This window comes from Artibeus jamaicensis, unplaced genomic scaffold, assembly GCF_021234435.1.
Source record: "Artibeus jamaicensis isolate MK-2021 breed Jamaican fruit bat unplaced genomic scaffold, CSHL_Jam_final contig_548, whole genome shotgun sequence".
NCBI classification, from domain to species: domain Eukaryota; kingdom Metazoa; phylum Chordata; class Mammalia; order Chiroptera; family Phyllostomidae; genus Artibeus; species Artibeus jamaicensis.
Genome location: NW_026521883.1, coordinates 13,460,383 through 13,532,087, shown reverse-complemented (window position 1 = coordinate 13,532,087; position 71,705 = coordinate 13,460,383). Strand labels below are relative to the sequence as shown.

Here is a 71,705-nt window from a genome sequence, read left to right as displayed (position 1 = left end):
CAGTGACTGGCAATTTCCTGGCTTACCCACTACTTCTTCCCAGTATCAGAAGTTTCTTCCAAAAGAAAGAAAAAGGGTTGAGTTAGATCTCAAAACAGCATTTGATTAATAACACCTATGGAGCATTTATTTTTGTCCAGGTACTGGCTGTACTGCTCTAAGGGTTTTACATATATTCATTTGTTATTGTAATTCTGTAAAGTCGGAACTCATTCTTGAGAAAACCAAGGTGCAGAGAAGTTAAATAACTTGAAGAAATCGTGAAGCTGGAATTTGAACCCAGGCATTCTGGGTTCAGCGTTGCATTGCACCGAGCAGGCAGGGTGTGCACTGCAGTGGTCCCCTGGTGGCCACAGCTCTGAAACCCCACAGCTGCAGCATCAGAAGTGGTGGCTACTTCCTCGCTGGTCACTTCTACTACCAGCCGGTCAGATAATGTGGAAGGGCGTCTTAGTGATCCAGTGCCTTTATCTTAGTTTTCTAAGGCAAAGTTTCCTGAAACTAATATATGACGAGATATACTAACTTCAAGTGATGCTTCACTTGAAAGCATCAACATCACTTCTGTGTGGAAATACTTACTTCTTCCTCATGATGTTTACTTCTTTTTTGGCACAGTAAACATTATTTCAGAAATCCCCATAGCCATATGACTAAATAATAGTCTTCCTGTTATGTATATTAGGAAGCTGAAGCTCAGGCAAGTTCTTTCCCAGAAACTGATGACATTAGATGTCATTTTGGGCTGGGGACATTGCACAGGAAGGGCTTGAACAGGACCTGAAGGAGAGCTATGCTGTGGACAGAGAGAAGTGCTACCCTCATTGACATAGAATGGAATAGTCTGCCTTGGTGGGGAAGAATTCCCGCAGCGTAGTGGGAGGTGGCGTCTGGGTAGGTGTTTTCATGATTTATTATTTGATCAGGAGGTGCCTATCTATTTAGTTCTTTCTTTCTGAGAAAATAGATGGACATAAAATCTATTAATGTATTTGCTCAAGGCTGTTTAGTGTAACACCTTAGTTTGCCTTCAACTCTCAGCCAGGCCAAGCCCATGGGGGCTTAAACAAACGGTTGTCTCAGAAACCTAGAAAACAGAACAAATAGGAAATTGTAATCCTTGAATAATCAGACTTAGACTTTTCCTGATGGTTGATTTTTACTGCTTTAACACAATGAAATTTAGGACAAGTAGTCAGCCTTGGCATAACTTTGCAATGTAGTTCGTGGTTGGGATGTGCGATGCCTCCTCAGTGTTCTTTGCAAGGCTGCTTCAACTCTTCAGGGTCTTTCTGGGCTCCAAAGAAACTTTAGGATTGTTTGTTCTATTTCTATTAAAAAAAAAAAAACACTGGAATTTCAATAGGGAGTACATTGAATCTGTAGATTGCTTTGGGTTGTTTGGACACCTTAACAATATTGACTCTTCCAGTCCATGAGCATGAAATAGCTTTTCCTTTATTTCTCTCTTAATTTTTTCATCAAGATCTTATATTCTTCAGTGTGCAGGTCTTTCAGTGCCTTCGTTAAATTTATTTCTAGGTATTTTATTCTTTTTGACGTAATTGTAAATGGTATGATTTTTTTTTACATATTTAAATTTTTTACATATTTAAATTTTTTTACAAAAAATTTAATTACAGCAGACATACAATATTATATTAGTTTCAGGTACGCAACATAATAATTAGACATTTATGTTATTTATAAAGTGATCATCCCAATAAGTATAATACCCATCTGATAGTTTGTTAATAGTGTATAGAAATGTGTCAGACTTTTATATATTGATTTTGTATCCTGCAACTTTATCAAACTTATTTATTAGTCTAACAGTCTTGTTTGCTTATTGTTTTTTTTGATAGCATGTTTTCTATATATCATATGATGTATCTGAAAATAGTGATAATTTGACTTCTTTTCTAATTTGAATACATTTTTTTTATTTTCTTGCTTAATTGCTTTTGCCAGGACTTCCAAATACTATGTTGAATGTAAGTTGTGAGAGTGAACATACTGATCTTGTTCCTGATTTTAGAGAACAAGCTTTCAGCTTTTTATCATTGAGGATGTTATTAGCTGTAACTTACCATATGTGGGCTTTGTTATATTGAAGTATGTTTTCCTCTCTATGTACTTTGTCGAAAGTTTTTATCATATGTGGATGTTGGATTTTGAAAAATGCTTTTTAGGCATCAATTGAGATAATCATATAATTTTTAGTCTTCATTTTGGTTCATTTCTTAAAAGCAAAGGGTTGTTTTATGTAATTGTTGCACATGATCAAAATCTGAAAATTAGCAACTGATAGAGTACTTAATTACATTCCTTATCCAATTGTCCCTATAATGTGCTTTGTAGAAAAAAGAAATCCAAGATCAGGCATAGCATTTAGTTATCATTCTGTAATCATCTTTACTCTGGAAGTTTCTGAGTTTTCTTTAATATTGCATTTAATTTTTTTAAAAAATATTATTTTAGTTTTGATTTTTTAGAACAAGGGAAAGGGAGAGAGAAAGAGAGGGAGCAGAACATCAATGTGAAAGAGAAACCTCGCTTCCCAGCGAGGTTGAACTCCCAGGTAGGTTGAACTTGCAACCCAGCTGTGTTCTCTGACTGGTGTTTGAACTGGCAACCTCTAAGTTTGTGGGATGACACCTAACCCACTGAACCGCAAGGGTCAGGCTTAGAACAAGAATGGAGTCTTTTCTCGTGCCTCAACCTTCATGTCACTAACTTTGCACTTTGGTTAAAATGACTCCATTTTATGTATTTCCTATCTTCACTCTTTTTTCAGATAGCTCCAACTCCTGGGGAGTTAGTTCACTGGATACACAAGAAAAAACAAATTAATAAGAAAACAAAATATACAATCATAGCCAACATTAAAGTGAAAGAAAGTGCTGCATGGGACCTTGCTTCTGAGCAAAGCTCAGATTTGTTTCAGTTGAGCTTCAGCTTTTAGCCTCAAAGCCACCTAGAAAAATGAAAATTATTCAGGGGCAACATAAAGTTCATCAAAGACTTCTGGTCACCCCAAAGTAGTCAATGTGGGGGAAGGGCCAAGCCAAGGAACCATGGAAACCAGAGGGTAGAGTGTGAAAGAGTTTTTTCATTTTGTACATCAGTATCATCAGCTTCCTGAAGAACTTCTACCAAATGGATTGACTGTGGGGGGTGACTAATTTAGGGATGTGTCTCTGCTCTTGGTTTTGATGCTGCAGAGTAGAAGAGCAAGTTTGGTTGATGCAGGGCCCACAGCTCCCTATGGGACAATCACACATGGCTGTACCCGATCCAGACACACAGGAGGTTATTCCTGAGGGAACAGCAAGCCTCGTGCACCACATAAAAGCCACTGTAAGGTCTGTTTACCCTGAGAAGGGGAACTGTTTGTCCCCTCCCATAAATGCCAAGTGGAACACCCCAGATAAAGCAGCTGACATGCTTTGTATGCAGGCATTGTGGAACAGGGCTGTAGTATGATGTTCACTTGTGGAACATGCCAGGTTATGGTGAACAGTGATTAAGGCCACCCCTGTTGCATGGAACTTTATTGCTACAAAATAGAACAGTTAGAGAAGAGAACATAGTTGCTATCTCAGCTTCCACTCCTTGGTCTTAAAGATGCTAATAAAAGCATTATGTTAATTCACAAGAGAATGGGAAGAGGCAGAGGAGAAAGTTGAGACGCTCTTCCCAACAAGGTGGAAAACTTTAAAAAGTTTAAGAAGTAAGAATAAAGCAAATATTGATAGGGACAAAAAAGAGGAAACAGCAGGAGAGTCATAGGACTCATCCCAGCAGGGCGGATTAAGAAATGGGATTTTGCCCTGGCTGGTGAGGGTCAGTGAATTGAGCACTGGTCTGCAAACCAAAGGGTCACCAGTTTGGTTCCCAATCACAGCACATGCCTGGGTTGTGGGCCAGGTTCCCAGTAGGGGCAGGAGAGAGGCAACCACACACTGATGTTTCTCTCCTTCTCTTTCTCCTTTCCTTCCTCTCTCTCTAAAAATAAATAAATATCTTTAAAAAATAAATGGTATTTTACTCATGTGGAATGTAATGAACAATCTGAACTAATAAGCAAAACAGAGACAGATTCATAGAGAGCAAGCTAACAGCTGGGGGGGGTGTGGATGGAGGAATTGAACAAAAAACAAAAAGAACTCATGGACAGGGACAACAATGTGGTGACCACAGGGGGAGAAGGGCAGTGGGTGGGGATGGAAGAGGAGGGTATATGTGTTACCTTCAATGTAGGCTTTTGGTTCAGCAACCTTAGTTCTTGAATTTGGCAAAGAAAGAGTTTAGAGCCAAGAACTCTAGCTGAAGAGGAAGCTTATTTAGCATGCAAAATGAAAGTGCACTCAAAGAGAAGACTTGAGTGGCTGCTCAGAGAGCTGTCTTGGACTTTTAGAAAAAAGCCACACAGGCAGAAAAAGTGAGCCAGCTGGGCTGCATGGACTCAGGAGACAAGTTACCAAGGCAAAAGAAGCACTTGTGGGTAAAGAAAGCAAAGACACACACACCTTAGGAAAGAAGGTGGGGAAGGCTCAGGCATGCTCTAGAGCAGGGATGTCAAACTCATTTTCCCCGGGGGCCACACCAGCCTTGAAGTTGCCTTCAAAGGGCTGAATGTGATTTCAACTTTTAAACAGTTAAGGAGTAGTTACATTTATACAGTCCTAAAATTATATTCAGTCCTTTGAAGGCAAATGCGAAGCTGATGTGGCCCCAGTGAAAATGAGTTTGACACCCCTGCTCTAGAGAGAGAGAGAGAGAGAGAGAGAGAGAGAGAGAGAGAGAGGAGAGTGGAGAGTGTGTGTGCACTGGGTCCTTTGCCTTAATGGTTTTTATCTGTTTTCTAAAGGCAGGCATTTTAGGGCAGGTCTCAGGGGAGGATCTCAATAACCTACTCACCAGCTTTCTAGATGTGTCCTTTCACAGCCCTGGTCTCTGCTGATTGGTTGGCCCTAGGGTAAAATCCTTGAACATTGCATCTGGTCCTGATGCCAACTCTGGTGTTGCTTCATTTGGTTTTGCTGTTTTTTCTGGGCCTGGAGCTGAAACACAATTGAGATCTAGTTGTTATCTCTAGTTTGACCAAAACTCTGTGGTCAATAAACCCAAGGCTTTGCTCCTTGGATTATTTGATGCTAATCAGAACTCCATTGTCCTGAGGGCTTAATACTTCAGGAAGTGGTCATGCAAGGGAGGAGGCTAGTTTGAATCAGCTATCTGTTCAGTTTCCCCATTCTACCTGTCAAGGAATTTTCCTAGGTTCTTACTGTTCTGCCTCATAGAAACTTGTGTCTGGGAATAAAAATATCAAGTGGCCAGGCAGCCATGTTAAGACTACGTGGTCAGAAGGAGTGCCAGATAAGCTGACCTCAGGAAGGTTGGCACGCCTCCACGCCCTACTCAGAAACAGACGTAAACTGATTTCATCTCCCTTCTGAGTGGTTAAACGGCTAACTCTCATATGCAGTTGATCAAGTATATGCCCCTCTAGGGTGGTGGTAGTCTGTCATCTTGCCTCGGCAGGTGCAACATTGTTACTAGGCAATACAGCTGGAAAAAGAAGTCACTGGACCCTGCAATGGAAAATGCCCCAGGCCTACCTTCTCAAAAAGCCAACTTTGTCCTCAGCCTACAAAAGCAGAGCCAGCCCTCCAGGCAGTTCAGAGGACCTCCCATTCCTCTGTGCCGCCTCCCTTGTGCTCAAGCACGAGCTTAATAAATCTGTCTGGTGATTTCTCTGGAGTTTCCTCTCGATTTCTATCTTGGGGAACCCAAGAACCCTAGCACCCATAACAAAACCAAAACCTGTTGATTAAGCCATAATTTAGGCTATAGCTACTAGCATTAACTCTTATGTTAATGGTCTTAAGGTAAAAGTTTGTAGACAAATTGGTATTATGTGAAATGGTTGCATCTGCTTTACCTGATTGTGTAGGGTGATTGAAGCTTTATCCAACCGGGGAACATTTCCCCCACCTAGTATTGTAAAACAGAAGGCAGGTAAATTTGTCCTGCAAGCCATATTACTTAGAGTTGGTGAGTGAGGACCAGTAAGAGTGCCTGAGCCCACACCGTATTGTATGGAAGTTGGAGGGCAGGCAGGTGAGAGCCTCCTTGCGTCAGCCCTTTGCAGTGCACAGACTGGGGCTGACGGTGAGAGCCTGTGAGGACCTCCCAGAGACTCTACTGGGACTTTGGACTAGAGACTTAAAACATCTAATGGGGATGGCAGTGCCCAGAAGCATTCCATAATAAAACGCAAATGGCTTATATGGGACCATGCTGCCTGGGGAGTGCAAGGAGGAGACGCAGCGTGGCAGGGAGCCTCTTCTCCTGGCCTGACTCTGGAGCTGCGTGAGGGGTGCTGGGTCCTCCTGTCACTTGTACAGTGCCCTGTGAACAGCTCATGGCTGACCCGACAAAATGTTGTTTGGTTTGTGGATGGCAGTTCCAAGGTGACTGGATGACCTCTTGTTTGGGAAGCTGCTGTATTAAGGCCATAGAGATGGAAAGATTCTGTTTGAGTAAGGAAGGTAAAAACAGGTCTGCTCATTAGGGCTGAAATATACCACCTTTTCCCTAATGCACTAAAGAGTGGTCAAAAGCCCCCATGTTTCAGTTTTGACTGATTCATGGGCAGTGGCTAGTGGCCTGGGATGGGAGTGCAATGGGAACCAGGCCTGTTAAAGGGATGTCCTTGTGGGGTATGGCCCTATGGAAAGTTAAGAGGTTCATTGAAGTAGGATATGGTAATGTCCACCAGAACTCCCTTACAGGTTTGGAAGGTGACTGGAATCGACAAGCAGATAACTTGAGAGGCCACCGGAGTCCCTGCAGTGAGTGGACATGTGTGCACTGCAGCCAGGCAGGGATGGGCTTAGTTTAGACGCAGCCCTCTTGCCCCTTCAGGCACAAAATGCCAATAAGAACTGCTGTGTCTGCCTGCAAAAGAGACAGACTACAGATGGCTCTGTGGCAGATTCCCTGGGGGGTGGCCCTAGTGGCAGCTGGCAAGTGAGGCTGCTGCTGGGAGCCCTGGGGGACTCCCAGTGGGTCTTGGCAGCAGTGGCCCCGGTTCTGGCCTGAGCTCTGCTCACCTCATGGTAGATGCAAACACTCCGAGAATCGTGAAAGGTCCCGAACAGAAGATACTACGTCAGTGTGAATGACTGAGCATGATTTCTTCAGACCAAGGAATGCACTTGACAACCCATGATGTCCAACAACGAGCAGAGAGACTTCCTCCTTGGAGTAACAGTTTGAACAGAGAACTGGAATGTGCAAATTAAACGCTGGCTGTCCAGTATGGGGGAGATAAAAGCCAGAAGGGCTGGCTTACACACCTTCACGGCTGTGTGGGCTCTCAGCACAAACACAGGAGGCCGGAAGGGACTGCTCCCACGCGGCAGTTCTGTTTTTGTAGTTCATCTGGGGAAGGATGCTGGTTTCATTCTCTCCCACATCACCTAAAAAATTTTTTTTCTTACTTTGACACAGTGGTCAAAGGACCAGGGCTGAAAGTACAAGGGCTATAACCAGGGGTGATTCCTAGGCAAGAAACTAACTGCATTCTTTTTTAAACCCTTGTATCATAATTCCTAAGGGTCTGGTGAGACAGGGTGTGCCTTCAACCCGTCCGACAAAATTGGCATTATTGTGAATTCAGCTACATTGTCTGATGGGGAACAGAGCCCATCGGTTTGCACCTGCGGAATCTTACCCACCCAGTCCGAACAGGAACGGCCCGAGCGGTGGCACTTGCTGGCCGAGAGTTGCTGCCTGCAGTCTAGACCCGGCCAGTGAGGAATCCAAAATCCTTTCCAAAGTGGGAAAGTTTGGAAAGAAATAGAAAAAGAAAGATAGTAACTATGGGTAAAAGGATGAATCATGTGTTATGTAATGAGAAAAACACAATATTAATTTGACATCTTGGAAAAGGCTCGGAGCAAGAGAGTGATGGAGCCTGAAAGGGCGCAGCCGAGTGTTATCCCTGAGGCCAGGCCTGCTCTCGCATCCTGGCAGGTTGAATGGAAGCCTGCAAACCTGTGACCTTGCCCTGGGAGATGATTTTGTAGATGATGAGGAAATGGATAGATAGTGACTAAGATTCCAGGTGCATGCCAGTACCTTTTGACTTTTATGATTGTTTTGTTGTAAGGAATCTGTGCTCAGAGACCAGGGGGTGGGCTGCCATATTGTGATTTATAAGAAATAAATATTTGGTCTTTGTCCACAATTCCTGGCTTGCAGCTCTGGGAATTCTTGGAATTTCCTAAGTGTTGAGAGTGAAAAAGGTGTCTTTTGTGATGTTAATGAGCTGACTTTGGGAAAGGACTTCGAGATTGGGCCTGGTTGCCAGTGGAAACAGCCCAGGGATTAGAGGGTTGGAACTTTCAGTCCCACCCACCTGATGCTCCAGGGAGGGGAGAGGAGGTTGGATCACCCCAGGTAGGTTAATCGGTCTTGAGTATATAAAGCAGTCTCCATAAAAACCCTAGTGAATGGGCTTCCGAGAACTTCCTGGTGTTCGTGAACTCGTGGGGATGTGTGGGGAGTGGTTGCTCCTGGGTCAGGCATGGAAGCTTGGGACTGCTCTCCCCATACTTTTCCCTATGCGTCTCTTCCATCTGGCCCTTCCTGAGTCACATCCTTTTACAATAAACCAGAGATCTAGCAAGTAACACATTTCTCTAGCCATTCCAGCAAATTAGTTGAACCCAAGAAGGTCGTGGGAACCTGGGGTTTAGATCCAGTCAGTTAGGAGTGCAGGTAAAACCCCTGGACTTTCAGTAGGCGTTCTGAGTTGGAGGGGGTCCTTGGGACCTCCAGTCTGTGGCCAGTTGGTAAGAAGCACAGGGAGCCTGGCGTCACATCTCAAATGTGTGTGTTTGGGGAGAGGGGAGAAGGAACAGTCTTGTAGGACTGGATCCTTTAACCCATGCAGTCTGATGTTATTTCGAGGTAGATAGTATCAGAGTTGAATTGAATTCTCCGACATTGCTGCTGTTTGGTGGTGTGGCAATTCCCGCCCTCCACGATGGAATTTGGTCTGGGAACTCAGTTTACTTTTAAATGTTAAAAAGTGACAACATTTATTTTTTAAATAAAAGAACCATGGCCTGGCTGGTGTGGCTCAGTGGCTTGCGCCCCAGCCTGCGAGCTGGAAGGTCACCGGTTTGATTCCCAGTCAGGGTACATGCCCGGGTCACAGACTGGGTCCCCAGTGGGAGCATCTGCGAGGCAACTGATCAATGTATCTCTCACACACTGATGTTTCTCTCTCTCTCCTCCCTTCCCTTCTCTCTAAAAGTAAATACATAAAATCTTTAAAGAAGAAAAAGATAATGAAAAACTTACTAAAATATGTCACAGAAGACATGCTGTGGATTATCAGAAATTGTCTTCTCATGCTAGAAATACTTATTTTGGAGCCGGTGAATATTTATCCAGCATGACAGGTCTGTCAGTGGCTGCTTTCTGATAACTGCGGATGACGGAGATGTTAAAAACAAAAGTGCCAGGGGAAAGGAGACGTGGGCGTGGGGAAGCCTGACTGCCGTCTGGCCCAGAGCAGCGAAGGGTGTGGGTGCTTTCTGTACCAAGTCAGCCTGGAAGTTAAGTGTGAAGAAGCCTCACAGCTGAGTGAAGGTGTCTTGGTTTTATCCTCTGAGCCTATGCAAAGGGAAGCTCCTGGGGATTCGTTTTTAGCGGCGGAGTTTCACAGGCAGAGCTGTGCTTTTGGGGTGATAATCCGAAAACAGGAGGGGCTAGACTGGGTAGGGAATGAGTGAAGCAGCTGCAGCCGCAGAACCTGAACCATAGCAAAGAAGGAGAGTGGTTGAGGATGGAGAGTTAATCAGAGAGGAATCCCAGTGCCTTGGCAACTGGCTAAAAGCCAGTTTTACTTACTGCTCTGTATCTGTTCAGTGCCTGGCAATAATTGCTGCCTAAACATTTGACCACATGAGAGAATTCACATGGAAGGGAAGAAAGGAAGAGGGGCCTAGGATGTCGTTTAAGGGTCTGGTCTGCATGCCTGAGTGTCACGGTGGCATTGGCAGAGATTTGGGACTTGAGCTGGAGAAGGAGTGAGAGAAGATGGCGTGTTCGGTCTGGTCTCCTGAGGTGCTCATGGGCAGCAGTCTTTTCCCAGGTCTGTCTGTCTTCCACTGTTACCTCTGCCCTTCTGCCAGCCTCCCAAAATTACATCAGAACAACATTTTGGTTTGGGGCATTTTTTTCATTAAATATATTTATAAAGTTTTTTAAATGTATTTTCAGCCAGAGGGGAAGGGAAGGAGAAAGAGAAGGAGAGAAACATCAATGTGTGGTTGCCTTTTGTGTGCCCCTACTAGGGACCTGGCCCTCAACCCAGGCGTGTGCCCTGATTGGGAATTGACAGGCAGACCTCTGGTTCGCAGGCCAGTGCTCTAACCACTGAGCCTCACCAGCCAGGGCTCATTCGATATATTTTGAAAAAATAAATTTATTGATACTTTCATGTTCTCTGGAAAAATCTCACAGTTTTGAACAGCAACTAAGGTAAGATCTTAATAAGACAAAAGTCCTGCCCTGGCTGGTGTGACTCAGTGGAGTGAATGCCAGCCTGTGAACCAAGGGGTTGCCAGTTTGATTTCCAGTCAGGGTACATGCCTGGGGTACAGGTCTGGTCCCCAGTTGGGGTGCATACTAGGGTCAACCAATGTTTCTTTCCCCCTCTTTCCCCCCCTTCCCCTCTCTCTAAAAACAAGTAAATAAAATCTTTAAAAAAAAAAACAACCTTGGAAATGAGGGAAAAAATGTAAGCCATCTATTCTGGCAATGAGTCATTGTCCTACAAAGCTGTTCTTTAACAAGCCTGACCAAGGGTTAGTTAGTTATCCTGACAGGGCTTCTCAACCTTCACACTACTGACATTTTGAGCAGGGTGATTCTTTGCTGTGGGGCTGTCCTGTACATTGTAGGACATTTAGCAGCATCACTGGCCTCTGCTCACATGCCAAACCCCCCTCCCTACTTTGGGTTGCTGAGCTGTGGCCAAACACGGCACCAGATAATGCCAACGTCCCCTGGGAGGCTTAATCGCCTCTGGTTGGGAACCACCATTTACAAGAATGAACATTTGTTTGACTTTGCTATTTGCTGTTAATTAAGGGCTCAAACTCCATAAAGTTACTTGTCAATTTGCAGATCTTGTTTTGTAGAGATGCAAATAATTTCTGCCCAGGAGAAGAGCTACCCCTAAATGTTATGGCTTTGTATCATCTTGCAGGGCATGGACCCATTTTGTATTTAGCCTAGGAAATTGATGTAACCCTCCTTTGTAAATGTCTACACGTCATAGTCTGTTTCTCAAGATGCTGTTTGAGCCAGCTTTACTGTCTTAACTGCCTCTTTCATTAACTAGTGAGTCAAGTAAGTTTTTGACACAGGTTCAGTGTATTTTGTGGAGAGACCCTTCTTAATGGCCTCCAGGAATGGAAGGGAGGTGCGAAAGGCTGGAAGTGAGGAGGCCAGTGGAGAGAGATTGCAGAGGCCAAAGTGCAAATGAGGGCCCTGCCCAGCCAGTAATAGTAGGGAGAAGAGGAGACGCCTGTGAGGCAGGAAGGATTTACAAGCACCACTGAGACAGATTTGGGAAAACTTGGAATGCAAGTCTGGAGGCTAGCAGCCTTCTGACCCAGTGTTCACAGTGGTGACCCTGGTCCAAGCCAGCCTGGAAGGGAAAAGTCAATCATGCTAAAGTATAATTTTCACAGAAGTTGAAAACATGACTCTCCACAAAACTGTTTAAGGATTCTTTATTTAAAAAAGATTTTATTCATTTATTTTTAGAGAGAGTGGAAGGAAAGGAGAAAGATGGAGAGAAACGTTAATGTGTGGTTGCCTCTTGCATGCCCCCCACCCCACTGGGGACCTGGTCCGCCACCCAGGCGTATGCACTGACTGGGAATCAAACCAGCGACCCTTTGGTTTACAGGCCAGCGCTCAATCCACTGAGCCATACCAGCCAGGGCTGTTTAAGGATTCTTTTTTTTTTTTTTTTTTTTAAGATTTTATTTATTTATCTTTAGAGGGGAAGGGAAGGAGAGAGGGAGAGAAATATCAATGTATGGTTGCCTCTCATGTGTCCCCTGCTAGGAATTGGCCTGCAACCCAGGCATGTGCCCTGACTGGGAATCGAACCACGATACTCTGGTTCGCAGGCCTGTGCTCAATCCACTGAGCTACACCAGCCAGGGCCTAAGGATTCTCAAATATGGTTCTGGCATGGTGCCCCTAGGACAAAGATGCCAGGCAGCAGGGCCACAGAATCTCTGAACTGAAAAGCTGGTCGCTCTGAGTCAGGGTTAGGGGTTAAGGTTCTTCCACAGTGAGGCCTGGAAGAGCCAGGTGAAAATTCACAAAGTGAGGAAGGGGAGTGTGTGTGTGTAAATTTTTATTTTTAAATTTATTGATTGGAGAGAGAGATAAAGACATCAATTTATTATCTCACTTATTGATGTATTCATTGGTTGCTTCTTGTATGAGCTCTGACCAGGGATTGAACCTGCAACCTTTGCATATCCAGATGACACTCTAACCAACTGAGCTACCCAGCCAGGAAAGGGGAATATTTTTAAAAGATATCAGTAATCAGGTTGAATGTGCACTGGATAGTCCCTGGAAATTGACTTTGTGTCTAAATCCAAACATTATCCCATTTCCTTTTCATTTCCATTGCAAAGTACAGGCCAGAAAGTATGTCTATTAATAGGCATGGAAAAGGGAGCGCCAAATAATCCAAGCTAAGCTTTTCTGGCCTCAGTCAACACCTTCCCATCCATGGCAGTCCTGGTCTGCTTTTGTTTGGTGTTAGTGTCTTGCCTGCTTAATCCCGAGAGAGGTCTGGCTTCCTTATTCTGCCATTCATTTGATATATGGCTGTTTTTCCTCAGACGCCCATGATTAACCTTGTTTGTTTCTCTGTATATGTGTCTGCTTTCTTCCAGCCCCCTGGCCTTCCAGGGGCATCTCCAACTGTTTTCACAACTCACCTTTCTCTTCTCTTCTCTTCTCTTCTCTTCTCTTCTCTTCTCTTCTCTTCTCTTCTCTTCTCTTCTCTTCTCTTCTCTTCTCTTCTCTTCTCTTCTCTCCTCTTCTCTCTCTCTTCTCTTCTCTCTCTCTTCTCTTCTCTTCTCTTCTCTTCTCTCCTCTCCTCTCCTCTCCTCTCCTCTCCTCTCCTCTCCTCTCCCTCTCCTCTCCTCTCCTCTCCTCTCCTCTCCCTCCCCTCCCCTCTCCTCTCCTCTCCCTCTCCTCTCCCTCCCCTCCCCTCCCCTCTCCTCTCCTCCCCTCCCCTCCCCTCCCCTCCCCTCCCCTCCCCTCCCTCCCCTCCCCTCCCCTCCCCTCCCCTCCCCTCCCCTCCCCTCCCCTCTTTCTTTTTTCTTTTGGTTCTCCAACAGAGCACCAAGAAAGTTAGTTCCTTAGTTGGAAAAAAATTTCTTATATGTATAATTGGGTCAGTGTGGTGTTAGATGCTATTCATCTTTGCACAGTTGCACAGACCATAATATGTATTATATCTGTGGTTTGTGAAATGGAACCTAATTAGATTTCACAAAGGAATCTTATTTAAATAACACCCCAGGTAGTAGATTTGGCCACTTAGAATGTGGTCAAGATTAGATGCTTCCTAATAGACATAATATAAAGTTGTGTGGCCCTGGCTGGTGTGGCTCAGTGGATTGAGTGCTGGCCTACAAACAGAAAGGTCGCTAGTTTGATTCCCAGTCAGGGCATATGCCTGGGTTACAGGGCAGGTCCCCAGTTTGGGGTGTGTGAGAGCCAACTAATAGATGTTTCTCTTGCACATTAATGTTTCTCTTCCTCCCTTCCTGTCCCTCTAAAAAGAAATAAATAAAACCTTAAATAAAGTAAAATAAAATTCTGTGTTTAATGCCAATTAAGATTTGGCTTGTTTACTTTCTCTTTTATGAATTAGGTTCTGGTTGTCCCTACAAAATCATTGACTTGTATTTACATATCCAAAGTCAACTGTATTTTTGGAACTTGGTGATACGTCATTTCCTAGGCAGCCGCTCCCTTAGGTCCTGAACGCACTCCCCTCCTCCCCTGTCTCACTGAACCATCACTTCCGCAAAGTGCCAAAGGTCAAAAGCTTTGTTTCAAAGCACAGCCATCTGGTTCTAGAAAAATAATTCACTTCCTGCTTCGCTCCTTACATCAGAACATGTTCCAGGTGGATCCAAAATTTAAAAAACTCACAAAATTTTATAAATCTCAGGAGACAAAAGGAAAAATATAGATAAATTTGACCACATAAAATAATTGCAACCTTCTACGTATCAGTGTTACACCTAGGAAAAAACCTCCCTAAAGCCAATTCAAAGTCAAACAACACAATGGGATGAAATAGCTACCAAACCAGAATGAAGAGCAAATAACTGATACATTCAGAAAGCTCTTACAAATAAAATAAACGCAATGGCCCATAAAAACGAGTAGAGAAAATCCACGGAAAAGAAATTTACGAAGGTGCAAATGGACAACAACATGACAAATGAGGCTCAGGTCTACCAGCAACCACAAAACCACAGTGTGGTGTCATCTTATATGACAGTTCAGTTCAGTTTTTATACTGTGGAAAAGACAAAAAACATAATTTCAGGTTCTGATGGGGGAGAAATAGTACTTTTGTAGTAAGTGGGTAAAACCTTGTGGGTAGTGTCAATGAAGAAGTTTTAAAGCTTCATCTTTGACCCAGAAATTAAACTTCTAATAATTTATTCTTTTTAAAAAGTTCTAAACAGATTTTATTCATTTATTTTTACAGAGAAGAAGGGAGGAAAAAAGAGAGGGAAAGAAACATCAATGTGTGGTTGCCACTCACTTGCCCCCTCCTGGAGACCTGGCCTGCAACCCAGGCCTGTGCCCTGCCTGGGAATTTGGTTTGCAGGCCAACACTCAATCCACGCAACTATAAAAATAGTTGCACAAATGCATAAAGCTATATGTAGTTTTTTAATGTAGCAGTTTTTATAATTAAAATGCATTGGAGAGGCTTCCAGTCAAGATGGAGGTGTAGGCAGACGACATGCCTCACCTCATCGTACAACCCTGAGAAGGAACACAACTAACTTAAAAATGAAAACATCCAGAACTGCCAGAAAATCACCCAGGAAAACACTCAGAACCATGTAGAAGTCCAACGACCAAGAATTTAAAGAAGCTCTATTGATCCAGGCAGGTAGGAGAAGTGGAGATGGGGAGGTGGGGTGGGGAGGACTCTCTGCGGTGGCAGTGAGTTGGGGGCAGAGAGGCAGCGAGGTGGCGGCTGGTGGATCAGGCAGCTCCACCTTCACTGTGGTGGATAAAAGTCAGGGAGACTCCTTGTGAGTGAGCCCAGCCCCAGGCTGGACTGCACAGCCCGGGACTCCAGAACCAGCAAAAGGAAAGCCTCACAACTAATGGCTGTAAACCTAGTGGGGTTTGGGGCAGTAGAAGACACTGTCGATGCATACGCAAACCCATTCACCCGGGGAACCACAGGCAGGACAGCAGCTGGAGGGGCGCCAATCGCATTTTGGAAGTGCACGGTGAGGTGGCTGGAAATGCGGTGAGGGCCAGGCAAGCCCTCAGAAGTCAGCCAGCAGCAGCATTGCCGCTTCTACCATTCCCCCGCACAAGGACCCATGGTCCCCCACCCACCCGCCCCCAGTGTAGACCCAAGGCTTTGCTCCACACAACGTAACAGGTGCAGTAAAACAGAATCAAAGTGACTCTACCTAGTACACAGACATAGGGAGGCTGCCAAAATTAGGAGACAAAGAAATGTGGCCCAAATGAAGGAACTGAACAGAACCCCAGAAAAAGAACTAAGCAATGCAGAGATAGCCAGCCTGTCAGATGCAGAGTTCAAAACTCTGTGCTCAGAAAGCTCAAAGATGTCATTGAATAGGTCAAAAGCAAAAGAAATAAAGGCTCTGCGAAGGGAAATAAAGATGATTCCACAGGAAACCAACAGTGAAGGGAAGGAAGCCAGGATTCACATCAATGATTTGGAACATAAGAAAGAAAGAAACATTTAACCAGAACAAAATGAAGAAGCAAGAATTGAAAAAAATGAGGAGAGTTTAAGAAGACTCTAGGACATCTCCAAAAGGGCCAACATCCGAATCATAGGGATGCCAGAAGTAGAAGAGGAAGAACAAGAAATTAAAAACTTATTTGAAAAATAGTGAAAGAAAACTTCCCTAATTTGGTGAAAGAAATAGACGTACAAGACCAGGAAGCACAGGGAGTCCCAAACAAGTCAGACCCGTAGAAGTCCACCCCAAGACAGGTCATAAGGCACACATCATATGCCAAAGGTTAAAGGTAAAGAGGGAATCTTAAAAGCAGCAAGAGAAAGGCAGAGAATTACCCACAAAGGAGTTCCCATAGCCTGTCAGCTGATTTCTCAAAAGAAACTTCGCAGGCAAGAAGGGACTGGCAAGAATTATTCAAAATGATGAAAAGCAGGGACCTACAACCAATATTACTCTACCCAGCAAAGCTATCATTTGGAATTGAAGGGCAGATAAAGAGCTTCAAGACCGGGTAAAGCTAAAGGAGTTCATCATCACCAAGCCTTCATTATATGAAATGTTAAAGGGACTTATTTAGGGAAAAGAGGATAAAAATTATGAACATTAAAATGACAACAAACACAACGATCAATAATTGGATCTAAAAACAAAAGAAAGCAAACAAGCAGGACAAGAACAGAATCGTAGATATGGAGACCATGTGGAGGGTTATCAGCTGGGACAGGGAAGGGGGAAAATGGAAGAAAAGGTGTAGGGAATTAGAAGCATAATTGGGTAGGTACAGCATAAACGGGGATGTTAAGAACAGTACAGGAAATAGAGAAGCTGAAGAACTTATATGCATGACCCATGGACATGAACTAAGGGGGGGTATTACTGGAGGGAAGGGGGGAACTGGGTGGAAGGGGGCAAGAGGAGAAAAACTGGGACAACTGTAGTAGCATAATCAATAAAACGTATTTTAAAAAATAAAATGCATTGTAGATAACTTCTTTTACATTGATAAAAATGTACTAACATTGAATGACTTTCGATGTATATTGTAAAGAGGAAAAGTGAGTTTCAAAAGGACAGGTAAAACATTATCTAATTTTTTCACAAAATTATATTCGTTGACTGCCATTGATATAGATTCTGGAAAGTTCCTACAAGGCTACCATGAGTCAGTCACTAGGTTGCATAGTGCCCTTCCCGAGGCCTGAAAACGCAGTGGCCAAATAAGATAGGAATGTATTTCTGCCTCAGAAAGATGAAGCCCAGGAGCAGAGCGTCCAGGACTGGGGAAGTGGTTCCACGGTGGTACTCATCTTTCAGCTCCTTCATTCTCAGCGCTGCTTCCAGGTCCTAGACAGTGCTGGAGCTCTGGCTATTACATCTGCATTCATGAGAATGAACGGAAGAAAGAAGGAAACCCCCGGCTGGTGTGACTCAGTGCATTGAGTGCTGGGCTGGGAACCGAAAGGTTGCGGGTTTGATTCCCAGTTAGGGCACATACCCAGGTTGTGGGCCAAGTCCCCCATCGTGCCAGAGGCAGCTGATTTATGTTTTGCTCATATATCTTGATGTTTTTCTCTCTCCCTACCCCTCTCTAAATAAATAAATTAAATAAATAAATAAATAAATAAATAAAAGGTTTTTAATAGTGAAAAAGGGCATAGACTCTTAAGGAGCTTCACCCTTTCACACTTCCAATTACATTTTTGTTCTGGTGTGATATTAAAAAGATCTTCCCAATTTAGGGATCATAAGAATATTTATATATTTCCAGGAAATTTTAAATCTTAAAATTTTAAACTTGGAGTCTTTTCTTTTTAGATTTAAGTCTGAAATGTATTTATATTTATACTGTGGAGTAGGGGTCTAACTTTCTTTCTCCAAATGGCTGCAGTCAGGGAACATCTTTAACTCACATACCTGCTCCTCTAGTAAGCACTCGCCAAAGCCCTTCTCATTTGTTTGCCCCTGTATTTCTAACTGTTCCCTTTTTAGTTTCAGCCTCAGGGCTTCCACTCTATCCAGTGCAGGTCTTTTTTTGTGCTTAGACATGACTATTATGATGTAGTTTCAAATATTCCTTCCACCCAAGACTGAGCACCTTGAGAGTAGGGACAGTCTGAATCAACTTTGTATCTTTAGCATTTGAAAGTTCGCCGCTTCCTCAATCAACAGTTGTTACAAGGAATGAATGCACAGTGTGCTGCCTTGTTACCTTCCACTTAGAAGTCTGCTTCCTAATGATGCAATAATCACTTTATTAACAGGCCTCCAAATCCTTTGGGAGTTTCCCAAACAAAATTATCCCCTTAAGTGTTGCTTCTATTTCAATTGGCTTCAACTCTGCAACATTGTATTTTAGTGTATAGCTTATACCTTAGGGAGCCTCTCTGCATTTATTGCAGTAAATATTAAAAAGCTATATAGGTCCAAGACTCCAGGACTGAGACCCTCCCTGGAATGCTGAAGAAGCCGTTCTTTCAGGAAACATTCACGGTGACTACCACCTTCGAGCTCTCATCCAGCTGTGGGAGGGACATAAACCCCCATGGACCCGCGAGGGGGCACAAAACACATGGTTGTTCTTACCCTCTCCCTCTGCAGAGCAGATAGCATTATGTCATCTGAGATCACTGTCTTGCCTACTTTCAGAATTTTCCTTTTTAATAATTCTTTATTACAGTGACTTAGTGATTATTGAGTTCTGTGGGGTTTCTTTCTTGAATATCTGCTCTTTTCCTCCAGTGTGTCCAAGGGGAGGGAGAGCACAGGGTGCACAGAGCCAGCGGAGCTTGAAGGAGGGCGCGAAGAGTGCCCCTGCCGGCCAGGAAACGACAGCCGAGCGCGAGCTTCCTTGTACACCCCTGACTGGAAACACACTCGGTCACACGGGATCGTTTAACCACTTCTCATAGCCCCATCTTTGCTCAGAGCTCACTGCCAGAACATTAAAAAAGGTTAGGGCTCTAAGGGCCCCCACTCCCACCTTGCTCTTCAGTCCTGCAAACCCCAGCTCAGCCCATCTAGTAACACAACCTTTATTTGTGCTTCTTAATCTATTTTCATTTCTTGCCTCTTTGAGTCATGGTCTGTTCTCTGGTTCCTATACGATATTGGGGGCTGTGTAAACAGTTGTAGGAAGAAGGCAACACTGTCTCCGTCATTACGCCACTGTCTTCAGAGGAAGGTCTCTTGGACTCGGTTGACGCTTCGCTGGAAGCCGCCTACTCGGCTCTGCCAGCAGGGGGCGCTGGAGGGAGAGGGTGAAGCCGGAGGCGGGGCTTCCGTTTGATTCCTCTCTACCTCCTACCTCTGCGAGCGTCACCATGCCTACGCTTTGGAGTGTGGTTCGTTTTATGTAGCTGAATTGAGCCCGGTTTAGGGCAAAAGTCAACGGAGACACCAGCCACCTCATAAGAGGTCTGGATCCTAGCCTACGGGGCCTTCCGCTGAGCTCAGAGCACCCAGTGATAACTAAGTAGTGTCCCCATCACAGATCTTAGTTTCAACTTGCTGGCACCTGCCTTCCCAAACTCTAAGTTTAATAATTCACATTTTTCTTTATTCCTGTAGGGTAGGGGTGGTAGCTGCTTTCAGCAATCACTACCTCCCTAATTATTTAGTATTGTCTACCTCTTCCCACCTCACACACCTTTTCAATTACTTACTTATCAACTGTATACCTAGTTAAGGTCTTTATATTAAATTTGCTCTTTCAAATATTTGACCAGGATGCTGCACGTTTGGAGGGGTGGGGTGGGGGTGAGGGAGTGAGGCAAACAGTGACCGGCAATGCTGGTGGCTTTGGAGAAGGCATTTTCCACCCTCTATTGCCAAGACCACCCCAAGAGCCTCTCCCCGAAGTCTAGCTGCTGGTAATGTTGCCCATTCTTCAGACTGCCGGGACCCCCAGACTCACAGATATTACTAAGGGAGGTCCACAGTCTGGAGCCCTGTGGACACCTGTACAACGTACAGATTATCAACAGTCACGGGGAGACAAGCAGATGGATTTTTTGTAGTAGTTGCCATTTTAAGAACAAACTCTGTGTTTTTTTTTAAAAAAAATAAATAAGCAAAAGAAACAATTCTTGTATTTTTATTGCTTCACCCTTGTAATGTTCAGGGAACGTGAGAGGAGTGACACTTGGACTCCGGGCCAGCAGAAGGCAGGTGCATACCTGTGTGTCTCTGTGATTCTTTGTGAAAGGGGCCAGGAGGGAAAGCTTTCAGGTTCTTACGTGAGCATGGACAGATTTTTATGAATTGTTTTATGGCAGGAGAGCATCAACATAAACTGGGCTGTCCTGCTTGAAAGAGCTGCTTGCCTTCTCAGATACTGGCAGCATGTTTTACTACCCCAATCACCTCCCTGAATGACTTGTTCTCGAGAATATGTTCCTGAACAATATATCTGGGCTTGTTCTCTTACCTGAGAGCAGGAAGCTGAAAGGTGAGTGATAAAGCCACTTGCTGCTCTCTGCTTCACAGAAATTAAGGAGGAGCCTGAGACAGTTTCTTGGACACCCCACAACTATCAGAAACTACATTCTGGAGGAGCTAAAAGAAAACCAAGAGATATGGGGTTTACATTTGCTTCCATGGAACCCAAACAATCTTCCCTTGGAAAGAGAAACAGACTGTGGCAAGACATCTACCCAAATTAGGAAGGGAGCTATTGACGGTGAGAATTTTCTGAATTTTTCATTTTTTTCTTCCTCTTGGATTCCTATAAAAATATGACTGAAGTGGATACAAATCTTATACTTAGGAAATGCAAAAAGGAAAATAATCATTGCTGGATGTGTCACATATTTCTCTTTCTCTCCTTTTAGGGATTTCTACCTATAGTATCTGGTTTGCTTTGATGGTATTTGTCACCCTGTATTGTATTGTTAGCTGTGGTTTGGTTGAATGAGAGGCTTATACAGAAAAAAATAAGGGGAGGGGGGAGAGTGAAGGGTCCCAGATTTGCTTCTTATAACATGTGATATTTGGCAAGTTATTTAGCTCCTGTTTTCCTGTGCATAAATGTCCTAATAGAACCATATTTTAGGTACATCATGAAGATTAAGTGGGAAAATGTAAAGAAATATTTCTGGTTCATAGGAAGCACTCATTTAATATTGTATATGCATAGTTCTGTGTGTGTCTTATGTAAATGTACTTTAAATTTGGATAGACTAAGAGTTATGTATATGAATGATTAAATGCATTTTGGGATTATATCTACTTTTAAGAATATTTTTTTAAAAGGGTGGTTAGATTTATGTTTATCCAATGAACATGTGAAAAACATTCTAACATATAAATTGCCATATAAGCACAAGAAATGTACTCATTCTTTTAAAAGGACTTTTGAATTTCTGGAACTGAAACTGAGAGTCTGGATTGCATTGATAATGTTTCTGGATCAATCAGAATTTCTACGCCTCCATAAGAGCTATGTTAGAAAGAGGGTGGTAAGGGGCGGGGAAAGAATGTGGCGTGAAGGGTGGGAACTTGCTCTTACTAATTCCACCTTTACAGTAGCAGGTGCTTAGTTCTGCTTCCTTTTGTCTCTCCTGGGGTGGAGGTGGAGCAAGGCCCTAAATGTAGCACGATCATCTAATTGTAGGGTCCGATTATAGACCTCCATCAGCAAGCCAAGTAGGCAGTTCCTGGGCAGGCAGGTCTCGATTGAGGATATCTGTCTAGAGAAGAAAAATTTTTGGCCATTACTTTGGAGTTGAATTTGATGTTCCTGGGAACACATTCAGGTTAGTGTGTAACTGAAGGCATTTTGTTCTGTCCAAGGATTCCATCCTCTTCCTCCTTCCCTGTGCCCAAACTCTCCTGACCTCCCATGCTGTGAAGATGATTCGGTGGAAGAGGAAGTGCTGCGGGCAGCACTACCTGTGGGCTCTGGGCTGCTATTTGCTGCTGGCCCTTGTTGCCCTGAGACTTTATCTCAGATTGAAATGTGACTTTGATTCCCTGGATCTGGAGTCCAGGGACTTTCAAAGCAGGCACTGCAGGGACGTCTTGTACAGGTCCCTGAGGTTGCCAGCAAAGAGGTCCATCAACTGTTCTAGAATCATCCGAGGGGACAAGGAAGCAGTGATTGAGGCCCGCCTGGATAAGCTGGAGGTCAAGAACAAACGGGAGCCTTTCACAGACACCGACTACCTCAACATGACCAGAGACTGTGAGCACTTTAAGGCCAACAGGAAGTTCATACAGCACCCACTCAGCAGAGAAGAGTTAGATTTCCCTATTGCATACTCTATGGTGGTCCACGAGAAGATCGAAAACTTTGAAAGGCTGCTGAGAGCTGTGTATGCCCCTCAGAACATATATTGTGTTCACGTGGATGAGAAATCCCCAGAAACTTTCAGAGAGGCAGTCAAGTCAATTATTTCATGCTTCCCAAATGTCTTCCTGGCCAGTAAGTTAGTCCGGGTGGTTTATGCCTCCTGGTCCAGGGTGCAGGCTGACCTGAACTGTATGGAAGACTTGCTTCAGAGCTCAGTGCCGTGGAAATACTTCCTAAATACCTGTGGAACAGACTTTCCTATCAAGACCAATGCCGAGATGGTCCTGGCCCTCAAGATGTTGAATGGGAAGAACAGTATGGAGTCAGAGGTACCTACTGAGGCCAAAACATCTCGCTGGAAATATCACTATGAGGTGGGAGACACAATACACATGACCAGCAAGTTGAAGGACCCTCCCCCTTACAATTTACCTATGTTTACGGGGAATGCCTACATTGTGGCTTCTCGAGGCTTCGTCCAGCAGGTCTTAGAGAACCCCAAATCCCAGCAACTGATTGAATGGGTAAAAGATACCTACAGCCCGGATGAACACCTCTGGGCCACCCTGCAGCGTGCTCCATGGATGCCTGGCTCTGTTCCCTACCACCCCAAGTTTCACATGTCGGACATGGCTTCCATTGCCAGGCTGGTGAAGTGGCAGGGCCACGAAGGGGACGTCGATATGGGGGCACCTTATCCGCCTTGCTCTGGCACCTACCAGCGGTCCGTCTGCATTTATGGGACTGGGGACCTTCACTGGATTCTTCAGAACCATCACCTGTTGGCCAACAAGTTTGACCCAAAGGTCGACGATAATGTTCTTCAGTGCTTGGAAGAATACTTACGTTTTAAGGCCATCTACAGGACTGAACTCTGAGATGCGCTGAGACTGTTGCTGCCTGTGGGGCAAGAGCATGTGCAGACATGCACAGAGTGTGCTGGGACAGTGCGGGGTGGGAGCCAGGCTCTCTGGGACCCCTGGCATCCCCTGGGGGAAAGGGGCTGCGATTGGAGTGTGGGTAAGTAGATCTGCTGCATTGCAAAGGCCTGCCCCGGGTGAACACTGACCCACCTCACCCCACTCCCAAAGCCCCGCCACAGACCTTCTGCCAGAGTGAGCATGCGAGCCAGTTATTCGGGAGGGTCAGGGAGGCAAGTATATGGCACGGGCCCCTGGGTTTTAGCCGAATGCTTAGTGTCCCGCTTTTTCATTCTGTGGAGATGCCATTCCTAATAAGTTGAGGTTTGGTAGTGGGGTGGTGGAGTTTGATGGAAAGAGGGCCTTCCCTTTTGTACCATTAATTTTAAAATAAATAGCTCCTGATCTGAAGCCATACCTCTTCTTTTTGTTTGGTAAACCAGAAATAAGACAAAAGTGTGAGACTTTTGTCATTACTGTTGGTGATGTTTAAACCCCCCGATAGCTGGCAAGAGACTCCCCATTGTTCCATAACGGTCGTGGCCGGCTGTGTAAGTAGCAAGTTCAGAGGGGTGAGGAGCAGCAGAGCTGAGGCGTCATCACGAGAGCCCTTCTCACGCCGTTTACATTGCCGGGTCCATGACTCTAACCAATCTGACCACTGAATCCACATGCAAAAATTCACAGCCCTGATTTTGCCAGCTTCACAGCCAAACCCTAATGTTCCATAACAAAGCTAGTAACTATTCTAGGGAAGGTCAGCATATAATTTTTTTGTCCAAACTGGAACACATTTTAAGGGGAGCGGGGCGCATGGCTGCACTATTAAACTTACATTGGAAAAGGAGAATAAACTAGGACTGTTCAGCTACCCCAGGAGGTCCGGTTACTTCACACTTAGGCCTCAGTTTGTGTGATGTGAATGATGTTCCCATCGACAGTCATGATGTGCTTGTTTCCTCATTATGGCTCAGTCAAATTTTGCTCTCATAACCAACTTAGTATGTAATTTATGCAACAACTTACACACAAACCTCTGTACTCTGAGTACTTGTAACTGTGTCTGACACGGTGCATTTTCTATTTATAAGCTAGTGACTGCTTTTTGTGAGGCTGCATTCCTTTGGTAAGGGGCATCGCCACCACCAACCTACTTGTCTCCTAACGTTGAGTCCTCTTCCCCGCACACCCGGCCCCACCACGGAGATGACTGATGAGAAGTCAGGCTCAGCAGAGGGGCCCCTGCGGGGCCTGGTCCCAGCAGCGGCGATCACGGCTCTCCACTGCTGCTGTGGCAAGTGGGCAGGAAAGCTTTTCCTGAGGACACCTGTTCTAAGAACTCGGGTCCTTGGCCTGACAGTCAACTTCCTCTGCACGCTTTCATGTGAAATAAATTATAATTTTTTTATATAAATAAACTGTGAACTTGTTACTTTAGGGGAATAAGTTGCTGGGATTTTCCAAGCATTGACATTTTTTTTCTAGAAATACGTTTATGTGAATGGGAAGTGCTCTTTATTGAATAAGGCCTTCATATCAGAAGGATCAAATTTTGCCCCCGGCTGGTGTGGCTCAGTGGACTGAGTGCCAGCCTGCAAACCAAAGTGTTACTGGTTTGATTCCCAGTCAGGGCACATGCCTGGGTTGTGGGTCAGGTCCCCAGTAGGGGGCGAGCAAGGGGCAACCATACGTTGATGTTTCTCCCCCCCTCTTCCTCCCTCTCTTCCCCTGTCTCTCTTAAACACACACACACACACACACACACACAAAGAAGGGTGTAGTTTCTGCCTCATTGTGTAGTTTACTTTAGAAATCATATGATTAAACCAACATATTAAATCAGCCCTGAGGCACGTTTGTTTCTTTAACTTTTGTCTGGAAAGGAAAAATTGTGTAAATGCATTGAGCAACTATTCTCATATTACCTGTCAGGGTTTGAATTCCTTCTTTAGCTTTGCTTTGTGGGCTATTGGTAAGCATTGTTTTAATAACCATATTTTGATGTACTCTCTGCCTATTATAATCTTTGTTCTCTTGACTGAGTAAAGTTTTTTTTAAGCAAGAAAGAAAAGAGAGCTGATAATCCTGTTTGGGAGCAGAGCACATAACTTATTTGGGGAGATCACACAGTTGTAGTAAAAATGGAAAGGGCCATTAAATAACACTGTGAGAGGGTTTTTCAGACAGGCAGTGGGATTTCCAAATGCATGAAAGCGCAGGGGTGCGCAGGGGACGGAAGGCGGCTCCTCGTGCGGCTGGCGGGTGAGGAGGAGCCTGGAAGATGACCAGAGGGCAGAAAACCTGGTGTTTTGATGCAGTCAAGGAGTTCGAGTTTTATCTGTAAGCAATGAGGGTCTGTATAAGATATCTATGTTTAGGCAAATTTTACTTATTGATTTTAGAGAGGAAGGGAGAGGGAGAGAGAGAGAAACACACATTAATTTTGTTCTACTTTTTACGCAGTCACCGATTGCGTCTTGTATGTGCCTGAGTGAGGATCGAACCCACAACCTTGGGGTATCAGGAGAATGCTCTAACCAACTGAGCCACCCAGCCAGGACTTTAGAAGATATCTCTAAAAGAAACCTTCGATATACAAATCTTCAGTCAGCCAAAGGCAGAGAGAATGAAACTGTGTACCCAGCACCCAGCTTCAGGTGCCAGGTGCTGCCCAGTCTTGTTTTAGCTCTACTCTCAATGACTTTCCAGACCAACCAGGCTATTTTGAAGTAAATCCCAAACGTCATATTATTGCATTAATTCTGTGGTCTCTTTCAATTAAGAGAGGTAATGACTTTTTTTTAAACACAACTGACTCATACCTAAAATAATACCAGTAATTCCTTAGTCATATGACAAAGCAGTTTTTCATTCCCCTCCCTGTGTCCTGTCACAACTGTTTAATGATTTGGTATCTGAATCAGGACCTCCTGGGTTGATGGCCCGCCCAAGTTCTTTTGATTCTAGAGCCTCCGCCATTTTTGTTCTGGCAATTTATTTGTTAAGTGAGGTCTCTTTCCTCGCCATCTGAGTTAGTCCTCTGTCCCTGGTATTTCTTGTAAACTGTTACTTAGATTTAGAAGCTTGACCAGACTCCGGTTTGAGTTTTTGTCAATAGTTAGTATTTTGTATCTTATATTGTATCACATCAGGAGGGGCACCGGGCTGCTTTCGCCTGTAGTGAATAACTGCTAGGAATATGGCTGAACACAGGTTTCTTTGTCTCTTTGGGGTATATTCCAGAAATGCAATTGCTGGATTCTATGCTAGGCTTTTTTAATTTTGAGGAACATTTTCCCATAGTGGCGGTGCTCATTTATCTTCCCACCAACAGTGTACAAGGCTTCACTTCTCCCAACACCCTCGCCAACACTGACTTCTTTTGGTAACAGCCATTGTAACCTGGCTATTTATGTCATCTTTGGAGAAGTGTCAGTTCAGACCCTCTGTCCATATTTTTGTTTTTACTGTTGAGCGGGACATACACATATGCTATGTAAGGGTCCTTTACATTCCGTATTATTGACCTCTTTTCAGGTGACTCGCGAATACCCCCTCCCATTCCCTGGGCTGCCTTTTCATTTTGTTGGCTTTCTCTGCTGTGCGGCTTTTCAGTTTGACGTAGTCTCACTTGTTTGGTTTTGCTTTTGTGGTCAAATTAAAAAACAAACCATTGCTAAATCCGATGCGGGGCAGCCTACCCCGCTTTCTTCAGGAGTTTCACGGTTCGGGCCCGTGTTCGAGCCTTTAATCCAAGCCGAGTTAATTTTGTGTGGTGTAAAGCAGTGGTCCGGTGTCACTCAGCAACAGGGTGTCCAGTCTTCCCAACACCGTTTTTTAAAGACTATCCTTCCCCCATTACATACCCTTGGCTTCTGTATTGTAAATTTGTCATAAATGGACCATGTGTGTGGGGGCTCTGTTCTGGTCCATTAATCTATGTGTCTATTTTTATGTCAGTACAGTAATGTTTCAGTTACTATAGCTTTTTACATAGTTCGAAATTAGGAAACATGATGCCTCTGCTTTGTTCCTTGTTTTCTGAGTGCCTTGGCTACCTGCAGTCTTTTGTGGTTCACCTTGGGGCTGAGCACAGAGCATGTTTCAGTCCTGAGTTCAGTTAAAGGGTCAGGGCTGTCCGCACACCTCCAGAAATGGAAAAAACCCTCAGTTCTCTGCCCAGGGCCAAAAGAACCAGTTCTGAAGCCAGTTTCACTTGTAACAGAACTTCAGGAAGTACATAATTGGAATAAGAGGACATTCAAAAGAGAATACTGTTGATAGTCTTTCTGCAAAACACTCTTTCTACCCTGCTGCATGTTGCCAAGTTCCTGTACCAAGTCATATCAGGTGAAATGCCTTGCTCCGCAATGCATGCAAAGCCTGCCTACCTTGGCACTAGGAAGAGAAAAGATTACTACGGCATGTAAAAATCAGCTGGGTGAATGCCCACCAAATTAGAGCGGCTTTAGAATGGATCCAAGAAGCAAAGGCTGCAAATCTTCTCTGTTTGCACTTTCACTTACCACGCATCTTATTAAGTCCAAATTTCATAACTGTGCTACAAATTGCTTCCCCAGTGGAAATGTGTAGATTTAAATATAGTTTTTAAACCTCAAAATTTTACTATTGGTAGCAGTTGACTTACTTGTAAGTGATGGCAACACACTTTATGACACTGTGACTTATGTCTGCCAAGAAACAAAGCCGAAGGTAGCTCACAGTAAACACGCCTCACAACATCCAGCCTGATATTAAACCCAAAAAGGCTATTTCTGCCCATTACTTGGGTATTAAAATAGCATTTAGTAATGTGTGTGGGAAGGACTGACTCTTCATTACAAAAGCCCAGCTTTTACTTTAGTCCTGACAGTACACAAAGCATGGTTTTCTCCTTTACACTCACGGTCAGGTAAGCTTCTCATCCCTGGGGCAGAGCCTGCGGTAGGCGGGAGAGCACAACCTGGTGTGAGCTCCTGCCGTCTCTCCTCTGTAACTCTAGTGCGTTCTCAGTGCCACGTGAGTGCCACCGTGGGAGGCTTACAATAGCCACGCCATGACACAGGTGTCAGCCGTGGGGTGTCTTTACGAGTCATCAGAGCTGACAGGAGTAAATGTCTGGCCACGACTTCTGTGTTGCCCCCCAGCCAAAAGCAGGTGGGGACGGCTGCCAGCCCAGGTCTGAGCATGGGTGTGCCCTGGTGGAATGCAGGGTAAACCCCAGCAGTTTGTTGCGTACCAGGTTTCTGCAAGTGTACCTGAGTGAGTACTGGACGCAAGCCAAGTTCTTCTGCCCTTCGTTGAGCTTTTGCGTGTAGATAGTTCCTTTGTATGAGGTCAGCAGGAAGAAGATTCAAAACTTCAAAACTGGGCTTAAGTTCGGAACCAGGGGTGGGATTCTGATTCCGAAAGGGGAAGGCATGAAAAATGTAGGGGGCTGCAGAGCCAAAGACAAAGGAGAAACTCAGATCTGACTTGGGTCAAGCCAGGCAACAAGAAATTCCTCACCCAGGGTCAGCGTGTTTCCTCCCCAGTTAAAAGATCGTGTACAGAATCTTAAATTCCCAAACGCGTATACCACACCAGCCCTGCGTATGATCTCAGGGACTGCTAACAGGGAAAGTTTAAATTCAACTTATTCCTCAGGAAAAACTTCTACAACCACTGTAAATTCAGTATCAACCTACCTGTCCCCTAACCGTGATGATAAACTTCCAAAGTAAAGACCTTGATTTTTGACTAATTGCAATGAAGAGAATCCTAATTAGGTAACCATTGTAGTTCAGGCAAACTTTCAATCACTGAATCCTACGAAGTCCCTCCGGGGTGGTGGCGAGGGTTATCCGGGAGAAGGCGTGGAAGACGTACAGCCTTCGTCTCCCCCAAATACAGCCATGTTGGCTGTTACCTTAGTCTCACTTCGGTGCTGCGGAACGGATCGTATCTGAGCAGGTTGTTTAAAAATAACACCTACTACGTACCATGCTTCTACAACTGAAAAAGGGGAACTATACCTAACATAAAAAACTAACGTTTTAATAGGTTTACGAAAGGCTATTTTGCTGGAGATTGCGGCCAACTCAGTTACCGCTCAGCAGGAGGAAAGAAAGCGCCTTCTCCCGTGTCTGCGGCAGCCTCAGCGCAGGGCCGGCCAGGCGAACCGGGTCTCACAACAGGAAGGGGCAGTCAGGAACCTCCTCTAAGTGGTGAACAGGGCCAGGTCCTTGTTAGACATAGTTGGTCTCAACTCACCTGCCAAACCCCAGTGGCTCAGCTACCTTGTGCCTGGTATTCTCCCTCCGGTATTTCAGAAATGCCACATTCTTCATTATATACTGAGATTGACTAACAAAGGCAGCTTCTCCCAAGTACACAAGATATGGCTTTACAGTAAGACTTTTTATTAAAAGTCTGGTAACCGGCAAAATGTAGATCACTTAAAAACGTATAAAACTTCGTCAATAATGGCCAGTTCTGGATATAATTTAAATGATCAGTGGGGAGTATTTTATGTTTAGAAGTAGTTTTTATCATTTTGTTTTTGCTATGGAAGCTATCTAAAGATTGTCTTTTCCTAATTCAGTTGTACTATGTTTTTTACACTGATGGTTACCTGGTTTTGTACTTTTATTTTTTTTAAAGATATATATATTTTTTAGAGCAAGAAGGAGGGAGAAAGAGAAACATCGATTGGCTGCCTCTCGCAGGCCCCCAACTAGGGACCTGGCCCCCAGCCCAGGTAAGTGCCCTGGCTGGAAATCAAACCAGCGACCCTTTGGTTCATGGGCAGGTGCTCAATCCACTGAGCCACACCAGTCAGGGCGGTGTTGTAGTTTTAAAAAAGGGATTCTTTAAGTAAATCTACAATCCAGAATTTGGTTTTGCTCTTGTTGATGCTTTTATAATCTGTTACAATTAATAAAACTAACCTGACTTTATTGAAATGGATGCATTTTCTAATTTCCTTCACAAGAAACATGATGCTCTTTCAAAATAATTATTTATTTTCATATTGCTAGCTTAATAGCTCTACCAGTTATTACCCACAATGAGTTTTTTTTTTAAAGATTTATTTATCTTCAGAGAGAACGGGAAGGAGAGAGGGAGAGAAGTATCAGTGTATGGTTGCCTATTGTGCGTCCCCTGCTGGGAGCTGGCCTGCAACCCAGGCATGTGCCCTGACTGGGGATCGAACCATGATCTTTTGGTTCACAGGCCCACACTCAATCCATGAGCTACACCAGCCAGGGCCACATTGAGTTTTAAAACAAGTTTATTAAAGAATGCTATTAGGAAGGCAACGATGTTTGATTTGTCATTAAAAAAAAGTTCTGTTTCTTCATGTTGTATAATCAAGGTGATGTAAGAGGCTACAGAGTTATAACCTTTCTACTGGATTCTCTGATAGTACAGCACAGTGTAGTCATTTCTGTAATGCTAGAATAAATAAAAAGTCTCTTCTAGGCTTCTCTTTAAAAAGTGATGAACAGTAACAGAAGACGACATACAAAAAGCCATTGTGCTATTCATTCTGTAGTATTGGAGCCGGTATCTAGGAAACAGGGAGAAAAAGAGTAAATTCAAGGAGAAATTTAATTTTAAATTAATTTTAGTAATATCTTAAAATAGGATCTAATGGTGGCGGTGGTTTGAGGGGTGGGGAAGAAGAGGGAGGCTGACCAGGGAAACACCTTGCGGACTTTCCTTTTAAGGCAGAGGTAGAAACACAAGGCCTAGTTCTCCATATTGTGCTGGAGAAAAATCAAGTTATGCTACACTTGGCTTACATGATTGCTAACAACCTTATTTTTTTTTTCAGATTCTCTACTGTCCCCAAATTTTAAACTACAAAGGCCATAACATATAATCAGAAGAGAATTGCACTTAATTCCTGGTGAAAAACAGATCAAAATTCTAGCCACTATCACTTTTCCTCTGCTACTCTATCAGGACTTTATTTTAGAAAGCTGACTTTTAGGGAAAATGCGCTTATTTCACAGTAGCACCACATGTATCTGATTACTGAGGAATGGTTTTGGTATTTTCTTAATTACTTAACCACTTATGTTTTAAATTTGGAAGAAATTTGTAAGACTGTATTCTTTTCTGCTGACATAGAATGCACAGTACACAATCTAAGCTTCTCTGGAATACTCAACAATTGTTTCTTTGAAGATCACTACACTGTGTTGTAAGTAGGGCAGGCTCCCAGAAGCCCAGCAACAGGTAAGGCTGTTCTGCTACTTTTTATCCATGAGAGTGTGAAAAAACAGATAACCTGTATCTCTAAGACCACAGAAAGGAGCTCCTATAAGTAAACCACATGTCTGGACCCCAGACATTAAGTTTACTCAGCAGCCTTCTTTGCTGACTTTCTGGTTCTTAGCTATGTTTCCAATGGTTCAAAATAACCCTCTAGTTTATCTGTGCTGTACAATATTGTAGCCACAGGGCAGCTATTCAAATTAATTCAAGATAACTCATAAAATTCAATAAAAATTAAAACATTAAATTTCTTGGTTGCCCTAACACACTTCAAACGCTTAATAGCCTTACGTGGCTACTAGAAATTGCAGATGACAAACATTTCCGTCAGTACAAAAGTTTTACTGAACAGTACTGGGCTATATCATTAATTCACTTTGACAGGTCTAGGAGTTAATGCCCAGAAATTAATACCTAGAAATTAATGCCCAATCTAATAAAAACTTAAAAACCTAAAGGTTATAAAGATGCTATTGGCCTACATTATAAAAAAATGTGAACAAAAGTACCCATTATCTGAAATACAGACATGTTACCTTGTGACCCAGTAAGTATAAAGTAATTTTGTTCTTTGTCATAATGACCCCCTATCCTCGCCCCTCCCCCCCAAAATCAAACGTATTTGGTGACTATGTTAAAAAGTCATATGCTTTTAAAGTTCTTAGAAGTATCAGTTAACCTTTTGAAAGGTCTAAGTCATTGTAACATTGTTGGTTTCAGAGGCTTTCTGACATCTGAAAGAGACTATTTCTTAAAAAGGGCTGAAGGTATAATTTTATGCCATTAAAAAACAGGTTTAAGAGAAGAGTTAATGACATGTTTGATAATGATGTACTTGCAATTTTTTTACATGTATCACTGTAAAAAATACGACTAGGTTATACAATAAACATTAAGAGTGATATGTTATCTCCAGATGTTGTTACAAATGTTTTCTTCTGTGTGCTTTTGTTGTCTCTACATTTTTTTCAGTGATTACTTCTTTCCAAACCCGAAGTATACAGAAAACCCCGAACCCGTAACCTGGGAAATGGAGGGCATTACTTTCTATGTTTCTCTTTCCCTTGCTTTTCAAAACTCCCCTCTTGTTCCCCTCCCAGGACAGCGATAGTCTTCCCTATTTAATTTCAGGAACAGCTGCTTTAAGCACAAATGGGTCAGAGTACAAATGAAAAGTTAAGTATACGTTCAAAACAGAATTAGCAAAAAGGAAATAATCATGGAACAGAAAGCAAAGATGTATGGTTCTGAAACATTTAAGGACCTGAACAAGTTCCTTGGTCTGCTGTGGAAAATATACCTGCAGAGAGGCTACCATGGATTAGAGGAATGGATATCCACTATTATGACTTTTTAATATAAAATGTGTAGGTACTCAGCAACACAGAAACCAGAGGATAAATTGTCAAAACCAGACATTTCCTTAAAGAAAAAGGAGGCTGTGAAAAAGCCTGGAAACACTTCAAATCTGCAGCTAAAACCCACCCCCCGCCCCCACACAACTTCAACCCCAAAGCAGTCTGCGTGCCACACAGGCCTGTTGAGATCTGGAACTCAGAACCCGGCTGAGTCCGCGGCCGCACCGCCCTGGCTGCGCCCGATCTGGTCAGGCTCCAGCTGAGGCAGGAGCCAGGTGTCCCTCTGGGAGCGGATCACTGACCGTTCGTTCTCCACCTTCATTTCAGATGAAGGTTTTCTACAGACTCATAAAACAAGACTGCAGTAACTCTGCTTTCACAGTAATCAGGGGAACACTTACTTTTACCATCACAGGCTACAATTTTCACTTTATCCACTTTAATAAGTTCTGTCACCTCTCTGAATTCAACGTCATTCAATACGAAAGTCCACACGTTATCGCAGAATCTGTATGTATTTAGAGAGCCCTTTAAAACAAAATATTTAGACATAATATGAAAAGTCATTTTCCCTCACATTTTTCTCCAAAGCAGTTTGAGACTCAGCCACCAAGTACAGAATGCTTAAAATAGGATTATTTATTTACCTTAAGATTTTCCTTAGTTTTCATCCTAACAATTAAAGAATCCCTAGATAAATATGCTAGGGGAAGAGCTAAAAGTTTTTAGTTAGCAGACTATTTTTAGCACTGCAAGAGTCAAAAATTGCTTACCTGAAATCTGAGGAAAGCCTAACTGAAACTTGAATTTGCATTTTTTACTGCCCCCATGTGGTGAAATTATGAAAGTTTATTTGAATTTTTATGTAAACACTGTTTAAAAGAAAATGTACTGTTGTGTACATTAATTCTCTGCAATGGTACAAAGCAGGCATCTCCTGAGACATTAATTTTAATCCTGTAACTTAGCTCAGGTGGATTACTGTATTAGCTGCTAAGGCTACACTATTATTGTCCTGTGTAACCAGCATTGTCTCACTAAAGACAATGAGCAGCAGTTTGAAAACCATAACCTGATGGATTACTGTCACCTTAAAACCTGCAGGTAATATTTCAGGTGTTTGAAATCTCAGGGAAGATAGCCAAACATACATAGACTGATTTGTGAAACAATGGAATATAAAAACCTAAAACTCTGTATGTCACATTAAGTGGATAAACTTAGTATCAAGGTACTTAGTAAAAGTATGATTTCATTATTATATATAAAACATGTTCCAAAATCTGACTGAGCCATTTCTTCCTTTCATGACTAATAAACACGTAAGGGCCTGGAAAACACTGTTGTAACAACTACTGGAGCAGGCTTCTCGATGGAGCAAGACCCACTTACCCTGAAATTGACTCTGTTTCTGACCCTCTGAGCCAGTGCTGAATTTATAGCCTTATCAAACTGAAGAAGAACTTGAAGGGCAAGTTGGGGGGTGATCTGTTGAGACTAAGGAAAAGTGCAGGTATTAAATCAGAACAGTATTAAAGACAAAATAAAAACATGAATTATAAAAAAGGCAAACCAGAGCCTCTAAACTAGCATCCCTTATTTTCCTTTGCCATAAACGACAATTAAGAAGCAAAGCATGACTCTGCTTCCATTATCTTGATACAACCTAATTTTGAAAAGAAAACATGCAGTGATGTTACAATGCCTTGACGAAACTTGGACTATTATTCTTTTGTAGCATCTGGAATGAGGCACTCGTTAAATCAAAGAATCCAAGTTTCTTTTAAATAAAAAAACACAGGACCAATAATATATACTCATATGTGCCCCAACTGGGGACTGAACCTGCAACCTAGGCATGTGTCACTCCCTGACTGGGAATCACTTTGTAGGACGATGCCCAACTCACAGATCCACAGTGGTCAGGGAGAACCAATAATATATTTTTTAAAAACCTAATAAATCTTATTGACGCTCACTAAATATATAAAAGTAAGTGGAAATAATGTTCTTAGATGAGAGGTTCCTATAAAAATTCTCATAAAGTTGACATATGAATTCAAAATTGTAATTTAAATCTCAAAAGACCATTAAATTGTTCAGATTTACCTTAAAGCTACACAGAGCCCTGGCTGGACAGCCCTGCTGGTTGGAGTGCCACCCCCCACACCAAGAGGCTGTGGTGTGGGTTCAGGGCCAGGCCTGGGTTGCAGTTTGATCCCTGGTTGGGTGCATGTGGGAGGCAGCCAATTGATGTTACTTTCTCTCTCTCTCCCCCTCCTCCACCTTTCTTTTAATCATTGGGCACATCCTTGGATGATTAAAAGAAAGAAAAAAAAATAGGTCTTTCTTACACACACGAGGAGCAAACCAACACTCTACTCTTTAACAAAAATTTTTGAAAATTCAGATGGACCACCAATTTCACTCATTCCATTTTATGCCCCCTTGTGAGGATGGCACAGACGCACAGGAATCGGATGTTATTAGCCTCAATACTGATTTACTGGGTGAAAGAGTCTAGGCCTCTAGGTCTAAAATAGTCATTTAACCTCTTTGTCTAAAATAAGGGATATTACAAGATTACAGACCCCTTTAAATTAAAATGTTGATTTTCTAGTCCGTTACCTGTATGAGCTCATCGAGGCTTTCCTGAAGACTGTTTCCCAAAGTGGTGTTTCTGTACAACTGATATGCCATGGCTTAGAGGGAGAAACTGTTTTCCTTATTCAGTCTTGCATTGATATCCTAGAAATTTAATATAAAAAGTATTAAAAAGAAAACATTATAAATCATGTATGTAAACAGTCTATATATTCTAATATATACTATCAGAACTATTAGTGATTGCAAATTACTGTAGTAATAATTTTACAATTACTAGGTAGTTAAAATGATTTTTTAAACAATGTATTCTTTGACATAGATATTTATGCTCTTTAATATGAAGAATGAATATTACAATTACTAAAATGTACATCTGTACCATTTCTTTCAGAAGTCCACCTTTTGACAGCCTAGAACTCACCACGTGCCACTCCTGTCTACTTACTGTCAAGTTGTGGGTTCCGATGACCTTCTGCTACAACCTGCACGCCTTCCCCTTCAGTTTCCTGTTCTCTTAAATCTGTTATTTAAAGAGCACTTACAAAGGAGATACAGGACTGTGAGAGGTGGTGGTGAAAGGAAGACAAATGTACACTCCTGAATCTAAAAAATTATACCCTCGGCAGGGTAACAGACATATACAAAAGTTAAACTGAAAACATTAAGAACTGTGATAGAGATAACAGTGTACTGTGGAGGATGACCAGGGACTGAACGAGCTGGTTCACAAAAGCTTGAAGAATCAAGCTAGTCTTTAGCCAAGCAAAGGGGGAAAGCCATCCAGGATAAGAATAGAATGATTAAAGCCACAGAAGGACAGAATAATAGTTTGTGAAGAGAACTATGTAAGCTGCTCTGTATTATTAGGGTACAGGTATGAGCAGGGAGTGGTAGAAGACGGGTTCAAAAGCGATGGCGTGGACGGATCTGTTCCGTCAGGAGAGCTGCAGGGTTTTACGGTGCATGTAATGAGAGCATTCTAGGCAGGAAAGCTCAGACAAACTGGCAGCCATGTGAAAAACATACTTGAGTGCAAGATTCGGAAGAGAAGAGGACTCCAAGAGAATGGCAGTAGTACAGATTCAACAAATATTTACTGAGGTTCCACGGCATGTCAGGTAGAAGATCCCTGACCTCTTGGCATTTTCAGTTAAGAAATGGACAGGAGATAGAATCGAGGAGTTACATCAGGTGAACCTCAGCAAAGAGAGTCTGTTATCAGCCTTCACATTACACACCTTATGAACATTTGACACACTAGACCATTTCTACCTTCTTGAAGCCTTTTGTTTTTTTGGACTTCATAGTCAGTTCTCTCCTCCCACTTCACCGGACACCACTACCGTGTCTTTTTGTTTTCTTCTGCTGGGTCCTCCTCGGCAACCTAACTTCTGCCTATTTTAAGGCTTATTCTGTCTTTTCTAGATGCTTTACTCCCTTAGTTACCTAAACCAGGCTTATGGCTTTATATACTGTCTGTCTGCTGATGACTCTCAAATTTATTTCCAGTCCGGACTTTTCCCTTGTTGCCACATACAATAAAATTGCCTATGTGATGCTGGATAAAATTATCAAGTTGGTGGCTTTAATTAAATCTGTCAAAACCAAATTCCTGATTCTACCTCTCCAAACCCCTTCTGCCCTCAGTGTGACCACCTCAGTAAACAGTACATCTAGTCCTCCAGTAAGACAGCTCCAAAATCTTAACTTCTCACTCTGCATCTAATCTGTCAGCCAATCCTTCCAGCATTTCCTTCTCAATATAGCCAGAACCAGATGAATACCCTTACCAGCCCCATAATCTTATTTCTTTGTTCCTCTTTACAGCAAAACTTGTAAGAGTCGTCTGTACTCTCTCTCTCATTCCTTTTCTTCCATTTGCTCTTAAATTCACCCCTCATAGGCTTTTGCCCCCAGACTCGAATGAAAGAGAAGAGGGACACCAATGGCATTGCCAAAGCCGATCCCCAACTGGGTCTTCACCAGACTTACGCATCTGACACAGACAGTATTCCCTTCTTTGATAAAGGATCTTGGCCTGGCATCTGGGACACCACACTTTTTGGGTTGTTCGTTCTCTTAAGCTCACTGGTTCATCCTTCTGAATACTGTTTGTTGGTTGATTCTCTTCTCCTTGAACTCAATGTTAGAAGACACCATCCTTGGTTATCTGCTGCTGGCTATGCTCATTCCTTAGTGATAACAGTCAGTCTCATGGCTTTAAGTTCTACTGCTGATTACCCCCAAATTCACGTACCAGCACACACCTCTCCCATGAACTCACTCCTGGATCCGACCGCCTACTCAACACCTCTCCTTGTCTTCCCCATCTCAGGTGCCAGAACTCTGTACTTTTATGGGTTCAGGCAAAAACCTCTCAAGTACTTTATCCTCCTTCCCCAAACTTACCCGCACACCCACTCCCTAGCCAATCCTGTAAACTCTATCTTCAAAATGCACCCAGAATCCAAACATTCCTCACAGTTTCCACTGTTACCACCCTGGCCTGTGCCCTTATCAACTACAGAGAGAGGGGAGGGGAGGGAGAAAGAGCGAAACATTGATTGGTTGTCTCTCACACATGCCCCAACCAGGGCCCTGGCCCAATATCCAGACTTGTGCCCTGACTGGGAATTGAACCGGGGACCTTCCACTTAGTGGCACGACGCCCAACCGACTGAGTCACACTGATCAGGGCCATTATTAGCTGTCATTTGGATTACTGAAATAGCTTCCTAACTAGTTCCCCTGCTTCCAGACTTGCCCCTACACTTGAATCCCAGACTCAGCAGCCAGGTGATATATATTTTTAAAAGATTTTATTTATTTATTTTAGAGAGTGGATGGGAGGGAGAGAGGTAGAGAAACATCAATGTGTGGTTGCCTCTCATGGTCCCCTACTGGGGACCTGGCCCACACCCGAGGCACGTGCCCTGACTGGGAATGGAATGGGTGACCTTTTGGTTTGCAGGCTGGCATTCAATCCACTGAGCCATACTAGCCAGGGCAAGACATAGGTCAGTTTTTAAAAAAAGATTTTATTTATTCTTAGATGGAGGGAAGGGAGGAGAAAGAATGGGAAACATTGATCAGTTGCCTCTCTCAAGTAGGGCACTCAGTCAGGGCGACTGAGAATTGAACCGGTGACCCTTTGCTTTGTGGGACAACACCCAACCAACTGACCTACACTGGTCAGGGCTGATTTTTTAAAAACACAGGTTAGATCATACATCCTCTCTGCTCAAAACCTCCGATGGCTTCCATTTCACTAGTCCTTATGATAATCTGGCTACCTATTATTTCTCCTTGTTCTTGCCCTTCTCCAGATCCACTGGCTTCCTTGCACTTAGACCGTGACGGACATGTTCCAGCCTTTGTAGAGGCTGTTCTACCTGGAGCACCGGTCCCCTAGATGTCGCTCGTAATTCCTTCAAGCATAGCATGTATTTAGGGAGGCCTCCACTGTCATATTTACAAAACAACTCCCACCCCCACTCTGGAACTTCCCAGTCCCCCATTCCTGTTATGTTTTTTGATGGCACCATCCCCTTCAAATATATGTAATTTACTTACGTTTGTGTATCCTCCGAAAGAATATAAATTCCCCCAGGGCAGGGACCTTTGTCAATTTTGTTCACTGAAGTAAACTAGGCATCTAGAACAGCGACTTTCAACCAGGGTGCTACATGCAATAGCTGACTAGTTAGTTAGGGGCAGTCTTTTCCCTTAGATTGTCAAATAAAAAAATGACAAGAGCCAACACAACAATAGCCGTCTGGTGTGAATGAATAAAAATTACACCCATTTTTTGGTGTGCTGCACAATTTTAGTTATCTGTGCCATGAGATGAAAAAGGTCGAAAATCGCTACCACAGACCAATAAAATGGAACAGAGAGCTCAGTAATAAACCCACAGCTATATGGCCAGTTAATCTATGACAAGTAAGAAAATAACTGAGTTGGCCAAAAAGTTCATTTGTTTTTTTCTGTAAGATGGCTCTAGTAGCACTCGGTTGTCTTTAACTTCATTGGGAACAATTTTGTTAGACTGCACTGTTACAGTTGTCATAGCAGTGTGCATTAAAAAAATTATCAAAATTGGTGAAATTTCATGTAGCCATATGAATATTGAAGATGGAAGATAATATGCAACATTTTTGGCATAGTATTCTTTATTATTTCAAGAAATGCAAAAATACAACTGAAGAGCGCGCGCGCGCACACACACACACACACACACACACACACACAGGCTTTGTATAGCGTATGGAGGAGGCGCTGTGACTGATCGCATGTGCCAAAAGTGGTCTGTGAAGTTTCATGCTGGACGTTTCTCGCTGGACGATGCTCCAGGGTCTGACAGACCAGCTGAAGTGGATGATGATCAGATCAAGACATTAACTGAGAACAATCAACGTTATACTACTTGGGAGAGAGCTGACATACTCAAAATATCCAAATCAATAAAGTTACTGGTGAAAATGAAAAATGTGTTTTTTATTTTATGGAAATAACCACGTGGACTTTTTGGCCAACCCAATGCAATGGTGTAAAGACAAGCTCTTCAATAAATGATGTTGGGAAAACTAAATAGATACATGCAGAAGAATAAAAATGGATCACTATCATACCACATACCAGAAGAATGAAATCACAGTGAATTAAAGACTTAAATGTAAGACCTGAAAACATAAAACTCATAGAAGAAAACATAGGCAGTAAAGACTTTGACATCACTCTTAATAGTATTTATTTTGGATATGTCTCATTGTCGAGAGAAACAAAAGAATAAACTAATGGAACTACATCAACCCAAAGATTTTTTGCACAGCAAAGGAAACCATCTACAAAATGAAAAGACAACCACTGAAGGGGAGAAAATACTTGCCAATGATATATCAAAAAAGGGGTTAATTAATATCCCCTAAATATAAGAAACTTGTGCAACTCAACACCCTAAAACCAAACAATCCAATTTAAAAAAATGGGCAGAGGACCTGAACAGACGTTTCTCCAAAGAGGACAGGCGAGATGGACAACATTACGGATCATCACAGAAATACAAACTAAAACCACAATGAGATATCATCTTGCACCTGTCAGAATGGCTATCATCAATAAATCAACAAACAAGTGTTGGCAAGGATGTGGAGAAAAGGGAATTCTCATGTACTTGTAAATTCTCGACCCTAGTAAATCGGTATAGCCACTATGAAAAACAGTATGGAGGTTCCTCAAAAAATTAAATAGAAATATCATATGACCCAGCAATTCCACTTCTGGGTACTTATTTAAAGAAATCCAAAACACCAATTTAAAAAGATTTATGCACTCTATGTTCACTTCAGCATTATTTATAATAGCCAAGATATGGAAACAACCTAAGTGTTCACTGATACGTAAATGGGTAAAGAAAATGTGGCACATACATACAATGGAATATTATTCAGCCATAAAATAGAATAAAATCTTGCCACTTACGACAACATGGATGGACCTATAGGTATTAAGCTAAGTGAAATAAATCAGAGAAAAACATAGCATATGCTTTCACTTATATGTGAAATCTAATAGACATAATAAATGAACAAACAAAACAGAAACAGACTCATACAGAAAACACTGTTGTCAGATGGGAGGCAGGCTAGAGGACTGGGTGAAAAAAGTGAAAAGATTAAGATGTTCACATTGCCAGTCACAAAAACAGGGAGGTGTAAAGCATAGCATCAGGAATATAGTAAATGAGATTGTGACATCTACATATGGTGTCATATGGGCACTAGACTTATTGAGGTGACTGGTTTGGTAAGTTACAAAAACGTCTAACTGCTCTGTTGTAGAGCTGAAACTAATATACTACTGTGTATCAACTGTAATTGAAAGAAAATTATAAAAGCAATCTTAAGAAAGAGCTGGAGGCATCAAGCTTCCTGATCTATATTATAAATCTATAATAATCAAAATGGTATGGTATTGGCATAAAAAGACATTATGGCATATTTCTAGTTATAAAAACATCACCATACTTCTAAATAAAGACCTAAAACACTTCTAAAATTAATATACTGAAATAAATGTGAGCTACAGACATTTAAGAAAGAGTACTAAAAACAAGTAAGGTCATTATTTTATAACCTTCGCACTCCTGTTTAGTCATGGGTGGATAAAGCCTCCCCCAGAAGCTTGGGGTGGGAGGTAGGAACCAACCCTGGACAGGCCTCGGGTCTGTTGCAGGGGGCACTCACACGCACTCACACTCTGACAGGACAATGCAGACACAACAATTCACCTCACGTGCACATCTCTGGCGTGTGAGAGGAAACCAGGGCACTTGGGGAAACCCATGCAGACATGGGAAGAACATGTAAACCATACATAGTGACCCTAGCTCAGAACCATTTTTTCTCATCAACATTATAACCAAACGATGTTATCTGAGGCCTAGCGGTATACACAATGGAATACTTACTATGCTGCCATAAAATAAGAATAAATCCTTGCCATTTGTGACAACGTGGATGGACCTTGAGGGCATTACGCTAAGTGAAATAAGTCAGAGACTAATACTATATGATATTACTTACATGTGGAATCTAAAAAACAAAGCAAGCTGAGTGCACACATACAGAAAACTGATGGTTGGGTAGGGGGACAAGGGGTGGTGTCAAAAGGTACAAACTTCTACTTATAAAATAGGTCCTGAGGATATAACATGTACAGTGATTTTCAACCTTTTTCATGTCATGGCACACAAACAATTAAAATTCTGCAGTACACCAAAAATATATGTTTCTTGCTCATCGAACAAAAAGGTAGGTATACTTTTGATTCATTCACAGGGGAGAGCTACTGTTATCTTTTTATCTGACAATCTAAGGGAAAAGAGGTCAGTGTCCCTGCCTAAATAGTCAGGCACTGCCTGTTTCTGTTTTGTTTTTAAAGATTTTATTTATTTTTAGAGAGGGGGGAAGGGAAGGAAAAAGGAGAGAAATATGTGTGAGAGAGACATTGATCAGCTGCCTCTCACACGCCCCCAACTGGGGACCTGGCCCCCAACCCAGGCATTTGCCAGGGCCCAAAAATCAAACCTGCCACCTTTTGGTTCACAGGCCAGCTCTCAATCCACTGAGCCACACCAGCCAGAGCTGCATACTTTAAAAGTTCTTGTGGCACCCCAGTTAAAAATCACTGATGTGTAGCATAATGATTGTAGTTGTTAACACTGTATTGCGTATTTGAAAGTTTCTAAGAGTCGTTCTTAAGTCATCACAAAAAATATTTTCACTGTGGTGGGGTTCATTTCACAATATATACTGTACCATATCGAATCCAATATAATTTTACGTCCGTTATATCTCAAAAATTAGTAAAAAAATAGCTGTTGTTTAAACGTTTATGAAAATCATTTGCTTTAATAATTTTAGATTTTTAAAAACTCCTTGTGCAATGTTCAAATTTTTTAGATGTTTCCAGCCACATAAATTTAGTACAGTTTCATTCTGCAGTTTAGAAAATTAATGGGAAGGCTCCTCGTTTGGAAGAAACTCAAAGACCCAGTCCTTGGTCAAACCATCCAGCACCAAATTTCTTTTGGTCAAATGACCAAAGAAATTTATCATTCTTTGGTCGTAGTTCGCATGAAGTTGGAAGGAGGACTTCAAGCGAAGCAACCTAAGAATGAGACACTTAAGGAATGAGCTCCCCCAATATTCGGCATCCTCCTCTCCTAACCCTGGATGCTTTAAGAAAATCACCTGGCTAAAATCCGGCGCTGGGCTGAGCGCAGGCCCTCCCCCTAGGAGGACGTTTCGGCAGGCACCCGACAGAGAACAAACCTTCCACAAAGAACACAACCGCCTCCCTTCCGTTCCCTTGCCTACCCGGGTACCGGACGCGGGGCCATTCCGGGACTTAAGTCCGTAAGGCTCGACCCCGGGCCCCGGGAGGTGAGGGCCTCGCCCTCCAAGCAGCCCTCGGAAAAGACCCAAACGACCGCAGCCCAGCAATGGGAGCCGGGGCAGGGAGCACGGGTACGGCTCATCCGGTACCTGTGGGGAAGACGCTTCCCGCTGCGGAGTAGACAGACGCAGCACGGCGGAGACCAGGAGGAGGTGCCTACTTCCCCAACCACCTCGCCGGCCGCCGCAGAAACCACAGAACTTGGCCAACGACCCGGAAGTATTCGCAGAACCCGGAAATGTGTCAGAGCCGGGCGCAGAGAAAGCCCGCCCACCACCTGCACCTGCTGAGGACTCATTTTGCCGTGGTGTGGTTGTGGGGAAAGGAGGGGTGTGGGACCGCAGCTTTCAAGCCCTAGACTTGTGGACTGGTAATTTTCGAGTAATTCACTAGGTTTATTAAGTCGTTCGTAAGGGAACTGTAATCTCCACCGTAAGAAGCACGATCAGGGTATGCAAGACAGTCGCGTTTTATGCCTGAGGTGCGTCGAGGGTTAATATGTTGAAGATCTTGCAATGCTAAGTTGAAGTCAAATTCTGAAGAGTAGCAAGTATTTATTTACCATTCAAAGTAGGGCTGCAATTCATTTCGCGTAGCAAGCTTTTAGTGCATGACTCATGAAAAATTTTAATTTGTGAGAATTTAGATTTAATATTTGCTCCTAACACAAGGTACATTCATATTTCGAGTTTACACAATCCCCAATGCTATCCTGTGTATTATAAAAGCAGCGGTAATGTGCACAGCTGCTTGTCATTATGTGACTGAAGAGCGATTAAGGAGTAGATGCAAAACAAGTGTTACTTCTGAGAAGGTCTTGTAAAAGCTAAACAGCTTCCCATTTGTGCTCTGTTTTCAGCTACTTACTGAACTGCTTTTATCATTGGGTTCCCCACTAACTAAAATAATTCTAAATTATGTAACATAAAGCTTGATTATACTTAAGACAATGTTTAATGGGGGAACACTTTGTAAAACAGATGATTATCTAACCACTATGCTGCACACGTAAGATTACAGCAAGTATTTAAGGTTGTATATAACATGACACTGTTGTTACGTTATATACAACCATACCATTCTCATTTGGAAACTGGTTTGTTCTGATAGATCCTAATGCTAATTTATCTATTAATACATAATACAAAATAATGTTTAATGCAAACTGTAATTGAAAAGTAAAATTAAAAAAATTATTTTTCATTATAGAATCCCACTTGAGATGCAACTTAATGAGATCTTATCGTTATTTATAAAAGATCTTCCTGGTTGGTGTGACGCAGTGGATTGAGTGCCAGCCTGCCAATCAAAAGGTCACTGGTTTGATTCCCAGTCACAGCATATGCCTGGGTGTGGGCCAGATACCCAACAGGGGGCATGTGAGAGGCAACCACACATTGATGTTTTTCTCCCTCTTCCTAAAAATACATAATATCCTTTAAAAAAAAACTTAAAGAATTTTAATAAAATCTGGGAATTTATTTTAAGAAAAAAACAAAAACAAGATAATGTTAAAATTACAAGGTAAACTCTTCACCCCCACTGAACAATATGAGCCAGCACCAGATTATAGACAGAGAATCAAGAGTAAAGGTCTGCCCTGGCTGGTGTAGCTCAGTGGATTGAGCGCAGGCCTGCGAAGTACACGATCGCGGTTCGATTCCCAGTCAGCACAGGCCTGGGTTACAGGCCAGTTCCCAGCAGGGGACTCACGAGAAGCAACCATACATTGATATTTCTCTCCTTCTCTCCTCTCCTTCCCATCTAAAGATAAATAAAATCTCAAAAACAAACAAACAAACAAAAAAAGTAAAGATCTAAAACTATTTGAAAGACAAGATAACTCAGTGCAAAAATTCAGCAGCATAATGGAAGACAGAAAAAATGTGATAAAATGAGACAAAAACAAACTTTACAATTAATTTATTTAAATTCATTAACGTTGCAAAAATACGATGTGCAACAGATCAGGACACAAGTTACTGTATTCCTAACAAGTCAGAGGAAAATAAAATATTACATCTAGTAAATCAAGACCAACTCTAGTATTTCTTACAGGGACCACATAAACATCTTACACACACTCATCAGAACTGAATTTCTCACACTGTAAAATGAAAGCACTAAATGAGGCAACATCATCTCAATAGTAGTAATGATCACAGTACATTAATTTTGTCTAATGGCAACATGTGAACCAATGCTAAGAAAATATTTGAATTTTTGAAATATTTATCAAAGTGTTATAGTATTGAACAAACTCTGAATTGTGTTCTATTTGAATGATGCCCCAAGGGCTGTGCAAGTCAATGGCCGTGGAACACCATCAATATTTACTAGCTAGGTGTATGTAAAGAAACCATTTAAGGGACATAATTTTAGAAAGCCTGTGTACAAAAAGTGCAGTGGTATAGCTAGTTAGTATTATTTTCGAAGTTCCTCCTTAGCCACATGGAATATGGAAACAAAATTTCAAAAATGCAAATGTCTTCTTATATAGTCTTATTAAGACAGAATCAGAAGCAAACAGCTTACTTAATTCTTTATTAATCTGAAAGCATTAAACCTTGATTTTCATCTGGTGTTTGTTAAGTGCTTTATGTGAACTTTTCATAGCTTTTTAAAGTAGTTCTCAAAATATAAAAAATTAAGTGGATCTATCATACACAGTTACAACAAAGTAACAGTTCTGTTCAAATTTTAGTGTCAGTCCTTACTGTTCAACACATCACCTTATTTCAGTGACCATTTAGAACTTTTAAAGGAAAGTTACACAAGGGACTCACCACTGATCAGACTCTAATTTACTCAGAATCCTGGGACAGAAAAAAAGGAATAAAAAGCTCTGTGGGTTAGTTCTTCTGAACTAAGAACACTGAGTAGATAATCTCCCGCTTCCCTAACCTGCTGACTTTCCTATGCAAGTTTAAATTCTTGACTCTCTCACAGTGACTTAAATTACACAATTCCTGTTTTCTATGACAAGATAAATTCTAACAGAATACTTGGTCTAACTTGTAAGTATATTAATTCCTCTACTCATCCCATCCTTCTGAGATCTGTGATCCATTTTGCAAAATTCTAAGTATGACAGGAAAAACATAGGCGTGAAAATAGAATGGGGTAGAAATCTCTATTTTTAGCCTATCCCCTCTGCCCTTCTGATTGAGCAATGTTAGCAATTTTTCACACATAACACAGGAAAAGGAAAGGTGAAGCCGTTGTCATGTTATGTACAATCTTGCCTACCAGTCTCATCAGGAAACTGGCCTGTTCTACTTGATATATCCTAATGCTAATTTATCTATCAACTGAAAAAAATCTAAAAAGCTACTTCTTGCATTAAACACTTTCAAATTCCCTGAGCACTCAAATAAAAACAGCTGAACAGTACTGCTATATAATCATTTACAAAGTCTCTATCAGAAACCAGATCCCTTACCTTTTTAAATTCTGGAATTGCTGTTGAAGAAATTCTAGCTGCTAAAATACACTTGTCAATCAGCAGATTTCAGTATTCAGTTACTAAACAGTGATATCTATTTTGGGAAGACTAGATTAATATTTACCAATGATGAAGTATGAAAACACCTAGTCCTAAACTTTAATTTGTGCACTATAACTGCTGTCTGTTCAAGCTTGCTTTCATATGAAGAGACAAAGAGCAGAGGAGAATATGCATTCTCATTATAGGTATTATCAGCCATTCCCCCTTCATATATTCTGCTTCTAGACTATAGGTTTTCCTGCTGGATACAAGAAATGGTACCAACAGCTGCCATGCACAGTACTTAATGTAGCAGGGACACATTTAGTGGCATCTTAGGTAACAGCTAATTCTTTACCCCTCTAGTTTTCTTTCTTAGTTCCTTGTTTTGTTATCTTCCTTTCCAACTACCTGCTACTCACTACTTCAGAGTCATATTTCTTTATTATCTGCACCCCCGACCCAGCCCCAAGTTACAAACCATTAAGCTTAAACTATGGGGTCAATTTAGCATCTTTCCCTGGTGCTCCTTAGGAACATGTATAACCAAGCAGAACACAAATAACTTTATTTGAAAAACTACTGACTAAAAAGAGGCACATAGAGCCCAAGTATAACAAACAAAAGTGAAAGGTGCATCAGATTACACTAGTTAAGTTAAATTGATGACCCCAGCAGAAAGATAATAGAAATACATGTACTTTGACCTCAATCCGTAGTGGAAAATTAAAATAGAATAACATGGGAGAAAATGTCACAGAGCTACAAATAACAAACTCAAATAAATGCTTTCTTCTAACCTACTAGTTATGATCTTAAGTCTTATAACTATGTAACATTCACTACGGGGCATGTCCCTATGGCAGATTCTGTTAAGGTGTAGGCTAGAGCAGGTACCCTGTGAATCTTTCGATACATCCCACTGGTAGCACTGTTCCCTATGAATTTTAATGTTCTAATGGAATATAGACTAATTCTACTTCTAAAAAATGTTAGAAAACTGCCATTTTTTGAAACAAGTTGTATCTGTAGTTGGGAACAATGCTTGCAAAAGGAAAAGTAAATAGACACGAAGTGTTGAAATAGAAGAACTGGGTACTTGATGTAGAGCAAAACCACCCGTTTAATAAAGTTTAGCTAACTCTGAGCAAGATGAAGACTTAGATAAAAGGCTACTTAAAGTGCTCCACAAATACAGACTCTAATTACAACTAAATTCTTATTTAATTCATTCATTCATAGTCCTCATATGGTGAGGTCAGAAGGGATGCCTAAGTTATTGTTAATTTACTTTTTCAGTACACAGTGTTTCCAACACCTGGGCAAGCAATAGCGCTTTGGACTTTATTCACTATGACATTAGTTCAGGATCTGCGTGTAGCTGGACCCAAGTTAAGTCAGGAGGGGCTGAGGAGCATCTCATCCTCCAGCATCTCCCATAACTGGACTTAAGTCAGCATGCCAAGTTTATGCCTGAAGAAGACAAAACTTTACACTAAAAATGGCAATGCTAAAATCCACATGTGTCTTCTTCAGTCCAGGATAAAATAAATCTTAAAAGCTAAGCTCTCATTCACTATTAATTTTGCTCTTCCAGGACACTCTTTTGTAAACTACCTCATAAGAAGGGCTGGAATGTGGTGTGACTGTCAAATAGAAGGGTACAAAGTTTACCAAATGTGTATGAGTCACACAAGTATATGACACAATATTAGACCAATTGGTTCTCTTAGGATGATTGTGTGGATAAATTTATTTGTTTGGGGGCATAAGTACAATTTATTTCAATGTAGAGTCAAGGTACTTATTAAATTAAACAAGGAGTTTATATGCTGTATCAAATGTGTCACCCAAAATAGTACAATACGATGATGTTCTAAGATCTAGAAAATAACGCACCACATCTGACTAGGTCAAACACCTATCAAGTTCAAATAATCGATAGGCGAGTATTTTGGTAAAGTGCCCATATTGAGAGCACGTAATAAAGCAGCTCCTGTTTCCTACAGAAAAGTAATGACAGTGAATAACTCAACACATTCTCCAAATAGTACACTGCACTCACACAGCTTCAGGAGAGTGATACCCTGGATACAGCTTATTTCACATTAGTGAACAAATCAAAGATTTTTATAAAGGTTTGACTTTTGGCCAGAGGATAAAATGTCCCACATATACATATATTCTTATATACCTCAATTCTTAGCCTCTTAAATTCTCTAGTTCTACAACTGGCTTTTTAAGTTTAAGTTTTAAAAAAAAGTGTGCAATGCACTTTTATTTGTGCTTCTGAAGTAAGGAAAAATATATTGTAAGTGATAAAAAAAAGCTTAGGATGATACTAATCTACTTAGATTATGTACATGACCTTTGGGTATTCATGACAACCAGTTGAACTGTCCCTCACCTTATGAGACACTTTGATTTTTAAGTTAGCCAGGAAATGTAGATAACCATGTACAAAATACAAAAACTCCAACATGCACTTTACAAAATCATATTCTTATTTACCTGTACATTCTTCTACAAGACAGGTATACATAAAAAATATTGCTCAGAACATAAAAATATATATTATCTCTTTCCTTTACCAATTAGGCATATAAATATTTTACTGAAGAAGATGCACTGTTCAATAAACAAATGCAAAAACTGCTTTATATAAGCAGTATAAGTGTGGTTCTCTACTTTTAGCAATACAAAATATAAAATGATTACAATACAATTAGCTAGTAAAGAGCTAAATTCAAGAGATTTGCAAACACCAATACAGCAGTGAACAGTCCCTTATACAAAAGTCCACTGAGAAAAAAGTCAAGTCAATTTTTTAACAGGTTACATAAAAATCATGGCCAATAAATGCATTATAAATGCAAAAAAGAGCATTGCTTCATCAGTACATTCTTCAGTCTTGTTTGGGCTAGATGCCAAACTTACTGTTCACTTTTTGGTTCATCTTGTTTTCCATTAAGCTCTTGATCAACTCTGTTTAATGAAAAACAATATAGATAATAAAACACTAGCAACTGAATAATTTTCTTCTTAAAAGTAATGATTACTTTTAGCATAGAACATTATTCTGTTAAAAACAAAGCTTTGCCAAGAAGCAGACATAGTAAAAAAGGTTACCAAACACTTCCCAAACAAGGGAAGATAATTTTTAAAGTCAAGAAGACACTGACAAGAAATGTAACTGTTGTTTCTTTAAAAATTATAAAATACATACAAGTGCACATAAACTTTATTTAAAGTTTAAATTACAATAGGCATACTGAAATGCTGACTTGTAGCACAGCTGGGGCACAGATCTAACTGATAAGAGAGTGGCAAGAAAACGTTCTCTCAAAAATGATTTTGTCAAGTGATATATTAAAATGCCCCTTACAGTCATGCGCCAGGTAATGATGTCAATGATGGACTTCATATACCATGATGGCCCCACAAGATTATAATGGAGCTAAAGCTCCTATCACCTAGTGACACTGTAACGTCACAGCGCAGTACGATACAGTAATGTCCTAGGCCTTCACACTCACTCATGACTCACACTGATTCACCCAGAGCAGCTTCCATCCTCCAACCTCCAGTCCTGGTAAGTGTCCTATAAGGCGTATCATTTTTTATCTTTTACAACGTATTTTTACTGTAACTTTTCTGTTTAGATAAACAAACATTTACCATTGTTACAACTTCCTATAGTATGTATAGTATCAGTACAGCTCTACGCCGTACGGGTTTACAGCCTAGGAGTAACAGGCTATACCACACAGTCCAGGTATGTATAGGCTATACCACCCAGGTCTGTGTAAGTGCACTCTTAAGATGTTCGCACAATGATGCAATAGCCTAGCCACACATTTCTCAGAACTTATCCCATCATTAAGTGATGCATGACTGTCCTTCAACATTCAGTTTTGTATCCTCCTTCTCATGAGTACTCATCATAGAGATGTCACCTTAAGTAAGCTCCCCCACATGAAGCCTGTTAACTTTTGGTTTTAAAAAACATACCCCTTTATTTTTAAAACTTGAATGTTATCATTTTCAAGCTAACAAGGATTTATTATTTTTTTAAGGCTAAACTTTGTACAAAAACTAAGAAGTTTCTGCTTGAAAGATATATGTAATGATTCTAATTAAGGTTGAACAAAAGGAGAAAAAGATAAAAAAATAATAATAGGGGTGGGTTTCAAACAATACATTTATATAAAAAGTATAGTTCTACTTTTTTCTCTGATACCTAAATTAACAGTTAACGCTAAAAACTTTGTTAAAAGGCAGAGTACAGCAGATTTCATTAACGAAAGCAATTCACTCTGAAATCTATGAAGCAGCTGGCTTCAAAATACTCTACAATTACAGATTATATTTTTAATTTCAGCCACTTGTCTGACAAATGCACACCAATGCCTAGAAAGGAATGAGAAATTAGCAAGATCTTGAAATCACTGTCCATGTCTCTGTTAAAATGTTTGTTTAAATTGTAAAGGGTCACACAGAAAGGTAAAGCTATTAGTCTCTCACCTGGTCAACTGAATTCTTGCTCATCAACAGAGACAAAATATGTCCAAAGTTAAGAATGTTCCAATTCCAGTTACTTATAATTGGTTCCTTAAGAATGGTCAAAATGATAACTACATATAAACCTCTTACCCTACCTCTTAGGAAAGATTGTATTAAATTATATTGCTAATTTAATTGTCAATATTTTAAAAGTCCATTAACAAGTTAGATCCAAATCCTACACTTTTAAAAATCACTATGTAAAATGTAACTGTTTTATGCCCTGGCCTTTCATCTTCTATGCCAAAGTATTAATAGATAATAGTGTTATGCTCAAAGCAGAATTATTCAAAATTAAATTTAAGATGGAAAGCAGAGTGTTTAACTATTAAATGGTACATTGAACTTTTAGGAATTTTGTCACATGTAGAATTTGACTGGTTAGCAGGCCATTTAAGCATATAGGGAATCAATGTTGGTTAGCCAAAGAATATGGGCATTTTAAATATAATCATCAACCCCAGGGAAATAAAATAATTTCTTTAAAAAGTGCACAAATAGTTGAAAAGCACAAGTTCCAGATTTTAAAAATATGGCAAAAAAGACAAAGTCTTAAAAGTAATTAATTTTTTAAACAGTATTCTTAGTAATTTCTCTGTTTCACCATCAGTATTTATACCAAAAAGGAGGGGGTGGATGGACTGTGGCCTTTAATTCCTAATTGGCATCATATGTGGTGTTAAAACAGAGTAAATCCAAGCCATGTTCAGCATCGGGTACTTTGGACTCACTCTGCACTTGGGTTCTGGGATATATTTATATTTATAAATGCCATTATCTTTGTCTACAAGCTAACCAACCAGTAAGGAAGAGTTAGTCTGTGCAGTGCAAATGGACTAGTCTAAATGCAACCCAGTCAAGGTGTGCATATACCTTTTTTGTTTCTTTTTTAACTTTTCTTCTTCATACCTTGGTAGGGAAGAGTTATTTTAGTAAATATACATGTTATCAACATAATAATACTAAAAATGCACTGAAATGAAATTATTTAAGTTTATAGGCAAAACTAAAAGTTATTTCATAGAGTAACACAGAAAATCAAAACTGACTTAAAAAATCTGGCTTTGATACATTAAGCAGACTAAAATCTTAGAATAACCACCGCTCTAAAAAAACAAAAACAAAACCCAAAACAAAAAAACCCTTTTTACATTATAGCACCATGATACTCAAGTACTTATGTTAGAAGCCCCTATCAAGCCCTTTTAAAAATTAGATAGAAGGGAATTTGGTAAACAGAGTAAATTCCAGTCACTTGAAAGTTTAAAGGCTGTGCTGATCTAAATAATATTTTCTCTAGTAATATTACTTAATGTCATGATGAGCTTTTAATCAAATTACTCCAATCACTCCAATGAGGAGAGAAGCATGTACAAGTTTGGAGAATGTTCTTCAGCACTGACCAATCGGGAAATCACCTCTTAGACTGTAACCAACCAGTCTTTACAAATATAAATGAATCACAACCAGAAATAATTATTCTTATTTCTTCAACTGGCTAAAGAAAATGGTGACTTATGGGGAAGGTGCTAGAAAATGGCTTTTTCTCCTTTTCCTTTGTTATAAAAAGAAGAGAAGTTACAAAGTATTATATATGAAGTGAGAAAAAATGAGTATCAAAAATATTTACCCCTTGCAATCAAAATATAAAGATCCAATACAATTAAAGAAATAAAACAAAACATACTGTTTTATGCAATCTGGTATGCCAACATATTCCATGGGGACAAGTTCCGCTAGTTCTGCCAAATTAAAGACGTATCTAATTTTTTGGCTGAATTTTGAGCTATGGAAGAAAATAAAAATAATTACCTCAATATTTCTGACCAACAGAACTGACAAGAAATTCATACAAGGAGTCTGTGTTTCTGCTTTCTCATAAAGTCAGAGGCATTCAGAAAATTACCTAATAAATGGTCTTGTAACAGCCAGAAGTGTTCTGATAAACCAGGAGGGATGTACAATGATTAGAGATTTTAGGTTTTTCCGTAACCTAGAGTTGAAAAAGAAAGAAAATTTTAAAAAGCTGTAGAAATCCTAATGCTAAAGGATAAGACATCAATGAGTATATGGAAATTTATACAAAAAATTACTTGAAAATCCCGCACCCAAGAGTTCTCATTTAGATGTGATACTCCTACAAAGCCAAAAAACAAACAAAACAAAACAAAACTCTTGAATTCTGATGTTCCCTCCTACTGCTATGAAATGAACTTTACTTCACTTGGTTAAATTTATGTATAGTCTTTTGTTAAAATGTCTCCTAACATACGTTCCCTTGTCTTTAGGACTCTGTCAACTGTTTACATTTTTCAGAACTGGGAGGAAACTGGTATTAATTTCAACACCATGACAGTTGGGAGTGGAAATCACCATAGTAACAGGCAGCAGAAATTAGATCCTGTGCATTCTTACAAAGTCTAAAATTTTTATTAAAAATTAAAGGCATTATTTTAGACAACTTAAAATGACCAAATAACTGTTTTATCACAGATATTTCACACTCAAAGTGATTAAGAAGTTTTCTTTCTTTCTTTTTTTAAAATCACAAGAACTAGCCTATGTCATGGTTAGGTATGAAGAGAAACCTATAAAGGGTCCGAATGGATTAAACTAGTTGGATTAACTATGGTCAAATCAAACCAATGAGAGGATCAAAGTTCCTTCCATTAGCATGGATGACTAACGTCCAGGAGAATGCACTTCTAGAACTCATTCCAAAGAAGAATTACAGCTAAACAAGCACCTTAACATAAAATATGTTAACATTATAAGTTAGGCAAAACTCAGAGTGTAATAAAATAGGAAAGGTACTAAGTTCTCCATTCTTTCCCAAAATTTAAATCACAGGAAAATATTCAATCTGCATGAATAAGGAAAAATAAAGTTCTATTATCAAAACTAATTTCCTTTATAACATTCTAAGATACTGACTTGAGAAAACAGAAACTTTCTATGAAATTAATAAATGTAATTCAGAAAGTGTGAACATGGGACCTTTTAAGTGGCAACAGAAAATAATGTACAATAATAAGGCCATTATATAAATTATTCAGACTATAGCTTTCAACTTGCATTTTAGTACCTTCTATCAATTTGCTGATAGCATTTCCTGAGCCATCCCAGACTGGGCATTTTTCTTCGAGTTGTTGCACCATTTAAATACACTATCATGTAGTTTTCTGCTACTAACAGCTCCAAAGTGCCAATAACATACCTAAAAAAAAACAAATTAAAGCCTCAAATATAGTTTTGCAGAACTAGTTTTGAATAACTAGGTTATTCAAATTATACAGTTCCCTTCTCTCCTTCAATAAAAAATTTAATAGTTAGTTGGTATAATGATTATTCTAAAAGAGTTCTTATCATTTACTTATAAAATTAATTATATTGGGGCAACATGGTTATCTTTTACAAATACATGTTGAAATGTTTATACATGAAATAACACGATATCTGGGATTTGCTTCAAAATTATAGTGGGGGAAGTATAAATTGTAGATAATTGATGATTGGTAATTGTGGAAGTGGGTGATTGGTGCACAGATTCAATACTGCTCTCTACCTTTGTATGTCTGAAATTTTCCAAAACAAACTTTTAAAAAATTGCACTAACTTGAGAAATAGAGCATTTTGTGGAAATACAATAGAACTGAGTCAGCTTAGTTACATTTGTTTTTTTGGAGGTAAATGTAATTTACCTGTATGAGAATGAAAAAGTCATTTCTTTATACTCAATGTGTAATGTGTTCTCAAATGTAAAATAAAGAAGTTAAAACAGATCATCTGAAATATCCCTTCCAGTTTTAAAATAACAATTTTTTTCTGCTGACTTAGGAAATAGGTAAGTTTCATAATGTCAAAGAATAAGTACTTAAAAAGACCAGAAATGGGATACTTATAATTTTTACCCAGCTAACCTTTACTTCCTCAAATTGGGCATCTGATTAACTCAGAATTCTGTCCAAACATTTCTGTGAAGATATACATACTTAAAAAGATTGTCCATCAGGTATCTATAGTTTGGTTGACCACTTTCAGGCATAAAACAGACAGCAAACACAACAATGGCATTTAATCCATCCCCATAATATCCTGAAAAAAACAAACAAACAAACAAAAAACCAAAGATAAAATCACCAGTATGATTTTACTCTGAAGATTTTTCAGAGGACATCTGTTAAGGACATGGTTCTTAAGAGTATTGCAGTTTACTTTCTACAAACTTCTGGATCAAAAAGTATTTTTTTGAAAGATCTTTAAATTCCCTCCTGTCAAAAAAGGACAACACTAAAATCTGAAAAGGGTAGGCATAAAAATCAGAAACCCACTTAACAAGCATAATCAGAAAGCCAGACTTATTTTAATAAGTAGACAAATACGGTGATGTAATCCAAGCAGATACAACACAACATTATCTGCCATAAAACATTCTTATGCAACTTAGGTTAAAGAGGGTGCTTTTCAAAGAGTTTTACATTCAGCATTGCTCTGAATTTTGTAGATTTTAGGGTGTTAATACCCAAGAAAAGATTGTATCTCTGACATAATTCTAAGAAAAGCAGTGCTAAAAATGTGTATTTTTGAATTGTAATCTAGATACTAAGATGTACCCAGTAACAATTTTTGTTTTACCTTTCATTTCTACTGCTTACTAACATGCACTGCAAAGGTCTGAACATTCCAAGTACATTAGAATCTTAACTACTTTGCTTGATCCCTTAAGTCACGAAACAATTTTGATAAATTCAACAGGATACGATGGCACTAATTATTTTCCTGTAAGAAAAGTTAAGTATTATTTCTGAAAAATACTTTGTTTAAACCATGAAGTAGATCTCAAAACCTACTTGCTATGATCTAGTTGAATTAATGCATCTGTGGATTCCTGACCCAGATTATCCTTTATTTTTCATCTGAATAAGATTAAACTAGGCAGAGTAATATAACTGCAAACACTCAAGTGATTTGCTTTCAGATGAAGACCACAGAAATAAGTGGCGGGGGGGGGGGGGGAGGGGATTTGGCAGAGAGTAAGTTAAATGGAAATAATTTTATGTGAAAAAAAAAAAAACAAACCCAATCAGCTTAACCCAGGTGGACCCCTGCCAGCATAGGAAGATTTCAGGTAATGTGACAAGCTCTACAGAGTGAGTTACATTTGGGCTACCACTAATTTTCAGGCACTATTTACACAAAGCTGAGGTAAATAAGCTTCTATATATAGCAATTCAGACTGACGGAAGTTATAATTGTATTTCATAGCTTTTCCTGAATTGTAAATTTCTTAAGAAAAGGGACAAAGCCTTATATTTTTGTATATCCCTCAAATATACAAAGTACATGCTCCATAAAAATGTGGAATGAACGGGTTCTCTACTTTGTGGTAAAGACAAAATATTTGTTCAGGGCGTTAAGGTAAATTAAGAGCCATCATTTAAAAAACCAGGTTTTACTTATATCCACAAGATTGCTGTTTAAGAGTGTTCATGGCAGTTTTAACCGTAATAGCTCAAACTAGAAACAACTCACACGTCCAGCAAAGGAAGAGGATAAGCAAACTGGGGGTTACCCATGCAATGGAAAACCACTAAGCAGGAAAAAGGAATGAACTATGGGTGCATATAACTACATGGGTGAATTTTTAAAATGTTATGCTGAGCAAAAGTAGACCAAAGAATACACACCATATGACTCCAGTGACATGAATTTGGAAACAGGCAAAACTAATCATGGGGCATACATGAGAACAGTGGTTACTGGAGAGGCAGTCCTCGGGAGGGGGTACAGAGAATTTTCTGGGGCAGTGACAATGCTCTACCTGTCTAGGGATGTAGGCTATACAAGGGAATACGTCAAAAGTCGTTGAACTGTACACTTAGGATTAGAACATCTGTAAGTGAAATAAAATAGGTCAGACAGAATAAAGACAAATATGGTATCACTTAGATATGGAATCTAAAAAAGTCAAACCCACAGAAACAAAACCAGATAGAATGGTGGTTACTACGGGCTGAAGGAGGGGAAGAGGGGAGACATGTCAAAGAGTACAAACCTGCAGTTAGAAGATGCGTATTTTGGGGAATCTAATACACGGCATGGTGACAACAGTTAGTAATAATTCTGAATTATGTATTTGAAAGTTGCTAAGAAAGTAGGTTCTTTTTCATTTTTTTTCCGCTTCACTCCTCACATATTGACATGACAGAGAAACACTGACTGATCAGTTTCCTCTTGTACATGCCCAGACCAGGGACCAAACCTGAAACCTAGGCATGTGTTCTGACCGGGAATCAAACCTACAACTACTTGGCCCACAGGACGATGCTTCAGTTAACTGAGCCATATTGACCAGGGCAAGAAAGTAGATTTTAAATGTTCTTATCACAAAAAAGAAATGGTGATTATGTGAGCTGATGAGGTAAGGCTATGGTAGCAATCACTCTATAATATTTAAGTGTACCATATCAACATGCTGTATACATCTTTAAACTTACAATACAATGTTACATGTCAATTATATCTCAGTGAAACTGGAAAAAATTGCAAATGCTACAAAAATGGATTAAAACATTTCACTGCACATAAATTAGAAATGGCCAAAATAGGGGAGAAAGTCTCAGTTTTGCAGGGCAGTGTCAAGGGACAGGGTGGGAGGGAGAGTTTTCATTGCACATTCTTAGACCTTTTGAACTTACTATGTACGTGTATTAATGATTTTAAATGTTGGTTTTTATCGTTTTACTTCAAACCTGTTATATTTCTAAAATGGCATGGTAAGTGTTTATTATGATTTCAAAATTATGTAATTTCTCAAGGGAGAGCTTCTTCAAGCATTTAGGTTTCTGATATTACATTTAAAAAATCTTGACAATCTTTATTAATCCTTACCTCCATGACTGATAACCTTTTTATAGGGTTCAATTGCCTTCATATCAACTCTGTGGTCCTGTTCTCCGATCCTGAACATCCGCCAGCGTCGTCCATCTTCTTTTTCCTCTGTTGCTGTGTATTCCGTAATCGAGCCTTTTCTAATCACTTCAGTAGTTTTGGGTTTTGGAAGATCATCTATCAAAATAAAAAGTTTTGAATCCCAAATGGTTATTTATACCACAAAAATAAATTACATGTTAACCACTTTGCTATCTAATTAGAATGTTTGGAGAATGTTTCATTATACTTCCTGTGGAATTTAAAATATTTTTTCCATAACAGAAGGAAAGGCTTGCTCTTGATATGAAGTCATTTTATATTTGGAAATCATAATTAACTTTTTTTGTATTGCCTAATTCAGAAAGCACCTAATCATAGTACAAGGTATATCCACAAGTTCAGAGAAGGTAATTCATAGCCATCAAAATCTTAGCACAATGGCCCTAAAATGCCTTTCCCATTCTGTTTATAATAAGATTGTCCTTGACAGTTGTCAACACTGCAGGTTACTTAATTACTAGGAGACAATCGTTTTTTGTTGTTGTTGTTGAGCACATAAATCATTCCCCAACATTATGATACCAGTAGAAAGTGGTTAACTAATCAGTAATTATTTCTCATTTGATCAATTTTTAAGCATAAATTTACTGATAATATTTTGAAGTACACATGCAAAAGTATATTTTAAATTGACATTAGCCAAAGCATAGGCACTGATGATTAAGTGTAATTTATATTTCAAGATTGCGTATTAGCTGATTTTTAGTGATGTAATGATTTTCAAAATTTTAGCATCATAGTCCTTACCAAAAGATGGGGGAAGGGGGGGCCTACTGCATGTTAGTTGTTTGTTTCCAAGATAAAGCTGTTAACGGAAAATATCCTTCCAGGAAATGACTACAGCAGCATTAAAGAAAGAAGAGACAAAACACATATGCAGAAAACTTTCAGTTATCTTTATAAAATATTGCTTATTACTGGACTGCTTATTGAACCAGTAAAATAGGGAAGAAAAAAAGGAACAAAAGATATAGCATATCGAGGATCTTAACTCTTCACTGCAGATAACAATACTTAGCACTAAACAGTGCTTTGAAGTTAAAAATCCCTTTAAAGATGGAATATATATGTAAAAATTACTAACAATACAAAGATACTATAAACAACAATTATCTAATTAAAGAAAGCACGCAAAGCAAAACACATGCAAATTCTTTTGGATTCTTGATAACAAATGATGAGTTATGGAAAGTTGGGGGCTAAAGTACACGGGGATTCAAGCTGGTGGTTTACAAAGTGTAGCACTATCAGGCAAACCTATTTAAAAAATCACCCTAAAAAACTCCCTTTAGAACTCCCACTCTGCAAATCCTTAACCACTTTTAGTACAGATCTTCAAAGCTTTTTTTCTTTGCTGATGAATTGAACATAAGAATATGCCATAATTATCAAGCAATATTTTGATACTGAAAATGAAAAAGCACAACTTTACAGCGTTGGTCAATTAAGAAAAAAAGATAAAATAAATAAAGCCACCGGTGTAATTTACTACAAATAATTCAAAAGCCATGAGAATATTTGGTGTTATCAGAATCTCACAATTTAGTAAAAAATTCATGAACTTTATAAAGAATAATATCATATTTCAACAAAATCCTTTAATCGTTACTTTTAATTGGTTTCATGATCAAGCCTTAAGTTTTTAAAATTATCCTACTATGAGAGTGCCATTACAAAACATGTGCGTATAGAGAGACCAACATTCATTAACAAAGGTCAGATAAAAGCAACAGAACATTTACCTTCCCACTCAAACTCATTGCTGTTCTCCGACGGCGTGTCTAAGCCATCTAAGTCGATCTCCGCACTTTCATCCAAGTCATCTGACAGCACAGAGCCATCACTAGGGTCCAGGGTCAGGCTAATGTCTGGAGCCATTAGTTTCTTTTTTACTTTATTTCCATTAACTTCTAGTGGGCCTGGAATGAGTAAACCAAGTAAAACATGTATTAAAAGGAATGCTTAAATGCCCACTTCATCCTTAGGAAAAATTACATTAATTAAACACAATCCCAAAGCACAATTTGCAACTCTAGATTCTGATCAGTATTGTTTCTACGTCCTGGCAAGATAATGTCCCTCAGCAAGGATATTTCCTTTTACATAGGGGAAGATCTCCCAGCCACTTCTGACCACTAAAAATGATCTCTTATTCCTAAAGTGTAGAAAATTCCAAAATCCTCCAAAGTATTCCAAAAATTTTCCCCCCTCAACATTTGACTTATCCTTTGGCTCCCTATCATGGTACAACAGCTGGGTATTATTATTTTTTTCCTTGACAAAAAAAAATGTGTTAAAAAATAGCACAAAGCCTATCATTTTACTGAAACTAAAAGTGTCAAGTACTTACCAGGCTCGCTCTCTGGTCCAGTTACAGCTAATATATCTGCTTCAATACTATCATCTTCTGGTAAAGGTCTGGAAGGCACAGACATACTTTTTAATCAAGAAATCACATAAAATTGTTTTGAAGTTTTAAGTTCTATTAAAAATAGCTAATAGAAACAGTATGTGGAAGACTGAATAAAAGTGTTTCTTATGCTTTAGTATTTTATAAACCACTTTTCCTTATGTAACTGCCCTTAAATACAACTATAAAACAAATATAAAGATTATAAATTTACAAACAGAAATTAGATGCATGAATTTAATGTGAAATATGATACAATGTATGAGGAAGCTAAACTGTTACAATGTGAATATGGTAATGATGGCTACAATTCTGTTGAATATTAACGTTTCCATTATTACTAGTATCAAGTACTATGCAATGAGTCAGCACTCCCATCAGTCCTTTGCAACTGTGAAGAAACCTGACTGTGATGGTTCTCTGACCATGATGATGTGGTAACATCATTGAAATACAAGGTGTGCTAACTATCATGCTGTATGTCTTAAACTCAGAGTGATGTATGTCAATTATTTCTCAATAAAATTGGAAAAAAAATCTGCCTTTGCTCTTTTTCTAGTAACCCAACTGGTGCCAATATAATTGTAAATAAAGATGCCAATCTGTCAAGGTAGCTGGCCAGATGATCTAGGAAGTCTTTGCTTATTTATGTAAGAAGTTTTTTTCTTAACAGCAGAAAAGCAAGCCCAATATTCATTTAATAGGGGACACCACAACATAGAAATGTCGAAGCTTTGTTCTAAATCTGTTTTCACTGAAAAGCTCTGCTCACACTGGAAAATCTTCGTCTTGCCATTCTTCCTTAAGTTCCACACCTTCCATCCTCAGCGTGGACTCAATGTCAACTGCCAGCTCCTGATAGTCCAGAGAGCCAACGTCCTGTGGAAAGAAAAAAATTAGGTTAACAGCTTATTTTTCATTTAACTTTTTATCAGCTGAGAAGGTACAGCAATCTTATACTTTAGATCATACCTCTAGCTTTAGTTCAACAGTCTGGTCGTGAAATCAACTTATTTGGTTGCAACTACCATTTAAAAAAACATTAGAACAAAAAATAGAATATATTTTGCGTGTGATTTAAAATGGGGGCAAGGGCAAGGAATCAAAGTAAATAACTATATTCTCTATTCTAGATCCATGCATTTTCTGTGGATAGAGGTTGATTCTAGAAACTGAACACTAGGAAATAGTGGTCAGCATTTATAGTGGTCAGCAGTTATGGTCTCATGATTCAGCAGAGCCAAGTGGTGTGCTGTCATTTGTATTTCCTTTCCGACAGTTTCAATAACCACAATTCCTGAGCCTCTGTCCAGTAACTGACTGTCCAGTAAATGAATTATGCTACATTTGATTTGCTTCATATCTATACCAAGCTTTTCTCATCTATACTTCAGCATAAGTTTTCACCAACTGAACTTAGTGAATACTTCTGTTCATGCAACTACATGTTTTAACTTAAGCCATAAATTTTAGTTTTAGTTTTCCAAAGAAGAATGTGGGTTCGAAGATCCTCATTTTACAAAGTGAGGAACTTGAATACTGTTTTGGTTGATGGAATAAGAAATAGAGATTTAAATACAGAATAAAAATGGAGATTTAAATGTATTATTTAAAAAGGCATGAAGATCAACTGGTTAACAGTGCAATACAAATTGACAACTTTAGGGGGCAAGAGGTATAAATTAGTATTTAGTTCACTTACATTAGATGTCTAAAGTTATTTATTTAAAAAAGCAGTAAAACATATAGTATTTAGTATTTCTTAACTGAGAAAGCAACATATCACTAGAAGTATTAAAAACAAAGTTAAAAGTAGTTTACACCACTAGAAGAGCATGGGATGGGGAGAATAACTGATTCTCTTCATAGTAAATCTCTCCAGACTATTTGATTTAACACCATGTATAAATAACTTTAAAAATACTTATCATATAAAACAAGTGGTGTGAGCCATGCACATTCACTTAAACAAGAGTCTTCTAAAACAAAGACATGGTTGCTTTATCTGCTATGTCATTATAATACACAAAAGATGCACAAAGCTGTACAGAAAAAGCATCATGTTCTAGAACAATAAAATTATCGTGCACTGGAAATTTTCTAAAGTGTCAGACTTTACATGATCAACTATATTCGTATCTCTGCCAAGAGGGGAGGCTGTCTTCCCAGTTTGAATTTCTATTTATGCTCAAGGGAAGGCTTCAAACATCCTTGAAAGCTTTAAATTTTTGAGGACTCAACTGTTAATATGGAAAAATGGTAAATGCTGTCTTTCTCTCATTAACAAATTTGCTTCAAAAAGTTACTTTATATATAGGAGAAAGGCACTTTTAATTCTCTGGCAAAACCATGAGGCATGCAATTTTGAAAAATTAACAAAACACACTTAAAATACAATAATCTTGATGTATTTCACAGCTTCTCTGTTTCTAATATGCAGCCTACACTTTAAAGTAATTAGCATACATCTTCAATGATCACTTCATAGGTTGTTCTGATAGCAACTCTTCCTCACACTATAGAGGAAAATACACAAAAACTCTGGATACCTGTGTTAACACGCAGCCTCTTCTACTTAGAATGCAGTACTAGTAAACAAAGAAATCCCAAATTAAGGCCCCAAAGCCCAAACATTCAGTACTTATTACTCTATGCTCATGTGAGATGGAAACGTTCTGTTACTAAAGGCTGAAAACTGAGTTTCTTCCAAAATTTTAATTTACTACACTTCTCAATGTTTTCTTTTTTAATATTTATTGAATTTATTTGATACTCTAAAGTGAACTAATATATTTCTCTAAACTCAATAGTCAGAAAGTTTCTATTATATTGTCTCTTTTAACTGGGTGTTGAGAAAATATCAGGATGTTCCGGGTACCTTTTTTAAATATCCCACATACTCAGAAAAATATTTAATATTTCAAAGATAAAAGTAGTAACTCAAAGTTGCTACCACTATATTCCCGACACCCAGCACAGTGCCTGGCGAAGAACAGGCCTGTAACTATTAGCAAAATGAGTGAATATTTAATTGTAGGGTACGACACTGGCTAGGAAACCTATGTTTTGCTCAACCTCTTAGGCTTATTTTTCAATTTTTTAAAAACTAAATTTGTGGGGGTGACACTGGTTTAACAAGATCATATATGTTTCAAGTATACATTTCTATAATACATAATCTGTATATCACACTGTGTGCCCACCAGCCAAAGTCAAATCATTTCCATCACCATATATTTGGTTCCTTTAACCCTAAACTACCCCCCTCCCTCTGGTAACCACCATACTGTTGTCTGTGTTCATGAGTTTCAGTTTTATATCCTACATGCATGAAATCATGATTTTGAGCTTTTTCTTACTGACTTATTTTGTTCAGCATATTCTCAAGGTCCATCCACGTTGTCACAAATGACAGTATTTCATCTTTTCTTACGCCTGGGCAGTATTCCCTAGTACATATGTACAACATCATTTTTATCCAATCCTCTATCTAAGGCGCTTGTCCCCATGTCTTGGCTACTGTGAATAATGCTGCACTGAACATAGGGGTACATATAATTTTGTGAAGAAATGTTTTTTTGAGTTTTGGGGGGTAGATACCCAGAAGAAGGATTACTGTGGCATATGGTAACTCTATTCTTAATTTTTTAGGAACCGCCATACTGTTTTTCATATTGGCTGTACAGTCTGCATTTCTACCAGTAGTGAATGAGGGTTCCCTTTTCCCCACACCCCCTCCAACAATTGTTATTGTCTCGCTGATAACAGCCATTCTATCAGGTGTGAGGTGGTATGTCACTATAGTTTTGATTTACATTTCCCTAACAGTAGTGAAGTTGAGCATCTTTTCTTATGTGTGGCTATTTGTATGTCTTCTTGGGAGAAATGTCTATTCAGCCCATTCATTCAATGTTTACTTTAATATCATATTGAAATCACGTGATGTTAACACATCACAGTGCGTGAACATGGATATTTAGTTTGGGGGTAATTAAATAAGCTAGTTAGGACTCCCGGCCAAGATGAGGCATAGGCAGATACACTTTGCCTCCTTGCACAACCAAAAGGAAAACAACAAATTTGCAAATAATAGCCAGAACTGCCAGAAAAATTGAACTGTAAGGAAGCCCAACCACCAAGGAGTTAAAGAAGAAACACTCATCCAGACTGGTAAGAGGGGCAGAGATGGGCAGCTGGGGCAGAAAGTACTCACGGCAAGGTGGTGGCTAAAGGACTGGGGCAGGCAAAGCAGCAACTGGTGGACCAGGTGGTCCCACATTTATGTTCGGATAAACTGGGAGGAACAACTGGGAAGTGAGACAGACCATGCAACCCAGAGTTCCAGCTCGGGGAAACAAAGCCGCAAAACCTCTGGCTGTAAACACCTGTGGGGGTTACGGCAGCGGGATAAACTCCCAGCCTCACAGGAGAGTTCCTTGGAGAGACCCACAGAGCCCTAGAATGTACACAAGCCCATCCACCCAGGAATCAGCACCAGATGGGCCCAATTTGCTTGTGGGTAGCTAGGGAAGTGACTGAAAGCCAGCCAAGAGCCAAGCAAGCAGCAATGTTCCCTCTCTGACCCCCGCCCCCACATATAGCATCACAATGTAGCCAAGTGGGTTGCTCTGCCCTGGCAAATCCTTAAGGCTCTGCCCCTTACTATGTAACAGGTACACTGAGACAAAACAATATGGCCCGAATGAAAGAACAGATGAAAGCTCCAAAAATAGAACTAAGTGATAAAGAAATAGCCAATCTATCAGACATAGAGCTCAAAACATCCTATAATCAGGATGCTCACAGAAATGGTTGAGTATGGTCGAAAAATAGAGGAAAAAGTGAAGGCTATGCAAAGTGAAATAAAGAAATGTACAGGGAACCAACAGTGATGGGAAGGAAAATGGGACTCGAATCAATGGCCTGGACCAGAAGGAAGAAATAAACATTTAACCAGAACAGAATGAAGAAACAAGAATTCAAAAAAACGAGGAGAGGCTTAGGAACCTTCAGCACACCTTTAAACATTCCAACATCTGAATCATAGGAGTGTCAGAAGAGGAGGAAGAGCAAGAAATTAAAAACTTATTTGAAGACACAATGAAAGAGAACTTCCCAATCTGGAGAATGAAACAGACTTCCAGGAAGTCCAGGAAGCTCAGAGAGTCCCAAAGAATTTGGACACAAGGAAGCACACACCAAGGCACATCATAACTAAATTACTCAAGATGAAAGATAAGGGAATCTTAAAAGCAAGAGAAAAGGAGAGTTATCTACAAAGTAGTTCCCATAAGATTATCAGCTGATTTCTCAAAACAAATTTTGCAGGCTCACAAGGGGCTAGAAAGAAGTATTCAGAGTCATGAAAGGCAAGGACCTACATCCAAAATTACTCTATACAGCACACCTATCATTTAGAATGTAGGGGCAGATAAAGTACTTCCCAGGTAAGGTCAAGTTAAAGGATTTTATCATTACCAAGACCTTATTATATGAAATATTAAAGGGACTTATCTAAGAAAAAATGATAAAAAATGTGAACAGTAAAATGACAACTCACAACTATCAACAACTGAACCTAAAAAACAAACAAAAACAAACTAAGCAAACAACTAGAACTGCAACAGAATTTACAGAAATGGAGATTACATAGAGGGTTATCAGCAGGGGGAGTGGGGGAAGGGGAGAATGAGGGAAAAGGTACAGGGGGAAAAAAGCATTAATGGTAGGTACAAAATAGGGGGAAGTTAAGAATAGTATGGGAAACAGAGAAGCCAAAGAACGTAAATGTATGACCCATGGGCATGAATTAAGGTGGGTGAATGCTGGTGGGAGGGGTGGTACAGGGTGGAGAGGGAAAAAAGAAACGAGACAACTATAATAGCATAATCAATGAAATATATGAAAAAAATCCCACCAGCCAGTTAAATAAAACCTAGAAGTAAAGATTAAGACACATTCACCACTTCATCACAAACTTTAGAAGAAAAGTACACTAGGTAGATAAAAACGGATGAAACAATACAGAGAGTACTGTTCTTGGAAGCATTTTATCATTAGCTGCTCTAAGAACAGGAAACAAACAGGAAACAGGAAAGAAAGAAGCAATATAAGCACAAGCGCTTTGAAGGAAACCAGGATATTGCTGACTTAGAAGTTAACTGTGGATGTTTCCCATTTTTTGTTCGTAGACTTTGTAAATCAGAATGAGGAAATAACACTTTAAGATAGTCTTTGTTAAAATAACCTAATTTTTCAACAGACTTGCTTTCAACAGCAAAGAAAGGGATTTCCCCACGCAGCTTAGCAATATAAAGCAAAAATTAAATACTGACCATTATGGAGCTTAACAATGCTGTTAGCATAGGTGCTAGTAACCGCATCTATGCCAAAAACAATTACAGTTGGCAGAAGGAAATGCCCAGGCAAGCTTTTCACTTCCCCATTTAAGTGAAAGGGATTCATTCTAAATATTTATGTTTGCTTTCTCCTAGGAGGTTGGCAACACTGTCAGCACTACAGAAAAATAATTTAGGCCATCTTATGTCTTTACAAAGATCACTAAGCACCCCTGGAAAAATGCTACATGTTTTCTGGTCACTGCTTCCTTGAAAGCAAGGACACAATACCACTTCACACCTGTCAGAGTGGCTATTATTAAAAAGATGAGAAATAACAAGTACTGGAGAGGATGTAGAGAAAAAAGAACCCTTGCACTCTATTGGTACGAATGAAAACTGGTGCAGCCACTACGGAAAACAGTATAAAAGTTCCTTAAAATTTTTTTAAAAAGGACGGTCTTCCCATTTGCAACAACATGGATGGATTATGTGGGCATTATGCTAAGTAAAATAGACAGAGAAAGATGAATGCTATATGACCTCATGTACATGTGGAATCTAAAAAGCAACAAAAACATCCCCTCAAAACAAAAAATCAAAACTGAGCTCACAGATAGAGAACAGACTGGTGGTTGCCAAAGGTGAGGCAGGGGGTGGGCGTGGGGCAGTGAGCAAAAAGATCGAAGGGGTCAAAAGGTACAAACTTCGATTATAAAATAAGTCCTGGGGATATAATATACAACATGGTGAATATAATACAGTAATAATACTGTATTATGTATTTGTAAGTTGCTAAGAGAGATCTTAAAAGTTCTCATCACAAGAAAAAAGTTATTAACTATGCATGGTGATAGATATTAACTAGACTCCATTGTGGTCATCATTTCACAATGTATACAAATATCAAATCATGTTGTACACTTGAAACTAATGCTTTATGTCAATTAAATCCATTAAAACAAAGAATGAAATGATATACTCTATCAGAAATGTTAACACAAAACTGAAGAAAATTTACAATGGTACTGTCTTTTCTCAAAATCGTTAAGATAGAACAAAGGATAATATATCACACCTATAAAAGGTACATTTATTAAATTACTGATAAGCAGACCACACTGGACATGCTGAGACCTTTAAAATGATTAAAGTCTAATAACTAATCTCTAACACTTTGTTGTAGTTACAATTATTATAACTTTGGAATATTACTATCATCATATTATACTAGTATTCTGCTGTATAGGAAGGATATAAGCTTTACAAGACATTTTTCAATCTACTGCCAGCCAAAGCTAATTTATCAGATTTGGCTAAATATACTACTTCCTTTCTTAAATGCCTTCCTTGCTCACTGCTCCTGCTACCAGCTTTACTCCAGATGGAATGAATAGAATTGCTTTCCTAAAGAGTGCTTTTCACAATTACTAACCAACCACATGCACATTCATCATTTCATATGTTGCAACCAACAATTTTGTCTGGTATAAAACACTGGTGTTATTATCCTCTTTTATCTTATATATGAGGCAAGTGAAATTACATCCTGATACCCAGACCTAGACTATTTCCAATGCAGCACAGTGTCTCCAGTTCACTGGCAACTTTATACAGACTAAGCCCGTAATGCCAGATTTGGTTACACTTAGCTCCAAAAGTGCTGTAATGCCTAGTGACTTATGATGATCTAGTTCAAGTACCATGTTTGCAGAAGTGGACCTGTAATACTTCCTGTCCAAACCCCAACAATATTAGGCTGCAACAGAGAAGATTATGCAGACTAAGAATCAGAGCTTAGAGAAAATGTAAAATGACAAGAAATAAGAAGGCATGTAAGGTCATCAAGAAAATAGTATGCAGGTAACTACATTGAGTAATTTCAGTTATAATTTTGACAGATCTTATCACTTACAAATTGCAGAATTACAGAATATCAGAGAAAGAATATGTTTAATTAAGAAAATTAAGAAATTAAGCATTAGGAGAAATAGAGATACTAATAAAGAAAGCTGAGACCGAAAAAGCAACACTATAATGCAATCACACACGACTACCTAGACGAACACGACAAAACCTGGGCTCTCAAAGAGCACCTGGGACAGACAAGAGAAGTTTCAAAGTAACGTAATAGAACCGAATAGTTTTTATTTAACATGAGCTGATTTGGTAGATCTCCAGTGGCATCAGATGCAACCAGAAAGCCGAAACCATTTTTTGCTAGGTATTTAGGTACAAGATAATGTCTGAATTCACGCAGGAACCCAGCTTTTCACGTAGGAAGGTCTATTAAAGCCCTGATTACAGACGCCGCTCTCGTGTTTATTCTCCGAGGCACACTAGAAGTCTAAGTGTCTTTGTTCCGCACTGGGTCGGACGCTGGGCATAAACAGGGGACCAACGTGTCTCAGTCACCGCATCCAGACCGGGGTGTGTGCAGGGGGGCACAGAACGGGGCAGGTTCCATCCGCAGCACAACCACCACAAACGGAAAAGCAGGTGGTGGGGGCAAGGATGGCAATTGCAAACAGGAGCCGAGCCAAGGGCGGGGGCCTACGCTGGGCGGGGATCCGGGAAGCGCCTCCGGGGCAGGTTCTATGGCGCCCCCTACAAAGGATAACGCTCCGGGCAGCCTCTCTCTGGCCCTCCCGAGGCACGCGCCCCTCAGACGACCGTCCGCAGGCTTGTTCTCAGCTGGGACCCGCCGTGCCCAGCATTCCCGGGCCTCACTCACCCCGGAGGAAGCCTTGGCCCCCTCGTCTTCTTCGCCCCGCCAGGCCGGCGACGTGGAGCTGACGGCCAGGTCGCACAAGGTAGCGCCGAGCGGAGTCCGCTCGCCTCGGACAACAGTGGAAACGCAAGTCCAAGCACCCCGGTCAAGGCTGCAGCCGTAGCAGCAGCAGCAGCAGCAGCAGCAGCGGCACAGCAGCAGCGGCGCAGCTGACCCGGATGCAAAGAGCTGCCCCGGTGGAAATGACTATATCCCGACCTTCTGCAGGCGTGGCAGCTGGCGGAGGCGTGGCGTTTACGTGAAACCCAGGAGTCCCTCTCTCCGCCCTCTCAGCCTAGGCGAACTACCGCCTGCGCATGCGCCGCGGGGAAGGCCCGTCTTTCCTTCCAGAAGTGGCTGGCGCCTTGGTTGACAGTGCGTCCTCCACCTGCGCTGGGACGCAGCCTAGCGTTTCAAAGAGCCATTTTTACGTTCTTTACGTTGGCATTGATCGCTTCACTAATTGTATATTATAACATGGATAGAATGAAGGGAGGGAAACTATCTGAGGCCTCATTATGGAGAACTAGACCTCAGAAGAATCCAGAGTTTGGTAAACTCGAGGGCCGAACAGCTTTACAACAAACAGTAAAGAAAATTCTCAAACTACGTAGGAAGCGATCAGTTTAATATTTTTTAAAATTTTCATTGAATTGTGGGCCATGCTTTGGTAAGATAAAAATATGGCAGATTTTATTTCATTAGAGCCAGTAGCCATCAATTACCTGTAAAATTTCCATAAGGGTTGCTAAATCCTTATGCTCAACTTCTGTACTATTCTTGAGGTAGACCAAGTAACAAACAGGTCTCTGGAGGGCTCACGTTTGTGGATCATACTTTGAGTAGCAATCGTGCCCTACAGCTTCAACGAGATAAGATTAATTTGGAGAACATCATAGTCCCTCTCAGAAATGTTACTAAACTGAAAAGGGCAAAAAATTAAATCATTGATCCAAAGTGCAGCTTCCCGGTATACATTGTTTAACATTTACTCACGATTGGTAAGTTAAACTGTCCATGTTACATTGATAAAATGGGGGGAAAATTATACTCTTTTGCATATACACAACTATAAACCTACTTTTGCCTACCTTGTATATTAGAACAGTGCTTGGTGCACTGTAATCATATACGCGTTAGGTATTATTATCCGTCTCCTATTCTAGAAATTTTGTTAAATGGCTGGCAGAGAAAACAAAGCTGTTCAGTTTTAGCTAAACTACTTCTTGAGCCATGCTCTCGTAATATTATTTACATTTACAGATTTTTCATCGTTCCATATTTTGCTTATTTCAATCCTGCAATGAATAGCGTTCTCCACAAGGTGGCAGAAAATTACTTGAAATTATACACAGTGCTTTTGCCGTCTTTATCTTTCATTTTAGTAACTTTATTGTTTAATAAGCTTGATCAATGTTTGCATTGGTTTTGAGTAAGGCATTCTACCCTTTGTCTTCTTATACCCAACTCGTGAATTATCTGTACTTGTAATTGAAATGTTAGAAACTACGGGTAAGGCAAAAAAAGATAATCAGTGTTAATACATTTATGTATACCCTTCCAGATTTTTGTGTACATATATGTTTACATAAATAGCACATATGTTTTTATAAAATTTAAATAATTTATACTAA

The 71,705-nt window shown here is 40.2% G+C and overlaps 3 protein-coding genes across 6 annotated transcripts; 1 reads left to right on the top strand and 2 right to left on the bottom strand.

Moving 5' to 3' along the window:
- The first annotated feature begins 21,794 nt into the window (after positions 1 to 21,794).
- On the top strand, positions 21,795 to 23,732 carry GCNT3 (glucosaminyl (N-acetyl) transferase 3, mucin type). The gene has a single exon (XM_037150972.2). The coding sequence runs from the start codon at positions 21,963 to 21,965 to the stop codon at positions 23,277 to 23,279; it is 1,317 nt and encodes a 438-aa protein (XP_037006867.2). The 5' UTR covers positions 21,795 to 21,962; the 3' UTR covers positions 23,280 to 23,732.
- A 6,844-nt stretch (positions 23,733 to 30,576) lies between these two features.
- GTF2A2 (general transcription factor IIA subunit 2) lies at positions 30,577 to 43,729 on the bottom strand. Of its 2 annotated transcripts, XM_037151041.2 has the most exons (6): positions 43,600 to 43,729; positions 35,997 to 36,088; positions 35,573 to 35,692; positions 34,337 to 34,441; positions 33,346 to 33,472; positions 30,577 to 30,873 (listed from the first exon to the last, which is right to left on the bottom strand). In XM_037151041.2, exons 3-6 carry the CDS (start codon positions 35,642 to 35,644, stop codon positions 30,848 to 30,850), a joined length of 330 nt encoding a protein of 109 aa, XP_037006936.1. In that variant the 5' UTR covers positions 35,645 to 35,692; positions 35,997 to 36,088; positions 43,600 to 43,729; the 3' UTR covers positions 30,577 to 30,847. The 2 variants fall into 2 exon arrangements, with proteins under 2 accessions (XP_037006936.1, XP_037006935.1); XM_037151040.2 differs by lacking the exon at positions 35,997 to 36,088 and having other exon boundaries at positions 43,600 to 43,728.
- Positions 43,730 to 45,427: 1,698 nt separating this feature from the next.
- On the bottom strand, positions 45,428 to 70,232 carry BNIP2 (BCL2 interacting protein 2). 3 transcript variants are annotated; one of them, XM_037151036.2, is made up of 11 exons: positions 70,036 to 70,232; positions 61,736 to 61,842; positions 60,904 to 60,971; positions 60,296 to 60,472; positions 58,452 to 58,628; positions 55,553 to 55,655; positions 54,646 to 54,777; positions 53,467 to 53,553; positions 53,248 to 53,346; positions 52,434 to 52,469; positions 45,428 to 49,982 (listed from the first exon to the last, which is right to left on the bottom strand). In XM_037151036.2, the coding sequence occupies exons 2-11, from the start codon at positions 61,783 to 61,785 to the stop codon at positions 49,931 to 49,933; spliced, it is 981 nt and encodes a 326-aa protein (XP_037006931.1). In that variant the 5' UTR covers positions 61,786 to 61,842; positions 70,036 to 70,232; the 3' UTR covers positions 45,428 to 49,930. The 3 variants fall into 3 exon arrangements, with proteins under 3 accessions (XP_037006931.1, XP_037006932.1, XP_037006933.1); XM_037151037.2 differs by lacking the exon at positions 52,434 to 52,469; XM_037151038.2 differs by lacking the exons at positions 52,434 to 52,469; positions 53,248 to 53,346.
- Between the last annotated feature and the right edge of the window lie 1,473 nt (positions 70,233 to 71,705).

What these genes read in the sequence shown, in the direction of transcription:
- GCNT3 (XM_037150972.2), top strand. Translation starts at nt 21,963, where the DNA reads ATGATTCGGTGGAAGAGGAAGTGCTGCGGGCAGCACTACCTGTGGGCT.
- BNIP2 (XM_037151036.2), bottom strand. Translation starts at nt 61,785, where the DNA reads ATGGAAGGTGTGGAACTTAAGGAAGAATGGCAAGACGAAGATTTTCCA. An exon ending in CTGATGGACAATCTTTTTAA is followed by an intron (nt 54,778 to 55,552) that starts GTATGTATATCT and finishes GTTTTTTTTTAG; the next exon opens with GTATGTTATTGGCACTTTGG. An exon ending in TATCAGCAAATTGATAGAAG is followed by an intron (nt 53,554 to 54,645) that starts GTACTAAAATGC and finishes TTTCAACTCTAG; the next exon opens with GTTACGGAAAAACCTAAAAT.
- GTF2A2 (XM_037151041.2), bottom strand. Translation starts at nt 35,644, where the DNA reads ATGGCATATCAGTTGTACAGAAACACCACTTTGGGAAACAGTCTTCAG. An exon ending in GAAACAGAGTCAATTTCAGG is followed by an intron (nt 33,473 to 34,336) that starts GTAAGTGGGTCT and finishes TTTGTTTTAAAG; the next exon opens with GGCTCTCTAAATACATACAG. An exon ending in TGTAGCCTGTGATGGTAAAA is followed by an intron (nt 30,874 to 33,345) that starts GTAAGTGTTCCC and finishes CCTGTTTCCTAG; the next exon opens with ATACCGGCTCCAATACTACA.